The sequence below is a fragment of the Archocentrus centrarchus genome, chromosome 12 (genome assembly GCF_007364275.1).
Source record: "Archocentrus centrarchus isolate MPI-CPG fArcCen1 chromosome 12, fArcCen1, whole genome shotgun sequence".
Lineage (NCBI taxonomy): Eukaryota > Metazoa > Chordata > Actinopteri > Cichliformes > Cichlidae > Archocentrus > Archocentrus centrarchus.
The window spans coordinates 3,520,123-3,581,070 of NC_044357.1; the positions used below are offsets into that span (position 1 = coordinate 3,520,123).

At 41.4% G+C, this 60,948-nt stretch overlaps 3 protein-coding genes across 5 annotated transcripts; all 3 read left to right on the plus strand.

Moving 5' to 3' along the window:
* Nucleotides 1–17,431: 17,431 nt before the first annotated feature.
* Nucleotides 17,432–21,658, plus strand: LOC115789249 (zinc finger protein 703-like). The gene is made up of 2 exons (XM_030742572.1): nucleotides 17,432–18,113; nucleotides 18,975–21,658. The coding sequence occupies exons 1-2, from the start codon at nucleotides 17,871–17,873 to the stop codon at nucleotides 20,520–20,522; spliced, it is 1,791 nt and encodes a 596-aa protein (XP_030598432.1). The 5' UTR covers nucleotides 17,432–17,870; the 3' UTR covers nucleotides 20,523–21,658.
* Nucleotides 21,659–33,655: 11,997 nt separating this feature from the next.
* LOC115789361 (GRAM domain-containing protein 2B-like) lies at nucleotides 33,656–43,649 on the plus strand. Of its 3 annotated transcripts, none has more exons than XM_030742743.1 (14): nucleotides 33,656–33,898; nucleotides 34,396–34,521; nucleotides 35,983–36,070; nucleotides 36,182–36,251; nucleotides 36,329–36,432; nucleotides 36,516–36,611; nucleotides 36,886–36,957; nucleotides 37,679–37,759; nucleotides 37,932–38,043; nucleotides 38,412–38,528; nucleotides 39,009–39,099; nucleotides 39,268–39,372; nucleotides 39,472–39,556; nucleotides 42,808–43,649. In XM_030742743.1, exons 1-14 carry the CDS (start codon nucleotides 33,804–33,806, stop codon nucleotides 42,844–42,846), a joined length of 1,281 nt encoding a protein of 426 aa, XP_030598603.1. In that variant the 5' UTR covers nucleotides 33,656–33,803; the 3' UTR covers nucleotides 42,847–43,649. The 3 variants fall into 3 exon arrangements, with proteins under 3 accessions (XP_030598603.1, XP_030598604.1, XP_030598605.1); XM_030742744.1 differs by having other exon boundaries at nucleotides 39,475–39,556; XM_030742745.1 differs by lacking the exon at nucleotides 38,412–38,528.
* Nucleotides 43,650–47,906: 4,257 nt separating this feature from the next.
* On the plus strand, nucleotides 47,907–60,340 carry LOC115789360 (TNF receptor-associated factor 2-like). Its single transcript, XM_030742742.1, has 11 exons — nucleotides 47,907–48,143; nucleotides 49,902–50,111; nucleotides 51,831–51,909; nucleotides 52,425–52,523; nucleotides 53,951–54,112; nucleotides 54,219–54,293; nucleotides 54,707–54,781; nucleotides 55,159–55,731; nucleotides 56,202–56,379; nucleotides 56,797–56,945; nucleotides 59,259–60,340. The coding sequence occupies exons 2-11, from the start codon at nucleotides 49,924–49,926 to the stop codon at nucleotides 59,475–59,477; spliced, it is 1,797 nt and encodes a 598-aa protein (XP_030598602.1). The 5' UTR covers nucleotides 47,907–48,143; nucleotides 49,902–49,923; the 3' UTR covers nucleotides 59,478–60,340.
* The last annotated feature ends 608 nt before the right edge of the window (nucleotides 60,341–60,948 follow it).

Below are 60,948 nucleotides of genomic sequence, written 5' to 3' on the forward strand. Positions count from 1 at the left end.
CCCTATATGCCTTTATGTTTTCAATACAAACAATGGTACTAAGAAACATAGTTTTAAATAGCTCTATATAACATTACTAATATTTTGACCTTCAGCTAAGTCTGTTGACCTTGAAGGAGAGGTCAAAGGTTAAATGTGTCATTATATTTTAAATCTTCATATAGTACTTTCTATATGTTGACAATATGCACCACACTTGTAAGAGTCATAGTTTCTAAGTTATGAGTTTTTCTGTCCATTTTTGATCAATAAATCACTAAGTTGACCTTGAAGACCTCAGCGGACGTCAGGCAAGTTTTATTGGATTGTTAACATGACCTCACTCTGCACCCCTACAAAGTTTTATCAGAATTCATTCAAAACTTTTTGAGCTATTGTGTTTACAGAATGAATTACATGCAAGTACTACCAAAAACAAAACTTAATGGAAGAATATAAAATACCTCCTAAGTTACTTGTTACAGTTGATGACTTTTTGTTTGCTTTGCCCAATGTACATAACATATGTACAATAATGTTAGAACTCTTTTCTGATTGCAGGAGCTAAGTTGAACTTATGTGTAAGTTCAATAAAAAAGATCTGTAGTCACTTAGCTGCTTTCCCAGGTGTTTGGCTGCAAGTTTATTCTTCCTGTCACTTCCATTTTCACACTCAAAGCTGTCATCATTGCTTTAGTCCAATCATCTTTTTGCCCACCTTCTTCAAACCAATCAGCCTCCACTCTGTGTACTATAAATCTCACTGCTTACCTGTCTTTCTCCCTTGCAGACTCATTTGTGCAACCCACCTCCTCCCCATCACCACCTTACCTAAGTCACTCAGTGCTCCATCCAAGCCTCCATCTTTATCTTCACTTCACCAGCGTCTGGGATCCTGCCCTATTTCCTGTCAGTGCTGGGACTCTGCTCTGCTTCTGTGAGCCATTGGAGTGTAATCGCCAAATAGCTTAATTGAATTCTACATATCTCCCCTTACTGATCTCCCCTTATTGAAATACTTGTAAAAGTATTTTACATGTCCGCTTTCCTTGGTGGGGCCTGGCACACTTGCTCAGAGCAATGAGCTTGGGTTTGATTGACTAGACAAAGAAACGACTATCGATCACTAATCGGCCATTCTAACCTTTTTGATGTTGCACCCATATTTGTCTCAATGGCTTTGCCAAAAGAATGAATCCCTGCATAGTAAAAAAAAAAAAGGTTAAAAAAAAACCCCAACAAAACAAAGCAAAACAAAACAAACAAAAAAACAAGCTACGATTTTAAATGCAAATAACATTTTTGGATGTTACCACTAGTAAGTGTAGTTTAACGTAAACAAATGTTTCTGAAATAATTGCAACTAATTAACCATAACATTTGTTTTTAACTCTATAAGTTACAATCTAAGACTTACTATTAGCTATAAAAATTGAAGATGATAGCACCATTGGTTTGCTGTGTCACTGATTTGAAGCTAGAGGATGGAGCGAGATAAAGCAGGGAGGAGTGAAGCTTAATGCCTGAATGGACCACATAGCTAATGCATGCGCAATGCATTAGCTATGTGCTAGCAACTTAGCTCAGTATGTGAGCTAAGTTGTACATATAAATATAAAGTGCAATTAAACTGAAAAGCTGTAATGATTGGATTAAAACTGTATGCTTTTGTACTAATGGTGTACTAATGGTGAATGCAACAAGTACAAAGTGCATCAGAAAAGTTCCAGGACTGGTGTCACAAAAGATATATTTCAAATCCAAGCTACTAACTACAAGTTTTCCCCTTCAGAGTAATCTTCATGGGGTCTAATGCACTTTCCCATCATTCTCTGCCATGCCTCCGTGCACTTCTGGGAGGATTCTCCTGGAATCCTCTGCAGCTCAGTTGTCACGGCCCCCTTGATGTCTTCCACGTCTATGACCCCATTGAGCCAGGGGGAAGAGAAAAAAATCACAGGAGCCAGGTCAGGTGACTAGTGAAGTTGCTCCAGCACAGCGATGTTATTCTTGGTCAGGAACTGTCAGATACTCAGAGTATTGTGAGCCGGCGCTTTGTCATGGTGAAGCAGCCATGAGTTGTCCTGCCACAACTCTTGCAACTAGCGCACTGAACGAAGCAAACACTGAATGATCTCTTTGTAGACCTGTTGGTTAATCGGCTGGGCCAGTGGCAAGAACTCACTGTGAACGATGCCCCTCACATCAAAGAACGTGGACCCGAACAAAACCACAAGGTAATTAACACATAATGCACCAAGCATAAATGCTGGCAATGGCGTCAGACACTTATGTCGGTTATGTCGTAGGCTCTACAAAAATTCATTACAGAGGTCACTAAACCAGTAGTCACATTTTTTTTTAAGTCTGCTTAACGGCTGCACTCTAGTCCACATGGGTAATAGGTGAATTGTAAATTCTCTGCAGTCACAAAACACAGAGAGGTGCAAAGGCATCCACGTGGACCCTCACACTCATTGTCTGATGACAAAATTTACTTCACTCAGACCCAAGCAGAGTCTAGAAGACTTATGGATACAGAAAGTATAATCAAGGCTTAATCGTCCTTGTAGTCAAGCAGCTTGCAATACCTGCAAAAACAAGCTTCCTTTTTCTCGGCTTCACAGGTGTGTGGCTTTCTTTTCCATTTCAGGCACAGAACATTCAAATATAACACGTTTCCACGTTTTTATCAGGTGATTGTTCTCCCGCTGTCATTGCTTTCCCTAGAAATTTGAAGTAATTACACCATATGCTGTGGGCTGTAATGTAAGGTGTTACTGTGAAACCAGCAGCAAACAAACAGCTCAGACTTGTGATATTTTTACCAGATGTGTCTCTGAGCTGATCTTATCAATGCCTCTGCCAATGAGTTGAGTGACATTAGGGAAAAATAAATAAATAACTGAGTCAGCATCCTGTATGAGGAACCAAAAGCAAGTGGGAGGTGCACAGGGGGGTTGATCCATACTTCATACACATCAGGACTAATGTGTATTTATGATTCTGTAGAAAGTCACGACAGCATCTCACACTCTAAAGTTCTTGTGGGTTTGGAGCTGGAGGGGAAAGTGCCCTACTTCAGTAGAAATCTGAGGTCAGCGTAGAAAATATTTCACAGTGTGTCAGACGGCTTCTGCACACGGTGAATAATGCTCAACATGACACTGTAATGCTTGTTCAGGTGAAAAACGGTTCCTTCCTCAACTTTCTGGGGCAGTGGTAATAATATTCCATCCAGTGGTGGGGCTCTGTGTGAAATATGGCACTACTTCACATTCATGTATTCATCCTGGAGAGATAAATTAGACCCCAGACATTTCAATCTAACTTCCTAAATAGAGCATTTTGTCATCACTAACTAAAGGAGAGAGGGGGCGGGCGGATGGGGGCTGTTGGCTGATCAGCAGAATAATTCATGATTCCTGACATTTTAAAGCATCAAGAACAGCAGTAAAATATACTGTAAATAATCACCACATGCTACAGGAAGACAAAAATACTACTTTAGTGTGAAATAATTCCTCATCCTCTTCAAGTTTGCAGCCGAGCATGAACGGCGTCCTTTATCTGGATCTCTGCAGTCAAAAATCACGCAGAAAATAAATTAGAGTGCTGCAGCCGGGTAAGATTGTTTGTTTGAGGCGACATGGCTGATAGGCGTTGATTTACTTACACAATAATGGCCTTTTAATTGAGCTCTTCCGTCCTTTGTAACATCAAAGGCTGACAAGTGGTTTGACAACTGCGCTTTCTCTCCCCTCTCTGACTGACAGGCGCAATATGGTTGCCTTCATCCCACTCAGCTTCCCTCTTCTGTCACGAAGCTTGAAACTCGACACCTTTGCCTAAGGGACACAACTGTATGTCCAACAGAATTTGAAATTAAAGCAGAGTTTTCCCTGTAGAAAACACAGAGTAACTGCAGGGCAGTTTGATTTTATTTGGCTCTACATTAGGCAAAATGTGCAGTATGCACGCTCCTGGTTTGATTTATTTGCAAAGACAGAAGTACAAATACAGAAAGCAATCTCATTTACCACCTTCTAGTGTTGCCATAGTCTGTTAAACCACAAGTCAAGTGTGATGACAGACTTTGTCTGTGTTGTTGGCATGTCTTGAGGGAGAGCAGAGGAGGCGTGTGGTGTGTGCCGAGCGATGACAGATGTGGGATGAATGCTGAAATGCATCTCTCCTTCTGTAATGGTGTGTTTTAAGGGTGGAAATGGTTGCCACTGACCAATGATTATGTGGCTGTGTGCATGCGGGAACGCAGCCTATGTTTGGCGTAGCTCACATGTGGGTTTCTAAATGGTGCATGGATTCATTCTTGACATTTATGAATGAGGGCTGTGCTGAGGGTTAAGTAAATACAGCCATCAAAGTGGCGCATATGCAAAGGCCAGATTCATCTCCGCTGCTTCCTCTCATTCTTACATTTTCTCCTTCTTTTTGCTCTGTTTAAACAATCTTTTGGGTTTTCTATCAAAGCAGCTTATTGAACAGGGTGAATCAATATGTGACAGAGATCTTGGTACAGCGCTCTGTTACAGCTAACTGCTTTTTCTTTGATTTCACAGGCAGGCTCAGGATTAATGGGATCCAGTATGAGAGCAATTGACTCCTCTGTTGCTCTCATTCTCATTATTAACACAAGGAATCATTACCAATTGTAAAAGGCTTCAAAGAGGACACATTTACCACTCAAAATACTTTAATTTCGCAGACTGCCATTACAGGTATTTTTTTTTGCATTTGCATTTGCATGGGGGGAAAGGCAAAGTTCCAGTGCTGTAAAAAAAAAACCCTATTTTTGCATATTTTTCACACTTACATGTTTCAGATCATTAAAGCAATTTTAACATTAGACAAAGATAACCCACGTACCTGCCAGACCTGCTGAATCAAGAACTCACTTAAATACAACCTGCCTGACAAAGTGAAGCAGGCTAAGAGATCTCAAAAAACAACACATCATGTGACGATTGAAAAAAAAACTCAAGAACAGCTGAGAAACAAAGTCATCTATCAGTCGGGAAAGGCTTTGGGACTCCAGTGAATCACAGTGAGAGGCATTATCCACACATGGAGAAAACTTGGAACAGCAATGAACCTTCCCAGGAGTGGCCTACCAAAACTACACCAAGAGCGCATCAACGACTCATTCAGGAGGTCACAAAAGAACCCAGAACAACATCTAAAGAACTGCAGGCCTCACTTGTCTCAGTTAAGGTCAGAGTTCATAATTCAACAATAAGAAAGAGACTGGGCAAAAATGGCCTCCATGAGAGAGTCCCAAGGAGAAAACCACTGCTGACCAAAAGAACACAAAGGCTTGTCTCACATTTGCCCAAAAACATCTTGATGTGTGGCTCATCCAACCATTCACTTATCCATTCATATGAATGGGTAAGTGTGTCCAAACTTTTGACTGACACTGTATCTTTTACAGTCTGATGTTATACAGCACTTTAACAGGACATATACTGCACTACAAAATTTCAGACAGGTTGTCCATGGTTGTGTTTTTCATTAGCTTGAGAAAAATTCATTCTAATATCCTTATTTTCCCTAGCTGCTGATTTACCCTTGAATTTCTACAGCACTTTTAGAACATCCAAGGAGGATTAAATCTGACCACAAGCTAAAAAAAAGACTTGATTAAACTTGCTTCTTTTTTTCCCCCCACTTCCTTTTATGGAACTGCACAACTTAACTGCAGTAACACTAAAACACACATGATTACCACTGTGAGGATATTCATGGACTGACATTAAAACATTCCCAGGCTTCTCATCCAAAAGTCTTAGTATCACAGCTTATTGTCAAACTCTTAAACTATATCTAATGTTATCTGTAAGTGCCACATACAATGACTGCTTGTATGTAAGGTGTTTAGGGGACATCTGTACATTCAGGGTTAAACTCTTGCTGAATGGGCACTGCACTAGTGTTTAAAAATGTAGGCGAGGCCCGTCCCTTTCATAAACCCTTTTCATGTAATTCTCCGAGACAATGGATATTGGCTTCGGATAAATTGGTGGCATAAACCCAGGACAAATGTGATAAGCCTGACCTCCAATTTGCCTCTGTTTTGAACAGAAGATCAGTTGTAAATGATTATGTGGTGAAGGCAACAGGGTGCAAAGGAAAGCTTTGTTTAGTGCCTCCAGGGTAGTGCTGTCACAGTCAATTTCCCTGCAACTGTCAAGAAAAGGTCCACAAGACTGCTAAAATGCCATGAAGAGAGACACTGTTTTTGTAGTTTAATAAAAAGTCCTACTTATGATGTGCTTACATGGTTGCCTTGTATCAAGCATGATTGTCCCCCATTCCCACCCCGATACTGGCCTTAACATTCTGTGCTCGAGTACAGTTCAGCTTGTCTCAGCATCTCAATTCAATTCAATTCAATTCAATTCAAGTGTAGTTGGATTGTGAGAATTCACAAGAAAGGCCCATTAAAAGTAAAGGTGAGAGAAAACACCAACATTCAGATGATTCCCTGTGAACATCACTCGGTGACAGTGGGGAGGAAGAACTCCCCTATTAACAGGAAACCTACATGGGAACCAGGCTCGGGGAGGGGCAACTTCCTCCTCTCTCACAGTTGCTTGCTCTTGCTCAGGACAGTCAGTTTCATGACTATACACATTTTATAAATGATGTGGCTTAACTGGTACAGTTTTTGGAAGTGGTGCCACCCTGTCCTTTCACCTTGTAGATTTGTTAATTACTCATCACAGTGATTTCCATGGAGGCAGTTGTTGAGGAAGCATTGGAGTTTGGTGCTTGGACACAGTTAACAAACACATTGCATGATTACTAATCCCAAGTTTTTTGAGGTCATGATCTGGCTCTGACATGGTCTCATAATATGAGTCCACCCTTTATTTATGTGGGTCAAGCTTTCCCCTCACTGCACAGTTTACAGTTATAACAGAGAATTATATTCCTTGCTCGTTTTAATCTAAATAAATTTCAAAATCAAAAACTGGCCACAGCCAGGAACCATATTTCTTGTTTCCAGCTAAAATGACAACTGTGACTAGCAGATTGTATTAGATCTAGCTAGCGCTCCTAAACTCCTCTAAATTCCATATTAGCATCTTTGCTTTTGCAGAGAACGTCTTTTTCTAACAGCAATCTGGTCAGGCCTTGCCATGGTTTCTTAGAACTAGAACAGGAATATAGAAAAGAAAGCTGAATTTTAAAATAGGTATAACTGCTAAATTTCAAGCATTGTCTCTGTAAATGCAAGTCTTTATTTCCTAAAGACTTGTATTTAGAGAATAACTAAATGCAACACTATTTTTCAGGAAGATAGTGTTGCATTTAGTCATTCCTAGAATGGATCACAAATAGTCCGCTAACAAATGGAAGAACATAACTGTAAGAACCACAATGTCTGGCAGTGAGTATGAATGTCAAATCACTGGTTTTGGAAAGCTACTGTAATAGCTGACACCAAGTCTATAGGATCACCGATAACACCATAAATCTAGCTCAATCCCACATGTTGTTATTAACAATAGCTACTTGGTGTTGGTAAAAATGCTCAATATAATTGGTCCTAATCCTGTCTTGGGAATTACACGTGAGTCTTCCAGTTCCACCCTTATTTTCACAATAATAGCGGGGAAGTCATATCATTCTACTCAGATAAAACATGCCATCAAATCAGTTAAAACAGGATTCCTGCTTTGGCACTCCATCCTTTTTATTTTAGAGTACAGTAGCCAGCAGGCAGCTCAGAGTTTTTGGAAAAAGATCCTCTCCAAAAAAAGCCAAATCTCGAGGGGTGTGAAAAAACATCTTTGATGTCAGATTTCACTGAACAGCAGAGTACAGTCTGATTGCAGGCTGGCATCCTCTGGCAGTCTGATCTCCCTGGATCGTTCCACCCACAGGAAAAAAATGCATCTGTGCCACTGAGAAAGTGTGTGTCTCCTGCACGCTTATCTGGGTGTGTACAGAAGAGCTGCTTTGATTTAAGTGCGTAAGATAGAACTTATGAAACAGACTTGAGCATTAAACAAATTTGAAGCGGTAAGCTAATAAATCTGGTATTCATATTAATTGCCTAATGAATTAATTTTGAATTCTGAACTGTATTTGTGAGAAGTATATTCTCTATACTTTGAATAATTTTACATATGAATATTACATCTTTGATAGTAATTCTTGCAACAAGCTGCTAAACAAGCTGCTAAAAAATACAGCACTTATCATTAAATAATTTGAATTTCTTGTTTGGTTACGGATTATTTTGGAAAAACCTTTTTCAACTCTGGGACGTCTATTTTTTGGCAGCTACCGCTTTGTTGCTATTGCTCTCTATATATAGTACCAGTCAAAGTTTCGGACATACTCCATAGTTTTGACTGGTACTGTATGTTGTTCTGCCCTACACACAGGTGGACTTATGCTGATTTTTCATTTGAAGTGGGAAGTTGGTGATCCTGACTTCTGAGTCAGAATGTTCAGCTGGAACGCCCCTCAAGTCAGATTTCCAACTCAGAAAGTAGGAAAAGCCCCACCAACCCCAATTTTGTCTTGTAATCTGGATTACCATTGTCGTGTATTTGTGACTCTCTAAATAAGCCATACACAGATCTTTATAGGGGTGCAGAGTGGGGTTGTGTTAACAACCCATTAAAATTTGGCTCACATCCACCAAGGTCATCAAGATCAACAAATTATTTATTGGTCAAAAATTGATAAAAAGGCTTATAACTTAGAGACTATGATAAGTGTGGTGTGTATTGTCAACATATAGAAAGTACCATATAAATGCATAAAATGTCACATTTCACCTCTGATCTCTCCTTCAGGGTCAATTGATTGACCTGGAGGTCAAGGTGATAACAATGCTATGTATTTAAAACTATGCTTTTTTTATTGCCATTGCCTGTCTTAACAACATATAGAGAATGATATACAGGGATTCCAAATATCACACAATTTTGGACCGCTGACCTCTTCTTTGAGGTGAAATAAGGTCAAACATTCATAAAATGCCTTCATCTAACTATGCTTAAAATTCTGCTGGGTTTGGGAAGTGGCTGTGGCTCAAGAGGTACAGTGGGTTGATAGTCTGATCGCTGGCAGCACCAGTCTCCATGCCAAAGTATCTTTGGACAAGATTTAAACCCCAGGTTGCTCCCAATGTGTTCATCAGAGTGTGAATGTTCAATAGGAAGCATTTAGCATAAAAAAAAAAAAAAAACTTTTAAAAGGCGGGGGTTTGTTTTGTTGTATGTCAAATAAAAAAAACCAAAACTTTTCAGTCACACTTGTGAGGTTGTGCTGAAAAGAAGGATACCAAACAAGGCAAGATAAACAGTGTTTAAGGTGAAATAGAAAGGTAAAATCAAAAGTAGTCAAAAATGCCCAATTATGCACAAGACCTCAGAGGGTAAACTACCTGGAATCAACCGTTCAAAGCACTGGACAGTGCACACGAGAGGTGAAGAAGAGAGTACAAGCAGCATGGAGTGAGTGGAGATGAGTGTCAGGGGTGACTGTGACAGAAGCATAGCAGCAAGAATGGAAGGGAAGGTTTGCAATTTAGACCTACTATGATGTATGGCTTGGAGATGGTAGGAGAGCTGGAGGTGGCAGAGATTTTTATTGGGAGTGACCAGGATGAACAAAGATGATGACACAGATGACCTGCTGTGGTGGCCCCTAATGGGAACAGCCAAAAGAAAAAGAAGGAGGCTAACAGCATTAAATACCAATTAACCAGCCTTCTAAATTTAAATTTTATCATATATTGCATGTGGCCACAAAGTGTTTTAAGAGAGTTTTTGTGTTTAATTATTTAATCTTGATTTAGAATATTTAAAAAAAACCAAAGGTATGACAAAGTCATATCTGCTTTGTTTCCACAGGGTTACTAAATGCCATATCAAAGGCAAAAAAGAATAGACTATCAATCCCTCTTTGGCTTTTAGCACAGTACCAACACTGTTTATGATATGGTGTTGTAGAGGGGCTCTTTAAGAGCTGTTTTAGTTTGTCTTTCAAATTTGGTTCCATTGTTTTGTTGAGTATTATTTTTAGATAAGAGAACAAGAGGAAAGTCATTTTGAATTAAACAACAGGAAGTAGTTATCGCTCAGTTTGCCACTACTTATTAATGATCAACTTCAAGGCAAACCATGGAAGGCTAAAGGGAAGAGCTCTATTGTTTACTGAGGCCTCTTTGTTAGTATTTGACCTTCCCATTTTTTTTCTCTGCTCACGTTCTTTTGGTCTTTCTTTCCCACCCAAAACTGTTCTCCTGCTAATATTTCCTGTTCTGAAGACATCCACACTTGCACTCTGTGCTATCTTGGAATTCACAAACAAGGAAAAACTTCCAAAGTACCCACTTGGCATCACATAAGTGTCTGTTTTTAATATGCAGGGTGACCCCAGGAATATACCATGTGCGTCTGTTGCATTGCTTCTCGGGCATTTTGTTCTCTTATTTGCAGATCTTCAAATCACACTGGAAGTGTTTCAGAAGGACGTTTATTCTGTGTGGGGTCTTTTATTTTGAAAGTTGACCTGAATTCTCTACTCTGTTCCACTGTCTGACTTCCTGCCCTCCTCATCTGCTCTGTGCAGCTTGACGTGGGTTCTGTAAAAAAAATATACCCATTGATATTTTTCTGGTAGTTCCAGTGGAATTCTAGGAACCAGAACACAACATAGCCACACTTAATGTACTGCTGGGGGTTTGTGATGTAAACTGCCAGTAGTACTGTGGTTTTTTTAACCCAAACCACAACTGGGTTCTTAGGGGGTTTCTTTCTTTGTACTTAAGTAAACCAGTGATAGTAAAAGCAAAAAGATAATGAAAATAAACCAAATCACTAAATAAAAATTGGACATGAGGCATGATTTCCTTGCTCACAAACTTCCCAAGCCTTCAAATGTGAACTTTATCACACTGTAAAATGTTTTATAACTCTTTAAAAGGTGACCGTCAACTGTCAGAGTCCAATATTGCTATCCTCGGTTCATCCAGGCAACAATGCCAAAGGGCACCCTTTGTGTAACTCTGCACCATTAGCATCATCTGACAGAACAGCAGGATTCAATGCCCTGGGATGGATACACATTTGTTAGCCTGCCACAAATATGTGGTTGAGATGTGGCCTGTTATTAGTTGTTTAAAGGTCATATTTAATGGAGTTTACACCAGCCCTGATCATATATTTTTACCATCCATCCGCTTCTACTTATCCTGTTCAGGGTTGCAGGGGGCGGAGGGAGGCTATCCCAGCTGTCATAGGGCGAGAGGGTACACCCTGTATAGATCGCCAACCTGTAACAGGGCTAACACAGAGAGACAGACAACCATTCACACCTATGGGCAATTTAGAATCACCAATTAACCTAACCCCAGTAACTGCATGTCTTTGGGAGGAAACCCACGCAGACACGGGGAGAACATGCAAGCTCCACACAGAAAGGCCCTGGCCAAGGTGGAATTGAACCCAGACCTTCTAGCTGTTCTTCTAGAACCGCCACCTATATTTTCACCAAAAGGATATTTGTGAGAAATTATAATAATGTTGTGCTAAAACTTACCGTGCCTAATAAATTCATTCCATTTAAGTACTTAATTTTCCTATTACTGTCTTAATGTTTTCTCAGTCTGCTGTAATAACTAATTTTGTGTATTTTTCTCCCAGCATTAGACTGTTATAGCAGCACATAGATCACACTGCTGCTCTTGCTCTTTTGGTTTCCCTGCTGTCTGCTCTACAGTGCTGCACACTCTGACCTTGTTTCCTGATGAGATGGTGCACCCACTCTCTGCTTCTTATCACGAATGTGACATTGATGGATGGTTGTGAGTAGCTGTGCTGCTGTTTAAGGCATGAGGTCAAGGTACCAACTACTTTAACCAAATATTTGTTTTTGAACGATCTGCTGATTCAGGGGTGGGCAATTCGTTTTCCCAAGGGGCCACATGAGAAACTGGGACTGTTGTGGACAGCTTCACCAAGATGCTTACAAAGAGATAAAATTGAGCAGAATTGAGTTCAGCTCATTGGTGTGGCCCTCCACAACTGTTTCACATGTGGACCCTTGGGAAAATTAAGTGCACACCCCTGTGGCTGATTTCAGATCGCTAACAAGAGCTGTAAGAAATATATTTTAAAAAATTATAATAATTTAAAAATAAGGATTTTCATAGTTGACAGCATTTCTAGCAGGAACTCTGCTTTATCACAAGTATTAACTTATCACCCTCTCTTTATATTTACATGGGAACCATTGCTTTTGAAGATTAAGGAGGACCCTGCAAGATATGTACAAAAATCCGTCAGCTAATTCACATTATGCAGCCTTGTGCCCACAGGTTATGAAGGATTAGGAATGATTTTGCACTCAATTGAGGCTGCGACGGATTCAGAGAATCAAAGGCCCTTAGATTCAGACTATTTTGGGCTTCTGCTAATAGTTCTTGTCAGCCATAATTTTTAAGTACTTTAACCAATTCATTGTATAATTAGGTTAACAAAATTAGCTCATTGCAGAGTCAGTCAGCAGGCGGTAATGCAATAAAGTTATTAACATTCCAGATTTATATAACCATTAATATAGAGGTGATTTGTCTTTATCACATTTTTCTACACTGGTGAAAATGGCATAAATTAATAAAAGAAATTAGACTGCAGTGTCACACGTTGTGTATACTTTATTGATTTTTGTGTGCTTAGATTTGCTCAGAGCAAAAGCCAGAAGACAAATGATGTGTCACTCCACATGTCAAAAGTAAATGCTAACCTAAAAGTTAAAGTAAAGGTTAAAAGGCGGTGCACGGTAAAGTGACATTTGAGTCTTAATGTAATAAGAATGTCTCAATGTGAAGCGGCTTGTAAACAGACGAGGACACTTTACAAGGTTTAGCATTAAGTCTGTGGTCTTCTCTCAGCTATCTTGGTTTCCTTTTGTTCTGCAACTCATATGATTAAAAGAACACCCTGTATGCAGAATATGGTGCCAGATATATGTAAAAAGAAAAGAAAGAATGCTCACCGGCCACTTTAATAGGTACACCTTGCTAGTATCTGCTTGGACCCCCTTTTGTCTTCAGAACTGTCTTAATTCTTTGAAGTTGAGGTTTTGGTCCATATTGACGTTGACAGCATCACACGGTTGCTGCAGATTTGTCAACTGCACATCCACGATTTGACTCTCCCGTTCCACCACATCCAAAAGGCACTCTACTGGACTGAGATCTGGAGGCTGTGGGGCTATTTGAGTGCAGTGAACTCACACCAGCTTGAGATGGTTTGAGTTAGGTGACATGGCATGTTATCCTGCTGGAAGCGGCCATCAGAAGATGGGCACACGGTAGTTATAAAGGGATGGACATGGTCAGCAAAAATTTTCAGGTTGGCTGTGGCATATAAACGTTGCTCAGCTGGTAACATGGCTCATGCTTCACTTTTCTTTTTTTTTCTTTTGCTAGCACAATGCTGTCAGCAGTAATGGAACCACGATTCATTGGCAATGAAAACCAAGCATCTGGATGTGCAAAGCCCTTTTGGTGTTTGTCTTCTATGCAGTGCTTTGCTTGTCGTCAGCTGAAAGATGACTCATGTATCTGCACACGTTGTCCTCTGCACCATTACACTTGCACAGCTTTTTTTAGTTTTAATAAGAGGTTTCTGTACCGCGTCCCAGCACGCTCATAGTATCCCTCTCTGTGAAGTTGACAGCAGACCATTTTTTTGATAAAAGTTCTCGTCCTTCCCTTTGATCCGTGTTTCACAAGCTGGAAATGACGCGATTCGAAACTGCATTTGAGTAAAGTTTAGTTTTCCAAATTTGCTTGTGATTCTGTGGTTTTATTGAAACACTGCAATGTCATGTGCCAAATATTTGTAGCACACAACCTTATGACCCGTTGGTTAGGACTGGTTAGCAGATTGTCTGCTTTGTTGCTGAAACAAAGTTGTTTCTCCATGACCTCAGAAAAAGACAGATATTTTCTCTTAACCATGGTTGACAAGACTTTGAAAAACCACCGAACAGTTTTAGTTTTTGTGCAGATCATGATGTAGGAAACCATAGATTGAGCAATTTTGGCTTATAATGAAGGATAACATCTGTCCAGTGGTTTGGAGAATATAATTGTCCAATTTAAAGATACAGATAACATTCGTGCTTATTAATTTGCCTACCAAAATAAATGCAATATTTCTTTGGAAGATCTTTTGCCATTTATGGAACATAAAGTCAAAGAGCTCTGCAGTTGTACAGACCATAAAATCTTCAAAACAGTAATATGATTGAATATTTTCCTAATAAAGCAGTACAGACTCATACCAAAACCCATGTAATGTTTCTTATATTTCAACTGCCATACATTTTAGATTGAAAAGTCTACTTTACTGTACTGCTGTTGCTTTCAGTTTCTTACATAAAATCACAAGTTTAGAAGATATAATGTGCAAGATTAAAAAAGTGGTTCCAAAGCTTTAGATTGTGACTTTTTAGGAAAAAAGTTGTTTCGGCAAATGCTTGACATGATTTAAATTAACTAGAAATGCATGTCGATAATCTTTACTGTCCCATTAATCATCTCACAAATAGTCAGATTTATTAACTGACTCCTTGAAATGGCCTCAGCCTCTTGGTTGGGTTTTTTCCCAGCAAAACATTTTGGGTGTATTTTTTTTTTAATCCTTTTTAGTGCTACTCATTTGCTGTTAATGGAGTGTTTTTTGACTGTTGCATTGCTTTTTGTTGATTTAAATGCTTTAAAAAGTTTTCAATTATTGAACATCCACGATCCCATTCAAATTAAAAGCAGAGATGTATCAAACTTATAGCACCAGAAGTAAAGTATTCATTCTGCAGGTCAGCCCTGTGAGTAATACATTATCATTAATTAAATGTTGGCGCTGCTTTAGAGGGAGTTTTTTCTACAGTTGGTGACCTATGGGTTAAGCCTCACCAAAGGGCCAGCTGATATATCTGGGGTCATGAAAGTATTAATGGAAAAGGAAAAGAAGAAAACACAGTAAAACAAAGTAATTATGCATAAATTTAAATTAATTTTCATATTTTTTCTTGAATCGTGTTGGGACTCAAGATTTCGTTAAATGGGGTGAATTTGCTGGGGCTTCCAGCAAATTCACCCCAAGGTCACACCGTGCAACGCTCAGAGAAATTGTAAAAAACCCAAGAGCTTCATGTCATACTCTGCAGGTTTCATTTAGCATGTTAAATGTTAAAGTTCATGAGAGTACAATTAAAAAAAGGCTGGACAGGCATGACTTGTTTGAAAGGGTCGCCAGCAGAAAGTGTCTTCTCTCTAAAAAACAGCATGGCAGCACAGCTTAGCTTTGCAAAGTTGCATCAGAACAAACCACAACACTTCTGAACAATGACCTTTGGACAGATGAGGCTACAGAGGAGATGTTTGGCAATAATGCATTGCCACATTTGGCAAAAGCGAAATGGAGCACATCAGTACAAACACATTATACCAACTGTCAAGCACAGTGGTGGAAGGGCGAGCTCAGCTTGTTTTGCAGCCACAGGATCTTGGGTACCTTGCAATCATTGAGTCAACCGTGAACTCCTCTGTATGCCAAAGTATTCCAGAGTCAAATGTGAGGCCAACTATCTGACAGCTAAAGCTTGCTTCGAACTGCGTCATGCAGCGGGACAATGATCCCAAGAACACCAGCGACTCTATAACAGGATGACAGGTTCCAGTGGGCCAATCAAAGTCCAGACCTCAACCTGATTGAAATGAATTGATGGGACCAAAAGAGAGCCATGCATACGCAAACTTCAGTTCACTTTATTGAGCCCAAAAACCTCAATGAACGAAATCAGAATTGTAAAGAAGAGTGGACCAAAATTCCTTCACAAAAAAGTGAGAGACTGATAAAGTCATACACAAACTGACCAGTAAAGGTGGTTCTGCTTGCTATTGAATCATGAGGTGCCCTTGGGTTTTCACGGGACTGCAAAGAGTCTTGTGAATGTAGTTACAGGACTTTATGAAAGGTCTTGTTTTGTGTACTGTATGTATTTAATTTCTCCAGTGTAGTATAGAGTGTAGTACAGAGTGGAAAACTATCAAATAACATAAATGGAATTTTGCACTGACAAAAATGACATAAACAAAAATCAGTTCATATTTCAGATTCCTCAGAATGTGCCTTGATGAGAGCTTTGCATAGTATTGGCAGTATTTGAACCATCTTCATGTGGTTATCACCTGGAATGGTCCTCAGTTAGCAGACGGGCCTTGTTCACAATTAATATGTGGAATTTTCTGCCTTCTTAATGTGTTTAAAGTCATCGGGTGTGTTAGTGTACATTAAATAGGCTTCTTCAGCTACTGTAGTGATGCATATTATGGCAAGATCTGCTTCTATTAATTAGTTAATTTTTTTTTTTTTTAGAAAAAATGGTCAGCGTGTGGAAAATTTGAGGAAGTTTGAAAGTTTCTTCAACTGTGTTCAGTCTCAAAAACCACCACAGGCAAGTAAGACAAAGAGTCACGGCAGATGGCTGCCCCTCCCTGGGTCTACTGGAGGTTTCTTCCTGTTAAAAGGGAGTTTTTCTTTCCACTGTTGCCACTGTTTGCTCATAGGGGGTCATCTGATAGTTGGGGGTTTCCTCTGTACTATTGTAGGGTCTTTCCAATATAAAGTGCTTGAGGTGACTGTTGTTGGGATTTGTAATTTTTTATTTTTTTTGCAATAGTATCGCAAGTCAAACATACAGTACCAGTCAAAAGTTTGGACACGCTGTTTTGAAGCAGCATTTTTTATTGGAACTAAATGATGTGCTGTTTTTAGTATTTAGTATCTGAGACATAAACTGAGCTAAATATCATTAACAGCTAAATTGTTAATGGACCTTTGAAAAATGGGATCGAGGGACTTTTGTTTTCCTTCCTGTCCTCTGTTTTTATTAAATAAAAAATAAATAGGCACTGAATTGTGTGGGTATATCTATGAATGTACGTGAGTTTGAATGGGAAACATGCACTGTGTGTAGCTATTTATATATGCATGTATCTAATTACAAACAGTTACTTTATGCTCCTTTGTAAATTGTTTTCCCTTGTTTTCTTTTAACTCTATGTTCTTTGACTTAACATAGTGAAATAATAATGTTACTCTAAAGCGTCATAATAAAGAACACTGTGCCAACAGAACTTCTCAGCACTCGGTAAAGTTATTGTATCTCAAGTCTGGTCAGTTTCAGACCTAATGATTTAGATGTACCCTGAGTGCATACACTTGAAAATTATATTTCAGTATATTCGTTGAGTAAATATACCCACTGACACCACCAGGGATGATTATATAAATAAAGGAGTAACGATTGTCACTTGCAGCCTGACGTCGCCCCGCCTTTACCCAAGTCCTCCCCGCCCCGCTCATTACCGATGCGGCCACCCAGCGGACGCTCGGCGGCTGCTGCACTTTGAAGTCCGCCAGTTGAGATCAGTGAGCTGCTGAAGTCCGGTGCGAAGGCACGCAGTGGGACGTTTCCTGAACACTCGGACTCTCTGTACAGTGGGTCTTTGGCCTTTTACGCCTCGCCAGAAACGACATCGTGTGCTTGTTTGTGGACGTTTTGTGGGGTTTGAAATCGGAATATAAGAGCCGCGTTTGGGACAAGGATGCTCCAAATTAAGTAGCGCACCGGGGCTGAAAGGCTTCTTCGTCCTTCGGGACATTTAAGGACGCCCATCTGTGTTTTGTATCCGCTGGATTATATTTACAAAACCCATTTTTATTTTATTATTTTTTCTAATTTATTTTTCTTTTTATTATTATTGTTATTTAATTTTATTTTACAAAAGTAACGCACGTCCGTAGCCACCCCCCTGCGCCCACTCTCCAATGAAATATCTCCCTTCAGGATCAGCTGCTGATCGAGTTAGTCCGCGGATCGAGCTCAGTGAGACCACCAATTCTAAAAAGTGCCGTCCCGGTGCCGTGGTCTCTTTGTTGACCCCTCTGGACCCACTTCGACAGGCAAAGCGGCTTCCTATCCGAGTTATCAAGATGTTGACGGCGCACACCGGACACTTGCTACACCCGGAATATTTACAGCCTCTAACGTCCGCACCAGTGAACATCGAGGTATTTATGGACTTTTACGCCGTTTTCTAGTGTTCCCGTGTAGAGAGGGCTCTTTTTACGCCGCAGATCTCCGCATATTTCGCAACAGAGGGATTAAAATCTGTTATGACAACAGATAAAAACAAACGCGTATTTTCAGGAAATTTATAAAATACTTCGATCTGTGTTTTTAACTGCGCACGCAGATTGATAATATACACTGCGATTTAAAAAAAAATACATTTAGAAATGTATTTAATTTTGTTCAAACTTTATTCCTAAATTTAATATAAGTCGATAAATTCACTAAGACAGTGAAGAGGTTTTTTTTTTTTAAAGATAATTCAGCCATTGTCCTTCTTTTGTTGGCCGCTAAGATTATAAAATTTTATCTTTTTTTTTGTTTTGTTTGTTTGTTTGATTTATTCAGTGATAATGATTATTTTCTTTTTTCAGGATTTATCTGCTTTGGTGTCCAAAAAAAAAAAAAAGCCATTTCAACTTTCCAAAGCACAGAGTGAAGCCCTCAAGTGTTCAAAGTGTTCCTAAAAACCAAAGATACTCCAGTATAATAGATGACAGTATATGACATTGTAATAAATGTTGTTCTCCTTAAAAATGCTGATTTTATGTTTAGTAGTTTGAAGCTTAAAGCTTAAAGTCAGTCCTTTGACTTCTAGGAAGTTACACGTAGCCCTCTGGCATTTATACAGAGCAGTAAAGCATTTGGTACATAATACCAGTTAACAGGCCTACAAAAAGCCACAGAAGACTTCTGAGTGTTTTGTTTACTTCAGGGGCTTTTTTTTAGAGCAAGATTATTTTTTAAGGAAAGCTAAAAAAAAAAAAAAATGTAGTAAAATGTGTTTAATTTTGTTGTAGCTGGATGCAAAGAAGAGTCCCCTTGCCCTGCTTGCTCAGACCTGTTCTCAGATTGGAAAACCAGACCCTCCTTCCTCCTCCAAGCTCAACTCCTCTTGCAGCCAGGGGGACAAGGAGCCCAGCAGTCGGTCATCAGCCTCCAGCCTGAAACTCAGTGAGCACCGCCCTGCCCTGGAGGACAAATCCAGCTTCAAGCCCTACAACAAAGGCAGCGGAGACTGTCGCAGAGAGGGAGTCACCAGCAGCACCTCCAGCAGCGACAAAGTTGGGTTCAGGGTACCCAACAGCAATACTGCTACCATTAATGGAAATTCGAGCAATAGCCAGCAGTCCTATCCACCCCACACTGTGTCACCCAACTCCAGAGCTAGGAGCAGCACCCCACCGGGACACACTCAGCAGCTTCCCAAACAGAGCCACTCTCCAGGTGGACAGCACACCTCTCACTGCCAGAGTCCCACTGGTGAACCTGCTCGCGAGCAGAGCAGTCCTACCAGCACAAGCAGCAATAATGTTAATAATAATAATAATAATCCCAAAAAAGATGCTGATGTAAATAAGGCCAACTCGGACAGTCCACACCATGCAAATTCCAGTCACGTTCGAGCCAGCACAAACTGCAGTAATGGCAGCTCTGATGGAGGCTCCAACCATGACATTGGTAAAGCAGAGTCCACCCAGCCTAACCTTGGCCCTGGGCATATTACACCCATTTCTCCTTACAAGACCAACCAGCCGCTCTTCCCCCTGCCTTCCTCTAATATGGGCTACCACGGATCTGTGGTGGGGGGCTATGCAGGCTACCCTTCCCAGTTTGTTCCTGGGCTGGACCCAACCAAGTCAAGCCTCAGCGTGGGAAGCATGGGAGTACCAGGAAAGCACCCGAGCTCCAGCCCTCTTACGGGCGCCTCCCCTCCGTCCTTCATGCAGGGTTTATGCAGGGACCCTTATTGTCTAAGCTACCCAAGTGTATCCCATCTTGGAAGCAACTGCAACTCCTGCATCCACGACCCTTCCTCCACCCTCAAATCAAGCTTCCCACTGGTGTATCCCTCCCACCCACTCCACTCTCTCCACCAAAGCGCCTTGTCATCCAGTGCATCCTCCTCCCTCTCTCATCCCCTCTACACCTATGGCTTCATGCTCCCCAATGACCCCCTGCCACATGCCTGTAACTGGGTCTCGGCCGGAGGACCGTGTGACAAGCGCTTCGCCACATCAGACGAACTGTTGGCTCACCTCCGCACGCACACGGCTCTGCCAGTGGGGATGGACAGTAAGCTGCTCTCTGTGTCCTCCTCTGGGCCTGCCTCCTGCCACCTTCACCTCCCACACCAGAGCAGTCCAGGCTCCGTGCCCAGCTCTCTTTCCCTCAGGGCTCCCCCCAGCCTGGGTTTGGCTCGCTATCACCCCTACAGCAAGGTCCATCTTCCCTCTGGACCCTCTTCCATCTCCCTGCACTCTCTGCCTACCACAGGTCCATACTACCCTCATTACGCACTTTACAGTCAAAGACTTGGATCTGCATCGGCTCTTGGATACCAGTGACGCACCATCTACTTAAATGTTTATAGGAATGGTTCGACGTGTTGGGAAATATGCTTATTTGTTTTCTGGCTGACAGCCGCGTGAGAAGATTGATACATTTATTTTTCAAATATGAAACCAGTTAGCTTAGCTTAGCTTAGCATAGGGAAAGTAAAAACTGAAACAGCTAGCAGAGATTTTACTTGTCAAGGTTAACACATGCCCCCTGTAAAGTTCTCTCCATTCTTAGCCTGTATGCTAAGCTAAGTGGCCGCTGGCTGTCGCTTTATATTTAGCTGTGGTGTTGAGCCAGAAAGTTAATAAGCACACTTCTCAAAAATGTCTGATCGTTACTTTAAGTTTAATCACTGCAGCTTGCTGCTTCCTCTGACTTTGCAGCAGGTTCAAGTGGAACTAGGAGGGAATTAAAACTCCTGGATTTTGACTTGAGAGCGTCTCCATTTTTTTTGTTTTGTTTTGTTTTTGTTTATACCTTATATACAAGATTTGTGGTTTCTAACCAGGCCCCCTTCCTAAAATTCAGTGGACACGCAGCTCTTGCATGTCTGCACATTGCCTGGATGCTTCTGCAGCAGACATGACTGCTCTGAGCTGACTCCTGCTGCCCCATGGGCTTGCCTAATTGATGGTTGGACGCTATGCGTAAAGGCTCTTGGATTTTCAAGGTTTTCACTGCGAATGATGAGGATTTTGAAGCAGCAGTGAGCTGCAGCCTTGGATCGGTGTTAGTGTGACTGCAGTGGCTTTCTCCCTGCAGGAGATGCATGTAAGCCCCGCGCAACATACACACTTGGTTTGCATTCATTTGTTTTGGTTCCTTACTTTTTTCCTTTATTCCTACTGAGAAGTTGTGTTTATTTTATACAGGGGGAGCTGACTCTAATGTTTACCATATAAATCTCTCCTCATTTTACAGTCCAGACTTGACAGGTGTTGAATACGTCATGTCTTAAAACTTCTTCAAGAATGAATGTTGCAATCACATCTCTCCCTCTTTCTGAGCTCCTCGCTTCTTTGATTGTTTTTATTTTCACACAGCAAATCAACTGAGATGTGATATTTTTTGTAAACACGGAGCACCCTGTGGTGGGAGCCAGTGAAAAAGGGGGAGGTCATATTTTAGTAAATAAATCACACTGAAGATGTATATTTTGTTGTCTTTATTTCTGATGCAAATGGATTTCATTCAAAGGTCAGCCTACAGAAAAGAAATGTGACGGCTGATTCACCTTTATTAGCTTTCATGGTGCTTTTATTAACTCTAAATCAGATAACTTGGCTTTTAATGTTATCTCACATGCACTGAGGTCCGTCTGCTGAGATACACAACGTTGTCTTTGTTGGAAATACTTACCAACCAATACCTGGCAGGTGGGGGTTCATGATTTACCACAAAGGCACGCCACAGACATTACTTATGTCTGTAAAGCACCTCGGCGCCTCTCAGAAAAAGCAGTAACAATGAGAACTGTGTCCAAAATATTTTCTAGACCAGTTCTACCACTTTGCAGATTTCTGCCTTTAAAGGGAAAACAAGTGAAGTGGTGAAAAGAATCACATGATTGACGACATCAGGTGTGTTTTACTGTCGAACTCCAGCTATTCAGTGTCAACCTAAAGTGAAATCATCCTGATTTAATGCTCCCAGATTCAGTGTTTCACTGTGTTTCATGAAAAATGGCGACATTTGTGCCTGTCAAACCTATCGAGATGTAATGTATACACACTGTAGCCACCAGCAGCCACTTTCTGTGCGTTCGAGACGAAGCCCCGACTGTTGCTCAGGTTACCACGGCTGCCACATGATTGGCAGTAGTAATATGCCATTTCCTAGCAACATGACTCCGTGACACCCATGGCAAAGTATAGATGACCCACACTGGTCAATCACAATGCTGACAAGACTCCCACAGGGGTCAAAGCAGCCTGTAACAAGAGACAGCACTCCTGTTTCAGTGGTCTGACTCACTGTTATGGGGTGTCTGAGTTCGGCAGGAGGGCGGGAGATCTTGCAGGCCCCTCTCTGAGGGTTTTATGTTGCCAGATATAGCCCAGAAAACAGACACACTTTATTAACTCTAAGAAATAAGTTGGCAGTTGTTACCACAGAAGATTCACTTCTCTCTTTCAACGCCAGACTCGAGGATATTTTCAGTTGTTTTCGTTGGATTTCTCTGCACATTTCCTCTTCAGGTGGTATCAGTCAGTTGTATTTACTATAACAAAGATGGTATGTGCCTGGATTGGGATGCCACCTATTGGTCACCAGCGATATCTGCTTGTTACCAGGAGGGGACTTCACCTGCCTCTGTTGAAATGTTTCCTGTTAGTGTTCAACTCATTTGCTTGAAAATTATTTAAGTAATGTTAATGGAGGCCAGAAAAGTAAAAAGGTCATGCATGCCTTTTTTTTTTTTTTTTTTTTTTGCTGAAGGGGAGGAAGTCTGGTTTTCATTTCTTTTGGAGGGGAGAGCGTCTTTCAACATGTTATCATCTCAGATTTAGATTTAACCCTTACCTCTTGAAATTTATTGCAGAAACCACCGTTCAATATTAAAGACTGTGTTTTAAATATTAGGTTACACAATCAGATCCACTTAATATTAGTTTAGGGCAACAAAAATTATTGTAGGGGGGGGGGGGGGGGGGGGGGGGGGGGGGGGGTCGCTCATTCCGTGACAGTAGTAATAACTCATTCAGCAGCAAGTAATTAAAAATTAAAGAGTGGCGTTTGGTAACTTCTAATTACACTTATAACACGCAATCAGGTGTTTAAAGCCTTCAAATATTGAGGTTAAAATTAGACTGTGCCTTTTAATGCTGCAGCAAACTGAACCAATCCAGTGCTGTTATCTGAGGAGCAATGAATCCTTATGACACTGATTATTTGTTTTTCCTAGTGCTAGTGTAGAGTGGCTCAACACCTGTGGGATTAATTTCTACAGGAAATAACTTTCCTGTGTTGATGTGGAGGGGGAAAAAAAAACAAAAACAAAACAGCAACACAACAAGAGCAGCAACGTTTTTACAAAACACAACAAAATTGTAATGTTTTCTGTTTTATTGTTTTGTAAAATGTTTTTGATTTCCGTCTAATTTTGCATCTCGGGTCCACCATACCTTGGAGATCATTTAAAAACATGGATGAAAAGGATTAAACATTTGGAGACTTAATCAGACCAAAAACTACAGAACTGAATAAAATAGCAATACATGAAGATAAAGTCTGAAAACAACTCATTTAAATAAGCGGCAGTTAAAATAATAAAAGACAATAGAATATAAATAATAATACCAATAACAAAATATGAACTATTACCAAAGTTTCATGATTATAGTAAAAAATAATAATAATTAAGGACCCACAGTGATCCAACATGCTCTGAGGTCTGTTCAATTCTTAAAAATATAACCACAGTGTTTACAATAATATTGTATTTTTTTTCATCAAATTAATATGTGCAATATTCCCAGTCTCAACTCTACCTCTTCAGACACAAATACAACAATACAAACAGCTTCTGATGCCAGAATTAAATCATCAACTTGGCCCTGCTTGGCCAGCTGTGCCATTCAACTTCAACATTTAATATTAAATAATGTCAAAATACATTAGCACAAAATGCTGTCAGTTTAAAGAAAGAATTAATAAATATTCCACTACAGTAGTTTCCTAAGAAAACAGTCTGCTTCGCTGATAGATTTTTTTCTGTCCATCAACATCAGACTTCTGGAGTGTGAGTCAATAAATATGTGAAAACGACTCTGCTCTGCATCACAGACCGCAGGTTCTAACTGCAAATGATGTCGTGAATGATGGTCAGGCTGTGGTTGATCCATCCACACAGGGGTGTGGCTGCTCCCCTCTATCAACCCATTACAGCAGCTGCACCATCACTTACAAAGCCAACAAACCATGTGTGTAATGTTTTTTTCAGATGCCCTTCACAGCAGGGCTTTCTAACTGCAGGATGTCACAGACAGCAGCCCTGATGCATAACTGCAACTCAACAAGGTGAAAATAAGAAGCTGCAAAGCTTTGTCGGAGATTCTGATGTAGACGATCAGGCAAGTGGTTAGCAACTAGAAGTCTTCTGCAACATCTGATGCCTATGTAGCCTAAAAACCAGAGGGCTCGATGGGTGTACATGAACATGTAGACCAGAGACGGGGAAACACCCCCCTACAAATTGCACCCTGTTCATATGGATGAGATGAGAGGGTGGAGTGCTAATTAGCCAGCTTGGTTGGCAATTTACATTCATGAACTTTACAGATGGGAGTACACAGAAACATAAGTAATAATATTTAAATGATTAAATACTTCAGTTTCTAGTAACTTCTTGGCTGGTGTGTGCCACACATGCTGTAGCACAGTGAAGAGGTCCAGTTTAATGACTCGAAATAGTGGATGAGGCCGTGCAGACACAGATCAGCTCCAGAGAGGGGGAAACTATCCATAGAGGCCTAAACTGTGTTTTGTACCAGGCTGTAAACATGCTTTTTAATGCTGTAAAGTTGAGCATTTTAACATGGGAGTCTAAGAGGATTGACTCAGTTTAGCAGCCGGCCTAAAGTGGCACCTAGAGGAACCTCTGCACTGGCTTCAGTTTTTAGCTCTGGAGGGTACCACTTAGCACAACTCAGTGACTGCATAAAAGTCGTTGTATATAAAATCATTGGTACAGCCTCACAGAGCTGCTGACTCTGTTGAATCCTCATAAAAAGTGAAACAAGGAAATTTTTACAGTCCTTTACTCATTAACAACAGATTCAGCCAATATTTTTGTTTTCAGTACTCAGTGATTCTCTCCATCTGTTTCTGGTGTTTCTTTCTCAAACCTTTCTTTGTAGGGAGTTGGGTCACCATTCATGCCATTTTTTTGGGGGGGGAGGGACCAAATGTCCTGTCCTATTTAAGTAATATAGCTCACCCTTCATCCATCACACAAGAGCCCTGCTTTTCTAAAGTCTTGGTTACAGACGCCTTCTTTTTAAATGTAGCAGTCTAATTTAAAACCAGTGATGCAAACGTATTTTGCTGTAATGTATAAAAAGCCTTCTGATATTATTCTGGTTCATATAAGTGAGTCCTTGGAGCAGCCTGACAGCCTTGATGATTAATGATGACAGACTGTGGAGCTGCCCCTTCATTACATGACAAGCCTTTAACCTCTCTATCAGCTCCAACCAGTGCAGATGAAATAAGGGAGAAATTAGACTTAAAAAGAAGTGCATGGAGATATATATTTTTTGTATCAATGATTTCTAGCTCAAGAATTTTTTGTTGTGTCTTTCCCTTTGCTCTCAGAGGCTGTGAAATTTCCTGCGTTAAAATCATTAGGCGTAGTCACAAATTACAAACATCTGTCCTGATGCTTCGTTTCAGACTTGTCTCTGAATAACAGATCACACAGTTTCCCAGAAATGGACTCCTCTGCTTTCATTTTGTCTTCTCTCCAACTTTATCACTTCATCCATCATCCTACTATGAGAGCTTTTTCAAGCCGTCCAAAAATAAAGCGGACACAGATGTCAGCCATGCTGTACTGATGTTTCTAAACCACCATAAACCCATCACTTACATCCACCCACAGGCCAGGAGAAATGTTGAAAATACACTTTTCTCGCTTACAGAGAAAAAAAACACAAAAACCTCCGTCACCCCATCCACTACACTGCTCCTATTCTAAATTACCCACATCCAACAATAAATTTGCCTGCAACGGAGCAGGTATTTTTATTTCTGAGACCTCTCTTTCCTTATGTCTTTTTTTTTTTAAGTCAACAGAATGAGTTTAGTGGTGTACAAGAGGGCAAATGCAATTATGGTTTCTCTGCTAATGTGCATGGCCCCAGCTGGTTTTTATCTGGCTGAGCTCTAAGGGCTCCTAGCTCAGTTGTCAACTCTCATGCATCATAAACCCAGTGCTTAACAGAGAAACGTGCTTTGGCAGTGACCAGCAGAGGCCTGGAGGCCAGCAGCGGCTGCTGGTGGTTTGGTGCATGGAGGGAGGGGGACACGATGCTTTGCCTTCCGCATCTGGATCCTCACGGCCACATTCTCTCATTCCTCATTGTTTTTTACCCTCTTCACGAACATAACCCACCATAATTGGCCAGCGTGACCCCGTAGCAGACGCCACGCCGGAGACTTTGGGAGGTCAAAGAAAAAGCTCCAAAATACACACACGGCAACGGGAAGAAAGACAAGGACTGAGAGAGAGAGTGAGAGAAGCTTCATGGAAATAAGCAGACATGATTACTCAAATACAGTCATTAAGGAGGAAACGTTGTTTTTCAAGCTGTCAGGATGATTAATGATGGAGAGCAAATTCCACTCAAATGCTGTTGTTTAGTCTAACCAGTGGACCTGATCTTTGCCACTAACTTACAACAGAAATGATGTGTGCGTCCAGCAATGCGGCGTGTTGAAGCGGTAAAAAATGCTAAACACTGAAACAGATATGGGGAAAAGAATGTGTCACACATTTTGTCATGCTAGCAGTGATTGCTACTAGTATTCCAAGAGGGGTGATAAATGCATGTTATATAACCTGCAAATAAAAACCAGATTTATAAACACGTGTGAGTCCATTATCCAAACAAATGCTGATCAATTTGGGCACAGGCTGAATAAAGTTCAGTAATTTATGTATATATTCAATATCAAATTACTTTAAAAAAACAAACAAACTCTGGTTTATGTGTTTTATGTACACACAGACATAAGCTAACTTTCCACACAGGCACAAGCAGAAAGGATGTAAGCTGCATTTATTAGAGTCCACAGCTAACCAGAAATGGAAAAAAAAATCAGGTCACTATTAAAATTTTGTGGGGTTATGTTAAAAAATAAATAAATGTAAAAATTAAATTCACAAATAGCACATTCATTAATTTGTATTTCCTCACTTTATGCTGAAGCTAATACCAGTAGCTTCATCCTGCTCTTTTCATTCACGACAGATGTTCGACAAACACGTGTCGTAAAGTCATCCTAAAAGCCTAAGCTTGTGACATAAATATATAAACATAATTTCAACAAAGCATAAATTTATTTCTAGCCTACCAAGGTGGAAGCTATTTTAAGCCTGCAAATCTGAAAGTATGGAATAAGGAAAAAAATTACACACCTCAAACGTAAAACTAGGGATGGGAATCAGTAAAATTTTAGGAGCACTTTGACTCTTAGTGGCAGAGTCAGCCCAATCCTTGAAGGGGCCCTAAGCAAGATTTGATTTGGGGCCCCCTTCACACCATTTCATTGTCCCCTGAACTTAATCGTTATTAATGCTGGAGGGTTAAAGTTGATTATTAATTTTTTTTAGGATGTATTACAGTTTCAGCCTTTTCAATTCAATTTTTCAATTCAGTTCCATTTTATTTATACAGTGCCAACTCACAACAAACAGCCGCCTCAAGGCACTTTATACTGTAAGGTAAAGACCCCACAGTAATTACAGGGAAAACCCAACAGTCATCCTAATCTTAAAAATAGAGAGGGTGTGTGTCTCCTGAATCCAAGCTGGGAGCTGGTTCCACAGAAGAGGGGCCTGAAAGCTGAAGGCTCTGCCTCCCATTCTACTCTTAAGTATCCTAGGAACCACAAGTAAGCCAGCAGTCTGATACGGTACTATGAAACAATGAAAAGAAGCCAATATGGGATAAATCTTTTTTCTCTTTTTTAGTCCCTGTCAGTACTCTAGCTGCAGCATTTTGGATCAGCTGAAGGCTTTTCAGGGAGCTTTTAGGACAGCCTGATAATAATGAATTACAATAGTCCAGCCTAGAAGTAACAGATGCATGAATTAGCTTTTTAGCATCAGTCTGAGACAGAAATATTAGAGTGTAGCCTACTCATTAAATTAGTGTTGTTACAAGTACACAAATCTGGACAGTTGGAATAGTCTCTTCATTCTTTTAGGAAATTGGCATTTGTAAAAAATTAGAACAAACCAAAAAAGTTTCATTACAAATGTGGGTGAGCTTGGGCGGCTTGCAGCCGCATATGTCGCCTATGCCTCATGCCAGCTCTGCTTAGTGGTATTTTTTATCAGTGTTCTTACTGGTAGTTTTTGGAGAAAAAAAAGAATCAAATTACAAACAGAATTAATATTTACATGCAAATTTTCGTTTCCACTCTTCACTTCTGAGTAAACATATTTTTTTGCAGGACTTTTTTGAATTCGCTCGCTAATAAAAATTTTTTAATCATTAACACATTTGTGTCTTGCATAGCCAATAATTTAGATAATGGTGTGAGTGCTCTGCGCTACTAGCATAACACACCAGATAAACCAATTTTGTTTCAGCTTGTTGACATTGATAATTTAGCCTGTTTCATTCCAGGTTTCTGTACCCATTCTACAAATAACAATAGTACTGCTTCTTTATTTGAACATTTTCCACACAGAAAGGATGCTAACTTTATGCTTGGGATGTCAAGCTAGCATCTATGAGCTTATATCTGCATGTAGCCCCTTACAGAGCTATGCTTAAAACAGTACTTTAAACATTAAAAAGGTTCTCTGTGAACGGCAGCACTAATTCACAGAGCTCACATTAAGCTAGCTAGCTTAAGAAAGCCATTTCCGCAGAAGGCTGCTTTTGTTAATTTTGAACTGAATTCAAGGGCCCATTAGTTCAAATATTAAATGAAATTTCAAGAAAAACCTTGCCAGCATAATCACAAATTGTGTGCCCCATGAGGAGACAGCAGGACATGTGTAGTACAGCACAGTTTAGCAAACGGTCAACTTCCAAAATCATTTATTTACTCAACATTGGTTATAAAGAAAAATGTTTCCTGTAATTTTAAATGTCAATTTCTGATGAAAAGCAATTGAAAGACACGTTCTGGCTTCCATCGTGTGCACGACATTCATTCAGAGTTCACGCTGTGCTGCAATAGATCACCTGGCCCAAAGTTATAACTGTCAACACATTTTAGAAAATTAGCCTTCTTTGTGAGGTTTCCAGTGCACACTATGCCAAAGTCCTCAGAAACTCCAGATGTTCGGCAGATCGCGCTGGAAGCCTGATAAGGAATCCGCTTTCAACAGATGTCTTGTGCCTGGACTCAATGATTTAGTAGCTGTGAATGATGAAACAGTGTTTCAGTGTCTCACAGCCTGACTGGCTTTTATCATCATGCAAGCAGCTGTGAATCTGGGTGACATCATGTCAGCGGATGGGAGTGAGAATGAGATGGCACATTAGGTTTTTCACATTTTTGTGTGTTTGGATATTTGATGTATTTCACTTGAAGGAGTCTCTTTTGGCTAAAGCATGAGATACAATCATGGGAATGTGGAACTTAAGCACCAATAGCACTGCTCCAAGTTGCATTTATCAGCTACTAAATGGCTGAAAGTTGCCTATAGATCATTGAAACAGCAACACTTCAGTGCTAAAATATGGTTTTAGAATGGAAGGAGCCATAATTGAATATTAAATATGTGTTTACCTCAGCCTCAAATGTAACACGTGATGGCTAAAAACCCAAATCATGACTGGAAATACAGCTGATAAAAGTAATAGCCTAATCCAAATGGCCATACCGCACCACTAGCCAGACTGGCTGTATTCACAGGCTAATCAGGGTAAAGTTATCAATAAAAACCTGTGAATGTGAAAGGAAACAGCATTAGAAGTGTTGCTGCTGATCAAGAGGCGGTGGTGTCTGACAGCACGAATGACTGACACAAACAGTGAGGGAGTTGGACAGATGAGAGCCACAGGCACTGGGAGGGAGTGGGGGCGTATGAGGGTCAACACATCGCCTGTGCAATGAGTGTGGCCCAGCAGCTGTATGCATAGGGGAGCCTTGGCCTCCTGCTCTGCATGTCAGGGGCCGTGATTAATGACCTGCAGGCCTTGCTCTTAACACCCCCGCTGCCCCACAGAAGTCACTGCAGCCACTGCATGTTCAGCTAATGGGCACAGTCAGCTACAGACAAGCACAGGAGATGAGGGGTTACGTATGGGTGCGCATACGTAGATGGAGGCAGACACAAAATGAGAGCAATTTCCCTCTTACAAAACACTGCATACCACTGTTACAGGCTCTATGTAATTTCAGGGTGAGAGCAATGATTTTTTAGATTAGTGTGTGCCTGTGCAGCGTCAAAGCTGAGAGGGCGTCCGTGCCTGTGTACTGGTTCCCAGCTTGTCAGGCAGCTGTCGAGGAGTGATTTATGACCACTAGACTCCAACCTGTCTTCACTGCCAGTTCAGTATTGTTACAACTGACAGCTAATGAGGCCAGACATGCTTTCAAGCAGAGCACTTAACAGGACTTCAATCTTCCCCCGTCACAAGTACCATTTTTGCACTCTCCCTCGCTCCCTCTCTCTGTCTCCCTCACAGCGCCCTCCTTTCTCTGTGCTTTCCTTGTTCTCTGTCTTTCTGTGGTGGAACATATGACAGGCACTGAAAAGGCTTCTGCCTACAGAAGGAGATGTTTCTTAGAAGGCAACAGCAGCAGAGAGCCCTGGTCTCTCTCTCACACACGTAAACATGCACTGGCTGAAGCTTGAATTCATCTAATTATCACCCTTTTTTATTAGGCTGTTTTTTAAAAAAAAAAAAAAAAAAAAGGAAATATGTTTAGGCACTTTGTTGCTAAACATTAGATGAGAAGACTGATATAACGCTCCTGTAGTGTAAATATTATTTTGCGAGAGGGAGGCGAGTGTTAGCTTATCTTAGCTTTGCTAAGATAAAAGCACCTTGGAGTCCTTTTAAAGCTCCTGCTTTGTTTTTTCATAATCATTTTAGAGAAACCTTTGACTAGACTTTCATAAATTCCACAGCTATAATAGGAAGTTAATTAACACATTACAAGTTTATAAAATTCAATGTAAAATATTAAAGATTAAACACCCTTTTGGCTAGTAATATGCAACTGGTACCAGTTCCACTTCATTCAGCTGTTAAAGGTACAGAGGCTTAAAAAAATCTGTAACTAAATTACTAACCTAGATGTTTTTTTAACCCCCATTAATGATCTCACAGTAAGGCTTATGATTCTCTGGAAGGGCTCAGGCCTTATTTTGGGAACTCCTGTGATAAAACAGCATAGATTATGAATACGATAAAATAGTATTTGAAAATATACAGACATCAAAATGTCTGCATTTTATTCAAATACTAATTCTTTCACCACAAATTGCTGTACTTAATTAACAATTCAAGAGTTCCTTTATTGCACAGGTTTGTATTTCTCTTCGAATTACAAATTTGTATTGTTGCATGCATTATTATCAGGCTTTTTTGCCTCTACATAGTTTTGCCACTGAGTTAGTGAATTCCAGCATTTATGAAAACAAGAACCAACCAAACACAAGATCTCTGTGTTTTCCAGCGCTCCTTCAGCACTAAGTCACTCAGAACCTCTCTGGCAGCTTTCCCTCCTTTAATCCCGAATTCCTTGTCAACCATGATTAATGGCAAGCTTACTAGCTGTTAGCTTGCATTGCACTGCTGGCCGTGCCATTGTCTCCCGGATACTTAATGAACTCTGACAGTCTTCTGTTCCTGCACCGACTTTTCATTAAATGTTGCAACAGCGACCCCTAGAGTTAAAAGAGAGGTTACTTAAATTACTTAATAAATTGCATGGCCACTGTAAGCAGCACAGTGACAGTTTCAACATATTTATAGTTGATCGCAAAAGTAAGTTAACAGTACAATGGAAATTATATCTCTTATTAATATGCTTATAGTGTGAAATATCTACTTTTCCCTCAGAAATCAGGATCAAGTAACAAAAGAATCAGCTTCACTCTTGTTTGAATACGCTGTGTACATCTTTTAGACATTTACTATTTATCTCTATTTAATCAGATCTTCCTTCTTGGGTGTATCTACTGTAGTGACATCTGCACCCAAACACAAGCTACTTTCAACTGCTCCCTTGTCACAAAGGATTGCCACAGCAGATAACAGACCACTACACTATGAACTATGGTAACATGGATTTCTGGAAAGATACTGAGTATGTTAGAAAGAATTTTAGATAAATGCAAATTGTTGGCTGCAGATTCATGATGCAAATCTCCCATTCCCCCACATCTCGAAGGTGCTTTACTGGATTGAGAGCTGATGACTGTGGAGGTCAGTGAACAGTCATGTTCAAGAAACCAGTTTCATCATCAGCAACAACAATATCTCAGGTAAGCTGTGGAGTTTATGCACACACACACACACACACACACACACACACGCACACACACACACACACACACACACACACACACACACACACACACACCACACACACACACACACACACACACACGTGATTTAAGGGACTTTGACTGTGGTATGGTTGTTAGTGTTGTTAGTGCCAGACAGGCTGGTCTGAGTATTTGAGAAACTGCTGATCTATGGGGATTTTCCCACACAGCGATCTCCAGGGTTTACACAGTACGGTACAAAAAGAGAAAATATCCAGTGAGCGGCAGTTCTCTGGGGGGATGATTTGTTGATGTCAGAGAAGAATGGCCAGACTGCTTCAAGCTGATAGGAAGGCAACAGTAATTCAAATATCCACCTGTTACAACAGATATGCAGAAGAGCATCTCTAAATGCACAACACAACAAACCCTGTAGCAGGTGGGCTACAGCGGCAGAAGACCACTCCTGTCAGCTAAGAACAGGACGCTGAGGTTACAATTCGCACAGGCTTCCCAATATCGGACAACAGAGGATTGTCTAATATTGTTTAACTACTACACATTACTGAGAGACTACTTTTCGGTAACTCCGCCTGAAAGCACATGCATCACATCACTTAGACTCTGCTGCCCCCTGCTGGAGATTTCTCTTGAATACAATCACATCGCAGCCTAGAGTTTTATGAAGAACAGTTACTCAAGGGAAAACAAAGGAATCAACAATAGTCTATCTTGAAGAAGTGTCCTTAATCAACCTTCACCTAAAGTTTACGCAAAGCTTTTACGCAACTTTTAGTGTGCGTGAGCGTTTTATCACACAGGGATAGTAGCGCATGGTAATCATACGGCTTGCGGGTTTTCGACATTATTCCAACTTCGCGAGCCAAAGCAGAAGTCCTCTTCGCTCCTTCCCTGTTGCTCCTGACGTTAGTCCCGGCTGCTCCCTCCCCCTTCCCGGCTCCTCCTCTGTGCGGCTTCTCGGTCCACCGACCGATTTGTCCCAAACTTTAAAGCCTTCCTGAAGCTTCTCCATTTTATGCGGCAGGCGAACGAAAGTAGAAACCGATGGCGGAGATGAGCGCGATATGAAGTATGAAATATGGTACTGATGACCGAGCAGGCGGACAGACCTCTGACCCCGTTATTCTCACCAGAACAACTTCTCTGCAAGGACTCCCGAGGGAATCGCTCGACGTGAGTGTGGGAAAGATGCAGGCAGGGCCTGAGTTTGCGTTTTAGTTTAAATGGGGACGATTCAAACGTTGCGATTATTTGCATCCACATCCTGTCTCAGACTGTGGATTTGACTTAAAGGCCTCTGCTTATATTGTAAAAGGATGCATGTAAAGAATGCGCGGCACGGAATAGGGCAGGATAGGGTTAATTTGCATTCTAGATGGCAAAAGTTATGTTTTAGTGCCGAAGGCAAATTGATGGTCTGCTCTGACTATTTAATGCGCTACTCAAAGAGATGTTTGTGTGCCTTTGAATGGGAACTCTGTGAAATTAATCATTATAACAACATCGTGTAATATGACTACAGGAAAAGACAAGTAGAAACCTGAAGCGGCTGCTATGTCTAGCTGCTTTTTAACCAAGTTCAAAGAGGTATTATCTAAGACACAGGTTTTTCCAGACTCGCTGGAAAGCAAAGGTCAGAGAACAGCGTCTCAACTGTGTAATGTGTTCAGGTTGGAGGTGGACAATGGAGGCGAGGAGAGACATCGGAAGCGTGGAAGGTCATCCGCAGACCTCCAGCTCTGTCTGGAGCCAGTGTCCGACCACTCCGAGAGCAGGAAGAAACCAGCCGGCATAAGGTGGTCAATATGTATATATTTTTTTAATTATTTCTAAGCAGTATATAAACTTTTGGACGTTCATACATTTTTAAAATGATTTATTTATTGATTTTTTTGGTTTATTAATGTCACTGTTATTTTTTTCCATTAACAAAAAATAATAATAAAAATAAGTTATTAATAAGTTAACTTTTATTTCAGAATTAAAAGGCTAAATTAAAGTGGCAAATAAATCTTGTAAGAGATTGGTGAAGCTTATTGTACTTTTTATTTTTTTAGTGAAAATGTTCAAGTTTTCCATTCCAACTACATCTCTGCAGTTGCACCCATCCTTCTATATACACTATATTGCCAGAAGTATTCACTCATCCATCCAGATCACTTCCATGGACACAGGTGTATAAAACCTTGATCCTTGATTCTTGATTCTAGGCATGCAGACTGCTTCTACAAACATTAGTGAAAGAATGGGTCGCTCTCAGGAGCTCAGTGAATTCCAGCGTGGTACCATGATAGGATGCCACCTGTGCAACATATCGAGTTGTGAAATTTCCTCAATTGTTAGTGGTATTATAATAAAGTGGAAGCAACAACAACAACTCAGCCAGGAAGTGGTAGGCCACGTAAAATGACAGAGCATGACAGAGTGGAGTCAGCAGATTCTGAGGCATGTAGTGCGCAGAGGTCGCCAGCTTTCTGCAGAGTCAGGTCTCTACAGACCTCCAAACTTGATGTGGCCTTCAGATTAGCTCAAGAACAGTGTGTAGAAAGCTTCATGGAATGGGTTTCCATGGCCGAGCAGCTGCATGCAAACCTTACATCACCAAGCGCAATGCAAAGCATTGGATGCAGTGGTGTAAAACACATAGACACTGGACTCTAGAGCAGTGGAGACATGTTCTCTGGAGGGAGGAATCACTCTTCTCCAACTGGCAGTTGATGGACGAGTCAGGGTTTGGCGGTTGCCAGGACACCTGCTTCAGCATACCAAGACAGCAGAGACTGTGAGCCAGGCCTTCTCGTGCAACATCAGTGTCTGACCTCACAAATGCACGTCTGAAAGAATAGTCAAAAATTCCCATATACACTCCTAAACCTTGTGGAAAGCCTTCACAGAAGAGTTGAAGCTGTTATAGCTGCAAAGGGTGGGCCGACATCATATTAAACCCTATGGATTAATAATGGGATGTCACTCCAGTTCATATGTGTGTGAAGGCAGACAAGTGAATACTTTTGACAACAGTGTACCTGCGTGATCCAAGAACTGTTTACTAATTATGCTGCTGCTGTGTAAGCAGCCTTAACTTAACCGCATATGACACCCGCAGAGCCAAATGGAAGGTGGTTATTTTTGCCTGGTAATAGCATTTAGTAATAGTTGGAGTTATAATGTGTAACAGTATTTGTCCTTCTGCAGCTACTGTCTGTTACTGGTCTTCAGGTGCTAGTTAACTGTAACACTAACCTTTCATTTGCCAGACTGAAACCTGTGGAGCAGCTTTCACCAATGTTTAGTCCAAGTGACTTAGAAAGAAAGCTTGAAAGGAAGAAATCGCAGCCCACCCAGGTAAAAAAAACAAAACACATTCTCATCCACTGACAAATCCCCACCAAACCAAACCTGTAACCATAATTTTTTTTTTTTTGCATTTTTTCAATTTAAAAATGTTCTTTTCAGTTATCAAAAACAAATACCCAGTTTCATAAGTTGTTCAAGGAAGTCGGCAAAGATGAACACCTCAAGCAAAGTAAGTTTCAGATTCTGCTTTCAGGCAAAAAGCAAAGAAATGTGAGGACATTAATCTGAAAATTTACACGTCCACAGGTTACACTTGTGCCCTGCAGAGAGATATTTTGTATCAGGGCAAATTATTTGTCTCTGATAACTGGATCTGCTTCCACTCCAAGGTCTTTGGCAAAGATACCAAGGTATGTCACTGTATTTGCAGTGAGGAATTATGTGAAATCTTTGGGATTAATTTATTTGTAAAGAAACATGTTCTCATTGCCAGATTTCCATCCCAGTGACGTCTGTGAAATTAATCAAAAAAACAAAAACAGCGTTATTAGTGCCAAACGCCCTTGTGATCGAAACTCCAAATGAACAGGTAAGAAAATATTTATTAAGCTTTTCCCTGTCTTTCCCCTCAACCCCTAGCCAACAGAAGGCAGCCCCTCCCTGAGCCTGATTCTGATAGAGGTCACTTCCTGTTAAAAGGGAGTTCTTCCTCCCCACAGTCGCTAAATAATTGCTCATAGGGCAGCGCCTGATTGTTGCAGTCCTTTACCTTACAATATAAGGCCTGTTGAGGCAGCTATTGTTCTGAATTGCTACTATAAAAATAAAATACATGAAACTGATGCTACATCCCTCTTTTCCAGCATGTGTTTGTGTCGTTCCTCTCTCGAAACACCACCTACAAGCTTCTGAAATCCATCTGCCTTCATTTAGAGGTAAAATCACATCTTCTGTACTAGCTATACAACTTCTTAGCAGGATTCAATTGTTTATTCTTTCAGCTTTCAGCTTTTCTTTGTGTGAATATCTGGTGGAAGTGAGTTAAGTCTTATGTTCCTTCAAGACTGGTAACCTGTACATCTTCAAAGACGCAGTTGAACATGCTGTTACTTTGTATCATGGACATAGTGTATTAAACATCAACATGTTCCAGCTTCCTTTCCTGTTACACTGTCTTTTTATATTAAATTGTCTAAACGAAATATTGGGCTCTAGTGAAGTATCAGAAGTCAAAATAACAACCAGCTAATGGAGACAGTTTAGCATTTTGCTGCTTAAGGGCCAGGTACAGTTTGAAAACAAATGGAAGATGGTGAATTTTAGTTCAGGCAGCTAAAAGGAGAGAACTATGTTCACCAGGTGCCTGTACGCACGCAACTCTAGTGTAGCATTGTTTTTGTAGGGTGTTTAAATAGGCAACTGTTTGCTAATGAAGATGAAACCTTTGCTAAAGCAAATAGTGATCCAGCAGCGTCTAACCAAAACAAAGAGAGTGAACTTCACCTTTAAAGAGGCTTTGGTATGCACATTGTGTGTTATAGAAACAGACAACCAACTGAATTCCACTGCTGGGTTCTGTCTGCTGGATGTCTGAATAGGCACCTGCTTGCAAACAGTTTCATGAGTCAATACCAAAGAAGTCTGCTGTCATTACAGGTGGATAAGCCCTGCAGCAGCCCCGTGACTTCTTCCTGTGAAAACAGCTTCAGAATCAAATGCCCGTCGTCACTTCCTTTGGTCAGTCAGGGGTCTGTCCGTTCTTTTTCTGGGATTTTTATGTGCGGGATGTTTCTTTATTATATATTTAGGTTCCGTTGTGATAGAAAGAGCTATGCAAGCACCTTGTTTTCATGTGATACAACACCTACACTGTGTGCAATGACTGTGGCATGTTGCATGTGGGTTGCAGGACTTTTCGGGAGACTTCTCTGACCTCGATGGCGTCGTGCAGAAGAGACGGCAGGAAATGATGGAGAGCAGCAGCTCCGGATCACAGACTCCAGATTATGACAAGATAGCTAGTGTGTGCTCTATCTTCTTTCCTCTGTGTGATTAATCAGCTACTGTGTACTCACTCTAATCTACTGTACACAGTTTGTAGAGTTATTAGTTCTCTCTGTAAAGGGTGTCAGGTGTCACTGTGGCACAGACAGTCTTTACTATTCCGATAGCTGGAGTGAAGCCAGGTGAGCCTCTGAGACTTTGCTTTTTGTCATAGTGAAGACGTGTTTCACAAAAAGCCATCTGATAAAGTTTTTTTTTTTTTTTTTCTGTTTTACAAGCTAAGAACACTTGTTACATTTGTGAGGTTCTTTGTTATTCTCTTAACATTTACTCAAAGTCACCGTCCACTGGAGTCAAAGATTTTTTCCCCTGTTGCTTTGAGCAGACTTCAGCGGCCTCCCAAACACGTTTCTAAGCACAGTGAAGAGCGGAGAAGTTTCAGTCCACGCGGATATTCACCTCCAGACTCCGAGCCAAAAGCACGGACCCACCCTCAAGAGCGGTACTTTGATAATGGCTTCCTAAAGAAGAAAAGATGCTTTGTTAATGCTTCTGTAGTCTTGGATTTCACTGTTTACCAGGAGGTGTTGAATGTCCCTAGTGCTAGAGCACTAGGGAGCGCTCTAGCTTCCCTGGATGAACAGGCAATCCGAAGGGTGCTGTAGCTGCTTGAGCTCAAGCCCACCCCGGACCATTTCCTGTGTGTAATTTTCCCCACTCTCTGTACTGTTTCTATCAAATAGGCTGAGGAGCTGGTAGATAGATTTTATTTCTTCTGGAGCTAAGCTAAGCAAACAATCTGAAATGTGACTTTGTTATCAGCCATCTCATGTAAATTTGGTCAAGAAAGCATATTTTTTTATATTCTTTCATACAGTAAAGTATTTCAAACATTTTTTTTTCTGTGTTTCTAGGCTTGTTGATGAAAGGTGCAACACTGATACCCTTAGTTCTTCTTTTCTTTTTTTGCTTTGACGTGTAGATCCAACCAAACCAACATGGGAAGCCACTCCAAAAGACAAGTCCTCACAGCCCATGTCGTTACAAGCCATCCTCCTCATCTATCTGTTTTTGTGAGCAGCCTCTCATTATGTGGATTTTGAGAAGCCAGAGTAGTCTGACAAGATAATTCTTAGGCATTGCTGAAAAGAAAAATCATGTACAGCATTTGGCTTAGTGATTGTTCTCTGTGGTTATTACTTGACTCCTCGTGTCTCACTGTGTTTCTGTGTTTTTAACAGAGTTGGCGTTCTTGTCTTGTCCTCCTGTTACATGGCCTTCAAGATTGTGGCTCTTGAGCAGCGTTTGAACTCTCTGGTTTCAATGGGAGAACATATGTACAGTGAGTAAGTAAGAGCTGAATCCATCTTTTGTTGAGAGGATTTAAGTGTATGAATGCAAATACCACATTTTCGAGTTTGGAACTGTAATAAATCTTGTTGCAGAAGTGCTGGGAGCCAAAGGTCACAGGATAAAGTGAATGCTGAGATCTATGGGGAGCTGGCTACCAACCTGTTCAAGCTAGAGAAGGTTAGTCTCATTTTGTGAGCTTATTGTTAGATGTAATATTATAACTTAAAGTAGTGGTAATTAGATTTGGTAGATTTGGTAGGCTTCACCTCACAACAACAACAAAGCAAAAATGAAAAACAATAATTAGAGCCTGACTGATAAAAGATTTTTAAGACCAATACTGATATTGATATTTGGTGATTTAGAAATCCAGTATTTCCCTAATCTATTCCCTAAATAGATTTCCTTAACATCTGTTATATGCAGTCATTTATGAGGCCCTACTAAGATAATATGACAATGCAGTTTAAAAATAATTACTTGTTTATGCTCTGCACTGATCAGCATGGTTGATACATCTGCAAATAGCTAATGTCACCCGATATATCGGCAGGGTCAATATATCGGTCAGGCTTTAATAATAATAATAATAATAATAATAATAATAATAATAATAATACAGTGTTCCCTTGTGTATTAAAAACTAAGCCTAATCAGTGACTAAATGCAAAAATTATGAGGGATTGATTCACAGTACCGTATTTTTCGGACTATACGTCGCTCCGGAGTATAGGTCGCACCAGCCAAAAAATGCATAATAAAGAAGAAAAAAACATATATAGGTCGCACTGGACTATAAGTCGCACTTTTTTTTGGGGGGGGGTGGGGGGGGGTGTGTGATATAATCCGAGACCCAGAGTAGAAATTCCATCTTGAACGGCAATTTAAAATAATAATGGATTAAAGAACAGGACGAACACGGTTACGCCTACGTTATGCTAACGTAGCACATTCAGCTACATGACGCACAACGAACACGTGTTCGGTATGTTAACGTAACATTAAGTTATTCAGATAACCATAGCATAAAGAACATACTAACAAGTTAACCAAACCATCAATCCATTGAATTCTTCATCCTCGGTGTCACTTCTAAACAATTCCGTACACTCCGTAGACGAAGCGCCGCTTCCTCTTCTGTGTCGCTTTCGTCAGACTCATCGTCAGCTGCAGTTCCAATTATTCCAGCCTTTCTGAATCCCAACCGGATGGTTTGTCACTGAAGCCCATGTTTTCTTGATCCATCCAATGACTTCCAGGAAAGTTGGGTGGCGCATTCTCCCAGTTGCCGTTAAGCTGTGCTCTCCATCCATCATCCACTGCGCCCACAGGTTACGCAAGACTGCCTTAAAGCTGCAGTTCACGGAGATGTCAAGTGGCTGGAGTATTTTGGTTCATGTGTTATAAATGTCACATATACGTCGCTCCGGAGTATAGGTCGCACCCCCAGCCAAACTATGAAAAAAAGTGCGACTTATACTCCGGAAAATACGGTAATTGCTATATTGATACTCATCAGAAATAGCAAATACAAATGTTAGCAACTTCTGGCCAAACCAGTGAGATTTAAAGTGGCCAGATACACTGGAACAAGTGAAGCTGTTTGCACCTGGAGTTCCCCTCAGAGGTGCCGTGCTCCTCATCTGACATCATCTCAATATTGATGTCCCTCCAGAAGTCCATTCCCCCTGCAAGCTCGTACACTTTGCCTCACTCCAAGCAGCTGTAAAGGCAATCATTGCAGTCAGTACTGTGCAATGCACTGACCCAAAACTCCCAGTGGTGTGATAGCACCACTGGGAGCTGAACCAAATGCAGTGAATCGATTCGAATCATTTGAACCTTATTGCTTTTCTGTCGCTCTCACTGACTCTAACCTTGCTGCTCTCTCAAACGCTGCCATTAAATATTTCCTACCACAAAGTCAGGATTCACTTCAATAGTGAAACTGGCGACACACCCACAAAAAGACACAAGGAGGTAAATGGACTAGTTCCAATATAGCGCTTTTCTACTCTGTCTGAGCACTCAAAGCGCTTATACAACACATTTACATTTACCCATTCACACAAGCACTTCCATGATTAACTAAGCTAAGTGCTTACTGTCTAACATTCACACACATTCATATTCTGACACTTGTATTGGAGAGCAACTTGGGGTTCAGTATCTTGCCCAAGGATACTTTGGCATGCAGCCCAGAGCAGCCAGGAATCAAACTGCTGACCTTCCGATCAGTAGGTGACCTGCTGTGCCTCCTGAGCTACAGCCACCCCAAACTGTCTGTGTATGACATATAGACATAGCCACGGCAACATCATTCAGTGGTTTTGGAGTCTGCTTTTTGAAGTCTTTTGTTTTTTGGAGCCAGAAGAAATTATAAGCTAATGCTAGCAAGCATGGCTATCACACTACATGTCAGGACACCCACCACACCCATGACTGCAGTATCCAGATGGATTAAGGTTCACCCAACTTCCACACACTAAAGGAACAGTGTGGTACAGTTTTTTGTACCACGCTGTAAACATGTTTTTAATGGGTTTCGTTTTAACAAGAGAGCCTGTGGGCATTGACTCATTTATTGGAATCAGCCTCAAGTGGCCATCTCAGGGATCTCAGTGTTTTTGTTTTTCCCCATTTGTACAGCCCTGGAAATTCCTGCTTGGTCACTATTCTCTGTAAAGATGTCGCCCCACATGACTCCTTGTAAAAACACAACATTTCTGTTTTTTGTTTATAGCATTTTTAACTTAAAGTACATTCATTCTGATATAAACAGACAAGTATAAACAGGAAATACCAGAAAAAAGAGATTCAGGAAGATAAAGGAGACAGTGCCAGATCACCCCAATAGAGCACTTCACTCTCAGACTGCTGGCCTACTTGTGGTTCCTCGGATACTTATGAGTAGAATGGGAGGCAGACCCTTCAGCTTTCAGGCCCCTCTTCTGTGGAACCAACTCCCAGTCTGGACTTAGGAGACAGACACCCTCTCTATTTTTATGATTAGGCTTAAAAATTTCATTTTTGATAAAGCTAGGGTTGGATCAGGTGACCCTGAACACTTTCTTAGCCTGCTGGAGGTTTTTTCCTGTTAAAAGGTAGTTTTTCTTTCCCACTGTCACCAAGTGCTTGCTCATAGGGGGTCTTTGATTGTTGGGGTTTCTCTGTATTATTATTATAGGGTCTTTACCTTACAATATAAAGCACCTTGAGGCAACTGTTGTTGTGTTTTGGTGTTTTGTGTTTTCACATTTTGTCATTCAAGTAAATTTAACATTACATGATGTGTTAATAAGTGAGTGGTGCAAAGCTGGCTGTTGCCCTCATTGTCCAGTCTTCATGCTGTAACATGTCTAGCATCATTCTGAATTTTGAATGGTCCCTTCTCAGTTGTCTAACTTGTGTTTGTTTTTTCATCACAGATTCAAAAAAACCTCCGGAAGCTCCTTGAGGAGACTTAAAAAAAAGACGTACAGAAGACTGCGTGCTGTGCAGAAGAGATCACGCTTGAGCTGCGCAGATCAGCCGTGATCAGATTTGGACATAACTCTGTTGCCAAAGCATGGGTGGCTCAAACACAAAGAATTCTCTAAACTGTGTGAACTGAAATTGTGCAATAATGGCTTCTTTCCCTTTTGCGCTCAGGACTATTTTATCACTTTTTTTTTTTAAACAAAAAGCTGTGCTGAAGCAGTGTGTTAGTTTGCCAGTGGTAGTGTTGTATGTTGTATTTATTTCATATTGCATTTCACAATAGTAAGATTGGCATTAAGTTGTCAGGGCCAAAGTTCCTATTTCAAGGTCAAGGTAAGGTTTTGTCAGCAGTTAAAGGTTTCCTATGGTGTGATGTCTACAGATAGAAATTTATAGCGCGTGTGCTGCTTTGCCACACTGCTAGACTTTGTTTAGTGAAATCGTGTTGAATCACAAGACAGTAAGAGCAAATCAGATAAGTTTAAAATGTATTTTTTTTATTACATATGTGGGATTTTTACTAAGTATTTTCTTACAAACCAACTGCTGTTTCATTCATGTGTAATTGAATAGTTTCTCAAAATTTGCAGTAATCCTGCGTACTGCACCTCGCACCCACTCTTACTTCACTTTCATTTTCTGTTTGTGTATTAGAATTCCAGGCAATCATTTCAGAAGCAGGAGAAAAGTGTGTGTGTGTGTGTTTTTTTATCTGTAGTTGTGTCTCTTTAGATCACAGCCAGTGCCTTTGTGATTGCATCACAGCTGTAAAATAAATGGCTCTCATACAGCATTTGTATTTATTAAGAAGCACCAGGTTACACAAGGCTTGATCACTCAGCCAGGTGACACACCTGCAGATCACAGGCAAATTAATGCAAACAGCACAGATGCAACCTAATAGCACGACATTTGGTTGAATACCTGCTCAGAGTGGTGGAAGAAGTATTCACTTTACCACAGTGTGCAATAATACTTCATCACACATGTAGGCCAAATGTGGTATTTTTCAGTATGCAGAGGATTGTGGCATGTTTTTTGATACATGTTTCACAAAGGTTGGAGCAGGTACACGTTTACCGCTCTATTGCATCACTTCCTTTAACAAGCATTTGGAAACTCGAGATGAGTTCCTGTCATTTCCTCATTCTTGTTTGCTGTAGGATTTCAGGTGCTCAGGAGTCGAGGGGCCTCTTTTTCTTGCAAGTTTTCTTTTATAGTATTTTAAGTGTGATAGTTAAAAGCTGGAAGCAAGCCAGTTTAGCACAGAGTAATACACAAGTGATTTGGGGCTGTCTTTTTGCAATAAGCTGCACCGTTTCTGAAACAGAAGTTTCAGGAAGAATTTGTCCCTTTTTCCCAATATTTTTGAGACCTCATAACATCTTAAGTACATGAGACAGCGACATGAAATTTTCAGGTTTGGAAAAATATATTTAAACTCTGTTAAAGACATGAACCAAATCAATTTTACAGCCACTCCAAGTGTCACAGTCTAAAGCCAAAATCTTGTTTGGACTGATATTTTCCTACAAACAACTTTCAGGATCAAATCGAGGAATTTATCACAGATTCAACAGGAAAACCGCACCAATTTAATCTCAGTGACAGAGTAATAGAAACAAGTTTTGGTACCCTGGATGTTTGATCTGTTTTCTGATCATTCATAAGACAAAAAATTCCAAAAACTTGTTTTTGGAGGATGGGGGGGCCTTTCAGAGTCAAACTTGCCAAATATTAAATGTGAATTTCTATTTACTCAAAAATTCAAACCACGATAATCCTGAGTGAGGGAGCACTGTACACATACAAAACCAACACATTGAAACAGAAAAGGTGTTTGCATGTTTAACTTTGACCTGTTGTGATGTCATGAGCAGTCTTGGTAATCATGATGTTGTGAAAACAGAGTTTTTCCAACTGGTCATCATGAGCATGTGAAGCTGTGTTGGTGCCATAAATTTAATTGCAGAAATGCTCCCTTACTATTTTTTATTTTTTTTTATCTTGTAAGAAGCCAGTCTCTATAGCCGGGTATCGGTCCACCCTTGGCCACCACCCAAAACACATTGCACTTGACCCCTACAACACCTCCTGCGGGTGGTGGGACTACAGGAGGGCGAGCCTGTGTCTCCTCTGCGCCCGACCAGGCACCACACACTAATGCCCGGCCACCAGACGCTCTCCCTTGAGCTCCCTCCCCAGGCCTGGCCCTAGGGTGGGGCCTCGGTAACCCTATCCTGAGCAGGGTTAAAAAGTTCCCTTGATGACTCTTCCACAGGGGTTTTTGGAATTGCTCTTTGTCTGGCCCCTCACCCAGGATATGCTGGTGAGATTATATCTCTTGGCTGGCCTGGGACCGCCTTGGGGTACCCCTGGATGAGCTGGAGGAGGTGGCTGGGGAGAAGGAGATCTAGGCTTCTCTGCTTAGGCTGCTGCCCCCGCAACCTGGCCCCGAATAAGTAGAAGGTGGATGGATGGATGGATTGACTTATCAAATCAGAAGTAGCAAAAGTACAGATACCGACATTCTGCATTTAAGTAGAAGTACAAATACTTGTGTTAAAAAATACTCTGGTAAGAGCTGAAGTACTGATTCAACTTCTTTACTCAAGTAGAAGTAAAAAAGTACAGGCTCTGAAATGTACTCAGAGGCTACACCTAATAGTGGGACTTTTCTGAACTGCGCGAGATTGTTTACTGGTTTATATCTCGCTTTCCCTGACACCTAGTGGGGACTGAGTGGTATATGTTTGTATGGTATATGTGAATAAGATTTGAATTATGACTCACGGGCAGTGATTACATTTACTGATCAGCAAAGCTTCACACCACAGTTATACATGGGAAAATACAAGGAAGATGACAGCAGACTTTTTTCTTTCATTTGGCCTCAAGCATCCAACAGTTTTAAGTACCTGTATCAATAAAACTCTAATGACACCAGTCACTACCTCTGTGTGTCTCACCTGTCCCTGGCTGACTGAACAAGTGAGCTGGCACTGTGGTGGGGAAGCAGTTAACGGGGAGCCTGCTGCACAAATGCAGGAGGACTGTCTGCTGTTGGCTGAGGGGGTGGGGTTGGCCCAGCAGGTCACGTATGGCATCCTCAAGAATGGAAGCCAGCTCTTCCCACTTCTACCCCTCCACAGCACACTCAAGTTCTTCCCTGATGTCCATCTTAGTGGCGGAGGGGGGGTTTATGTGGAGTTTGTTCTCGACAAGTTCAGAGACATTGACAAACTGTCTGGGATCCTGTGACACACATTCATAGGAGGTTTTGATCCTCTTAGAATGAGAGTGACAACTTTCTGCACTTTGTGTTCAAGTTGAAGGACACAACAAGCAGCCTGCCACAAGGTTTAGAGAAAATATTTATGTAGAAACACAAATTGTGGGTTAAAAGTATCAAGTGCATTATATAGAAGTTCCACTGCATAAACCTAAATGACCTGAACTGACCTAAATGAACTGACCTAAATGAATGAGCCTAAAGAACCACTCTTTATGTGTCAGGTTCTATAGAATGCTGCAAAGTAGCTACACTGTGTCATCAATTCCAAACATTCCGTTCCACTCCTGTATGTTTCCAGCATCTCGTCATCAGCTCTTGAATAAAGCACCTGTTGTTCTTTTATAAATGCTAAATCCTACATTTCCTCAGGCTTCTGTTGGTTAAAGACTTCAAACACATAATGATGCTTAATAAATCAAACTTTACAACAAATATAATCTAAAGCAAAAGTTGCTGAACTAGATTTATAGAGTAGTGAAAGTCTCCTTTAATTCGTTACAATCAGTTACAATGAATTTAACAACTGTTGCTATAAAATTTAAAGTAAAATTAAACAAAGTAAGGTTTAAGATCAAATCATACATTAATTGAGAATATAAAATACTTCATCAGGTTCATAATATATAAACTCAACAGTCACTTCATTAGGTACACCTGTTCAACTGATTAACCAGCCATTCAGATGGCAACAATTCTATGTATTTGGGCAAGTAGACATGCATGTATTCTTGACAACCTGCTGACGTTCAGAGTATCAGAATGGGGAAGAAAGGTGATTTAAGTGGTTTGAATGTAGCATGGTTGCTGGTGTGAGATGTATTTGAAAATCTACTGGGACTTCCCCGCACAACCATCTCCAGGGTTTACAGAGAATAGTATTTATGACAGCAAGTTTCAAGCAAGAACACAGCATGTAACAAAGCGCAGATCATTTCAAACTGGTTTCTTTTACATATCAGTGACTTCACTGAACTCAGTCACCAGAGCTCACTCAAACACAGCACCTGTGGGATGTAGTGGAACAGGAGATTCGCGACATGGAGTGTGGTATCCAGTAGTATATTTACTCAATATATATTTACCTCACATTTGTACTTCATTTGCTACTTTGGACTGTGCCTTTAACAAAAACAATAGAACTCCATGTATGTAGTCACAGTAATAAATACATGTAGTTACATTCAACCATTCTTTGGATTTAATGAAGTTTTACTGCCACAATTGTAAATAATTGGAGGAAGTAAAAGTGCAATATTGCACAAAAGAGAAACAAACAGGACTGTGAGGTGGACATATAATGGGCCCAAAGGGGCCGCGAACCGCGCGGTCCTCCACCTGCTGGAGCTGCAGGGCTGAAGACCCAAGTGCTGATTTTTACCGCCAGTTTAATGATATATGAGTACATAAGTTCAGAGATTCACAAATTACACAGAATAAGCTGTTGGAACAGATGAAAACAAAGATGAGGTTTTCAAGAAAAAGCCAGCGGATTGCTTTTGACTTCCTCCCCTCCAAATATCAGCACTGTTTTGTCCGAGTGGCGGCACCTATCGTTTAGGAGAAAATTGCAGCGAGTCCTCGCGCCCTCAACGCTGGTATAAAAGGAACTGAAGCTGTGGCGACGTCATCGTTTGTGCGCAACACGACCAATGCAGCGAGTATAACGGGCTCATTACAGCCTCCGACAGCAGAGAGACCCACCTCTTCTGGATTGCGGACCAATGACCGGGACGCCTCTACGTCTCGTCTGCCTCTCAACCCGCGATCAGCCCCTCGCATGACGTAACGCCCAATCTGAAAGTGCAATGGCGATATTGGACAATAACAGCCATCGCGCTTGGGGTCCACATCTATATTATGTGGCTAATGTTAAAGAAAACACCACCAGCCGGCTGCAAAACTACATATAATATCGGCACAGAGCGCGAGCATCAACCTGCGACCAGGAAAGGTGATTTCCCAGCGATGACAGCTTAGAATAAAACGCTGGTGAGTCCAAACTCCGCTAATTGCAACAGCATTTGCGAAAAGCTTTTCCAGTAAATGGTCTCTTGCAGGCAGCGAGCCTCACATTGCAAAGGGGCGTGGCGGTGTGGTGGGTACTACTTCTGACTAACGGATGCTGATAGCTTAGCAACAGCGACAGGGAAGGAGAGCAGAGACAATGGATGTGCCATTTTTCAGCATCGTTACTGGGCAGGCTGAGCTGAGTGCGTGTTGCTGAACTCGAAAGAGACACGATCCTCGCCACTTTGCTCCAAGTGTGCAGCGAGGAGCCGTGGATGCAGAGTGGGAATGTAAACAAAGGGTGCGGGCCTTCCAGCTGGCCTGTGACGCTCTGTCACACACATGAACATCATGCAGGCATGTCAAGAAAGAAGGCCAGCCAGTAACTGCTCCAAGAGCCCCAGAAACCCAGGGGTCCCAAATAATGTATCGACTCTCTGCAATAGGTCCAAGCTGCCAGCTTTTATTTGATGTCTGTGATCGTACCTGGATTGGTTTTCTATTGTTAAGCAAGCAGTTTTAATTCCATTACCTTTGGCGTTAGAACAGTATAAAATGATTTGTAATTGCTGCTTATGCAAATATCAGTGAACCATAGTTAACCCTAAATTAATGAGTTGATCTGAATCCAAATGTAGAACATTAAATTCACATTGTATCTTTTTAATAGTAAAGCTACCAAAATACATTTATATCAAAAAACTCTGATTTCTTTGTTATTCTTCTCCACATGTCCACCAAACTTTTGGTCGATGTGTTAAAAATTTTGTATGCACTCATGATGCTGGGAATAAAAATAAAAAGATGTGTTTCCATCCATCCATCTTCTTCCGCTTATCCAACACAGGGTTGTGGTTGGGTGGAAGTCTATCCCAGCTCTCATGGTGAGAGGCGCACTACACCCTGGACAGGTTGCCAGTCTGTCACAGGGAGAGCACAGAAAGACAGACAACCATTCACACTCACATTCACACTTACAGCCTTTTGAAAATCACACGTCACACCAGAGTACATGCAGACAGAACCCACACAGACACAGTCTGCCCAGCCGGCCAGTGGACTCGAGGCCAGGGTATTATGAGATGACAGCGCCAGCCACCGTGCTGCCCTGAAAGACACTTTTATTACTTGCAAAACAACAGCGGCACCTACAGTATAAAGTAATAATTCTATATAGTTAGGGTTTATATGCCACTGACTTGAAGAATAGCAACTTGTTTCACATTCAAGCAAACAGGCATCTGTGCACCAGAGGGTGCTGCAGAAAGAGGTTAGTCGAGAAAACAATCAGTAGATAAAGAAGTGATAAAAATGATCAGTATTTGTTGCACTAAATAAATGTGAGAGCTGACATTTTGTTTCATTTGTTAGCTGACGCGGAGGCTCTGTTGGGTCTGTTGGACGGGAACGCAGAGGATGTCCTGTTGTTGGCAGCAGGGTGGAGCCTACATTGATGGGGCTTTTTCTGGCATTTGATTAGATTGGCATTCTGGAAATTGGAGGCCGGGTTTCTAGTTGTGTTTCTCAAGCTGTTCCTGAGCAGTTTTTTTTTGTGCAGTTTGACAAGTTGCATCGTCCTGCTGGGGGAGACCGCTGCTGTTAGATATGCTTGGTCTGCTATTGGTCTATTGAAAGCTCTTAATTCTCCCTCTTGCCTTCTCACCTGTAGAGTATTGGTGCCTACTGTGTGTGAGAGGAAATCATGAATATCCAGGTCTCTGCATTTTGCTTATTTCTTAGGTGTGACGTGTGAACAGACACCATGGCCACACAGGAACCGTCCCCTCCTTCGTCCATGGAAAGCAATAAGCCCGGCTTCCCCAAGAAGATCCTGGGCAATAAGCTGGAGGACAAACACCTGTGCAACTGCTGCCATAATATACTCAGACGGCCATTTCAAGCCCAGTGTGGACATCGCTTCTGTTCCTACTGCTTTAACAGGACTGTGAGGTGAGGAACCAAAGGGCCAAAGGCTAAAATAAGCACGCTGGAAGTGATTGGAAATATTAAGATTCTTATCTTTAATTTTAGTTGGAGACACAAATCCCCTTTGGGGTTGCGTCAAGAAGGGCATCCAGCATAAAACGCTGCCTAATCAAACATGCTGATCTACCCACTGTGGCAACCCCGTGTGGCAAGGGAGCAGCCAAAAGTAGCTTTTATCTTTAATATTTTATTATATAGTAATGCTGCTCATCCATCTTTGTTTGGTTTCAAGGAGCTGGTCCCCAGATTGACTGTTTTAGCTCACCAGCTGTACGCTGACTGTTCAGCAGCAAACTTGCAGGTGAACAAAGAGTCAGATAATTCCCTGAGGGGCTGATGGGGACAAAAAAAGAAAGCCAATGTTGGTTCTGACAAGTGCTCACAAACACGACTCCAAATGAATAATATTGCTATTCTGTAATTGCTGGATGAGCTTATAAGCTACTCCACAGCCACCGGTGTGCCATTCATTCTTTTTATGCTGAATTCAAAATTGAAAAATTGTTGTTTTGCTATTCAATAATGAGCCTAACAAAGAATGAATCATGGAGTTTCAATCGGTTCAGAGAAATTAAAACTAACCCTAACTCTAGCTCTAATGAAAATCAGCAGGTCCTAAATTAACTGGAATAGTTTTACTACTTAAATTATACTGATCATCAGCATAATTGAAGTGCTAATTAATTTGTGCTTAGCTACTAATAAATTAGTATTTACATTGGATTAGTATTATTAGTGTCACACTGAAGTGAGAGACTGATCTGTTACTGATTCTTTGCCAAAAGCTGTAAAACTAGAATGCCATTAACTCCATAGTTTTTGAGTGGACTTCTTTGGTTTATTAATGCAATCTCTGTGATTTAATATCAATAATAGCAAAACTGAGTCAGAGTCTGAAACTTCCTGGTCATTCAAATCAGAGAGATGCATACTGATTTGTGGAATGCTGTTTTCAGCAGCCTTGAGTTCAGCGTTATGGCCGTCGCTGTCCTGTGCTTTTGGACCCCGACTTGATCACATTTGGATGAGGGAGCTGAAGCTAGCAAGCTTAATGAGCAATCTGCTTTCCTAGATTGAATGGCTAGGCTATGGGACACAGACTCCTGCTAATTAGTGCTAACTAACATAACATAAAATGCTAGATTTTCACTCATGAGCACACTGGGCAGAATGTTAGTATAAATAACCATAAACAAGTAAGGCTCTTTACAGTGCAAGGTAAAGATCCTACAATAATTACAGAGAAAACTCAACAGTCAAATGACCCCCATGAGCAAGCACTTGGTGACAGTGGGAAGGAAAAACTCCCTGTTAACAGCGGCAGAATCAGGGTCAGGGAGGGGCAGCCATCTGCCATGAGCGGTTGGGGGTGGGGGGCAAAAGATGGGTTCCGGTTCCTCCAACAGTCCAAAGACATGCTGGTAGTAGGTTAATTGGTGATTCTGAATTGCCCATATGTGTGAATGTGAGTGTGAATGGTTGTCTGTTGCAACACGCTGGCAACCTGTCCAGTGTGTACCCCGCCTCTCGCCCCATGGCAGCTGGGATAGGCTCCAGAGCCCCTGCAACCCATAAAATAAAATTACTGCAGTACCATTAGGTAAATGTACTTAGTTACATGCCACTCAAATTTGCATGTTTTTTTTTAACAGCATGTCAATGTATGGTGTTGTTTCATTGCAGTAATGGGCCCCAGAAATGCAATGCTTGCATCAAAGAGGATATTTTTGAGGAGCCTACCTCAATTTTAAAACAAGGATGTGTGAGTATAATTTTTTTTTAAGTGTTGTGATTTGAATCTGTGAACGAATAACAGATTGACCGCAGACTGTAAAAGAAGATGTATAACACGGAGGCTTCCCAGAACTGAAGTTAAAATATCTTTAAAGTGACCTCTGCATCTCGCCCTGTTTACGTCATGTGCAGTCTGTGCAGTAACAACAGGGGTGTGGTGGTGCTGGTGTTGAGGTCCCTGCCTGCTGTGTAGTCATCTACTGCTTAGATAATATCATCTCTTGGCAAGGATAAGAAATGTTCACCTCTTCCATCATCTATGTTACTGCTTTTTTTGTTGTCTGTGCCAGTAAGCAGAATATCTTTGTACAATTCAAATCATATGTAACCTTACAGCAGGTTGTATGACTATAAAATAGATGCATACATGTTTTGAATATACAGCTTTTCTGATATTAATAATGTATGCAGTGAAACACAGCAGATGGACATACGTTTCACAGCTGCAGCTCAACAACAGATTCTTTTCTCTTGTTTTTTCAGGCTTTTCCGGACAATGCGGTTCGAAGGGAAGTTGAAAGCCTGCCAGCTGTTTGTATCAATGAAAGCTGCAGTTGGAAAGGAAGTATCAAAGAGTACGAGGTGAGCTGACTTTTTCCCCCGATGTAGTGACTTTTTCTGCTTTGCTTGTTTGTTCAGTAAGCAGGTAGCCTTAACCTCCTGAGACCCAAGTTCCTGTTTGCAATTCATTTTAAATTTCTCCTAGTTGTTTGTGATTAGATGGAACTGATATGCATATAAACTAAGCTTCCTCTTTGAACAGGAAGTTGTATTTCGTTACATGGTTGTTACATACTTTTGTGAAAAAAAAAAAAAAAAGTCCTCAGATGTGGACAATGGGATTATTTTATAGCATAACACAACAAAAACAACATGACTTAAAGTATAAAACGCTGTTGAGCAGAATGAAGTATAAGGTGCAGCAAAGCCAAAATGTAATGTCCCCGTATGTGGACGCAGGGTCTCAGGAGGTTAATACTTTGCTTTGTTTTGTTTGCTTTGAAATGCTCGCTAGCCCCACCTTGCTGTGCATGTAGAGTACTGCGTACACGAGACAAAGCTCTCTTCTTGAGCGGCCTCTATCTGGTTTGCAAACAGATGTTTAATAGAGCTCCTACGGCAGCCTGTGGGAGATGGAGATGCGGCTTGAGCATTTATAAACCAGTGTAAAGGAGGCATTTGGATAATGTACAAACCGATCAGTTATTTTGACTGTTTTCCACAGCATAGAGTGAAGATGAAGACATAGACACTCTAAAAATAATGCAGATAGAAACCCGCAGTGTAGTGTAAAAGTGTAAACAAAGCAAAACGTGTGTCATATTTTACGTCGCACACAGCCTCTTAAACAGATTCATAGGGTTGCCACGGAAACAATAAGTGACGGAATTCAGTGGAATTTCTTGCTTCCTGTATGCATTTGAGACCATCAGGTGATTTGTTTGTGTGTCGCAGTTGGAAAGATGACCGATGATTAATTCATAGGGCTCAATTTGAAACAAGTTCCAGTAGACTACTTTGCAGTTGTGGATGGAAAGTCAATGGAAATAATGGCTGCAGCGCAAATAAAACAAAACTAAAGTTGTAGATTTCAAAAGCAACACACTCAAGAAAAACAGCTCCTCCATATCATTATCGTCAGCAGCTGCCTGTAGAAAACTGCATACATTAGGTAAACATATTCTTACCACGCATCCTGTTCTTGCATCTATATTTGTGGGAAATGGTGTTTGCATGTTGTTCATTTATGCATTTGGTCTCTGGGGGCGATAACATCTGCAGCTGTTGTTCTCCGTCTTGTGCCTGAAGACGGTTCTTTACGTTTGGACTCATCGTCCTGCTGCAGAATGAATTTGGGACATCTCTCTGATAGTGTTGTGTGGAGGATAAGACTCTAAACAGCTCATGCTGTTAAAGCTACAGCACTGTTTTGTATGTATACAAGATAAGCCTCCCGGCGCAGCACAGAGGTGACTGTTCAGCTCAACATAAGCTGCTACTTTCCACAGATGAACCATGAGGGGAAGTGCGAGTTCATGATCATCCCCTGCCCCTCCTGCAAAGAACGAATTCGCTTCAATGAACAGGAGCGCCATAATGAGCGGGAGTGCCCTGAGAGGACGCTCAACTGCAAGTACTGCAAGGAGCCGTTCCACTTTAAGAATATCAAGGTTAGAAATGATTTATTTAGACCAAAGATGCTTGTCTGGGCCCATGCAGCAGATCAGAGCAGCCATTTGTGTGGCATTAAAAGAAACACTGCTGCCTGTTTTTCAGGCACACGATGAGATCTGCCCCAAGTACCCGATGATCTGTGAAGGCTGTGCCAAGAAGAAAATACCCAGAGAGAAGGTAACTCTGAGAAGAACATGCAGACGAGGTGGAAGCATTATGTTACAAAGCAGATGATAGTCCCGTGTAGCTGCAGTGCAGTCTCTCTTTCACAAATCAAAAGCGATGGCAGAAAGTTTGCAGTTGTGCTTCTGAGAACACTGGATGCACTTTGTCATGTTTGCTTTGCTTCGTGAAAAGTTATTAAAGATGCCCAACCAATGCCATTTGAGAGTAAAAGTTTGAAGGTGCAATCATTAAAATGTCAAAAGATACAAAGTAACATCAATAACAATGAAAAAATAAGACACACAACTGATTTGTAACTCTTTCTGTAGTCTGCAGCAGATGCAAAATCATTTATTTTGATGGTTGTAAAATTATAATTTTTACTAAACTAAGTGGCTTTTTATTATTTCTTTTTTTTTTCCTAGTATGTGGACCACATCAAATTCTGCAGCAAATTCAGAACTCCGTGTCGATTTCATGTCGTGGGATGTGATATGTCTGTAAGTAGCCCGATTGTTCTCTCAGTAAACACGTTCATATTCTTTATTTGAGCACACAGTACGCTACGAGACTGTATGAAAAAAAGCATCATCTGAATCAAGACCTAAAAGGGTCAGGAAGTACTTGTTTCCAGCAAGTGTATATAAAAGATGAACAAAGCCACTGTGATGTCACCCACTGGTTTGTAGACTGTTGTTTTGAAAATGAGCATTTCGGCTGTCCATCTTGGTTTCTTAAAAATTGCAATTTAAAGTCAAGCACTCGATTAATGTAGCATTATCCACCGTATTAATGTTAACACCGTATCCCACAGACAGACTGGCAGAGCCAAGTAGGTGAAGCTATATTGTTTGTGCTTTATTTTACACTTTTGTAGGTGGAGAAGGAAAAGATTCATGACCACGAGCGTGCATATGCCTATGAGCACCTCAATCTTCTGCTGCATTACATCATGGGCATGAAAGTTAGCATGGAAGGCCTGCAGCCGCAGGGACTGGAAGTAGCTGGACACAAACTGGTGGAACTCCAACAATCCCTCAAAGAACTCGAGGCCAGAGTTTCCCAGCTCAGCACCACCTCCTCTGGGCCTCCCGTGCAGGGAGCTGCCGCCGCCGCTGCCTCCTCATCCTCCAGCTCCGGACCCCCTGGTCCACCCGCTTCAGTTCCTCTCCCTCCACCTCCCACTCTGCCTCCCACTCTCTCTGTGTCTACGTCTTTCACACCTCTGCCCAGCTCAGTGGGCGCAGCACTGGAGCTCCAGCTTCACAGTGAGAAAACCAAGGTGGCCGAGCTGGGCCGCAGGTGCACGGAGCTCGAAGTCAAAGCCGGCACGTTTGAAAATGTGGTGTGTGTCCTGAACAGAGAGGTGGAGAGGTTTGCCACCACCATGGAAGCCAGCAACCGTCAGCATAAACTGGACCAGGATAAGATTGAGGCTCTGAGTAACAAGGTAAGTTTAAACCACGGCTGCACGTTGATGCACATTGTGGCTCTCCTTGTTCTCTGAATCTTAACTCAGTAAAATCTGAACACGCAGACATGAAACATACATTTTTAGATTTAGCAGGGCTTTCACTTTGTCAGTGTCCAAAAGACACTGACTAACTTTAACTTTTCAGTATCAGTGTAAACCAGAATCCTGGAGATATCTTGGGTTGGGGCTCCAGTGGTGGAAGGTTAAAAGCTGGTATCTCTGAGCACACCTTTCTGTGATATTGTTAAAATAAGGCTTACTTTGATAAAATCTGCAGCCTGCCTGTAAATAAAAAGAGATAACCCACGAAAAGGTCAGGAGATGCTTCAAGGTGATACTTTGACTCAAACTGCCTTTTCAAAGGACTCTAAAGTAGGTGATAAAATGTTTGTAGTTTGAAGGCAATTTGAGGTCAATCATGTAGGACTTGTGTTGATGATTTCCAGGTGCGACAGCTGGAGCGAACTGTCGGGCTAAAGGATCTGACGGTTGCAGAGATGGAGGGACGGCTGAGAGAAATGTCTGCCACCACCTTTGATGGTGTCTTTATCTGGAGGATCTCAGATTTTGCCAAAAAGAGGCAAGATGCCATTGCAGGCCGAGCCCCTGCCATGTTCTCACCAGGTAACGCTGCTCATTATTGGCGTGGATTTCTCCAAAATTGTGGTCTGATCAGTAGAGATCTAACTTAAAAGAACTAAAGCAAATTCAAATCTAGAAGAAGCCACAACCAGTCAAAGACCTGTTTTATACTGCAAGGATTATAAAAACTTACAAAGTTGAAACTTAGGTCAGGGGTCAAGTCCTGGTTACTAGAAACTGTTTAGATGCCTTCTGCAAATAATTAGTTCTCTCTTCCCTTCCCTTCCCTTCCCATCCCTTCCCTTCCCTTCCCTTCCCTTCCCTTCCCTTCCCTTCCCTTCCCTTCCCTTCCCTTCCCTTCCCTTCCCTTCCCTTCCCTTCCCTTCCCTTCCCTTCCCTTCCCTTCCCTTCCCTTCCCTTCCCTTCCCTTCCCTTCCCTTCCCTTCCCTTCCCTTCCAGCCTTCTATACCAGCAAGTATGGCTATAAGATGTGTCTACGGATCTATCTGAACGGAGATGGGACAGGGCGTGGCAGCCACTTGTCCTTGTTCTTTGTGGTGATGAGGGGACTGAGTGATGCCCTTCTTAAATGGCCTTTCAACCAGAAGGTAAAAGACTAAGAAACAAATGGGCTGTTTTTTTCCTTATTATTTATTTAAGGACCACAGTGAGTTTGTGCTGCTCAAACTTGCCTGTATTGTCCTATGCAGTTGTTTTAAATGATGCATTACAGCCTAGTTCATTGTAGCATGTCATTAAGGGGAAAAGAGTATCAACAACAGCTTAGTTTTCACATAGTTTTTACTCTTTAAGTTGGCTTTGAAAGTCTGTTTATGTTTTTTAGATTCTTTTTCTGGGATGAAGTCATGTCTGCACATCCAAATGTGCCTCTTTTTTTTTTTTTTGAAAATTAAACTTTTGTGCCCTGGGCAGTTTTTTTTTTGTGGTGGGCTTCAGAAATTCCAGCTGAAGTAAATATTACTGCATTTAAAGGCTAATCAGATGCTGAAATTAGTTTCTAATAACCAAAAAGATTTTACATACTTACCACAGTAATGCAGTAATGCAAAGTTTTTTTTAAAAAAATAAACAGACAAATGCAGAATTTATATACACTGATCCAAAAAAATTAAGGGAACACTTAAATCACGCATTGGATTTTGATTAATGAAATATTCAAGTTGAAAATCTTTACTGAGAACAACATGAAGGCACAACAGTCAGTGGAACCCAAAACCATCAACCACTTTGAGGGATGGGTTCAAAATCACACCAAAAATCAAAGTTTAATGTCTATGAAGCCAGTTTATCAGTTTATGAAGCCCTAATACCAGAATGAACTCCTGACAACATCTGGGTGTGCTCCTGATTAGATGGTGGATGGTATCCTGGGAGATCTCCTCCCAGACATGGATCAGGGCATCACTGAGCTCCTGGACAGTCTGCAGTATTATTTAGCAGCACTGGATGCACATAAGGTCTCAGAGGTTCTCAATTGGATGCCAGTCAATAGCATCACTGCATCGACACCTACACACACTGGCCACATAAAGCTCGGCATTCTCTTACAACAGGAGGAACCCAAGGCCCACTGCAGCAGCGTAAAGTCTGACAGTGTGTCTGAGGATTTCATCCAGGTACCTAGCTGCAGTCAAGGTGTCGTTGGTGAACATGGAGGTCTGTGCAACTCTCCAAAGATATGCCTTCCCAGACCAACACTGACCCACTCCCAATCCAGTCATCCTTGATGATGATACAGATAGCATAACATTCACCACGGTGTCTCCAGACTCTTTCACACCTGTCACATGTGCTCAGTGTGAACCTGCTCTCATTTGTAGGCGGCTGTGGCTCAGGAGGTAGAGCAGGTCATCTACTAATTGAGAGATTGGAGGTTCAGTTCCTGTCTGCTCCTGTCTGCATCATGCCAAAGTATCCTTGGGCAAGATACTGAACCCTGCTCCCAATGCGTTCCTCGGAGTGTGAATGTGTGTGTGAATGTTAGATAAAAACACTTAGATGTAGCAAAAAGTGCTTGTATGAATGTGTGTGAATGTATGTATGAAAAGATGCTGTATAAAGTGCTTTGAGAGTAGAAAAATGCTATATCAGAACCAGTCCAAGTGAATGGAGCACCGGTGAAAGTTCTGGTGTTCTTGAATGCCAGTTGAGCTGCAGGATGTGCGCACAGGTTCCAGTAACCTCCGGGCACTCTAATGGAGTCAGATTCTGGTAGCCTGCTGGGGGTCATTTTGTAGGGCAGTGTTCCTCCTATTCCTTCTTGCACAGAAGAGCAGATACTGGTACTGCTGATAGGTTGATACCTTTCTATGTTCAGCTCTCCTGGTGATGTAAGGGCCCAACTCCTGGATGGCACATATGGAAGTGCCAGCCTGGAGGAGCAGAACTACCTGTGCAACCCGAATGGGCTGCTGGTACCATCTCGTGCTACCAGCTACCAGCAGTAACCAGCAACCTTTAAGCGCCTTGAGGCGGCAGTTGTGATTTAGCGCTATATAAATAAAATAGAATTGAATTGAATAGCAAAAAGCAAAACTAGAAAAAAATCAGTCTGAAGAGGTAAGGGGAGAGCAGTTGTCTGTGGGCAACATCTGCAGAACCTTTCCCTTTTTGGGGGGGTTGTCTTGTTGCCTCTCCAGTGCTGTTGTCACTTTCATTTGCACCAGGATTCATAACAGTTTATTGCTATCCCTAAAGTTTAACTGACTTTGTGTTTGGCTGTGATGATCAAGTGTTGTGCATTTATACTTAGGTCATATTTTGTCCTCGATATGTCACACAGCTTCATGTCACATTACAATAAAACTTGAGACTGCTCTGCTGCTCGGGCTTTATTTAACAAAACATGCATACATTGTTTTAAGCACGGAAGAGTAATCTCTCCTTTATCTTACTTCCAGGTCACTCTGATGCTGCTGGATCAGAGCAACAGAGAGCACATCATCGATGCCTTTCGACCTGATGTCACTTCCTCCTCTTTCCAGAGACCCGTGAGCGAGATGAACATCGCCAGCGGCTGTCCTCTCTTCTGCCCGCTCTCCAAGCTCGATGGCAAGAACACTTACATTCGTGATGACACCATCTTCATCAAGGCGATTGTGGATCTCACCGGCCTCTAGACAGCTCCGCAGGGTGTTCCAGTTTGCCAACCAGGCAGCTCTTTGACCATTAAAGGCTTCATTTTGGCTCAGTCGCAGTCCCTTCTGGGCTCTGCTCGGGCATCTTACCGTCCCTCGCAGCTTTGGGGAGACAGACATGCTTGCGACTGTCTGCTGCATGTAGCTGCTCAGTCCAGACGGTGCTGGCATTGTTATACCTGGTGGTCTCTGTGTGAGAACCCCTGTCATTGCTGTACATTTGGGTGCAAAACTTACTTTCTTGACATCCCAGCATCACCATCCACGGTGATAAAGTGTCGTTTCAGTTCTGCACATGAGTTTTCAGTCGGAGGAAGCAGGCAGCAGTGCAATGTCGTCAGTGCAGTGTTAAGCAGAAGGAGAGATGAGTGGAAAGACAGAGCTGTTTCTTTTTTTTTATCCTCTGCTTTTGAAGGCTGGGGGGTGTTGCAGAACGTGCAGCATGTTAGAGCAGGACTGTAGATTGCAGATGTGTTTATGTGATCATTTTGATAAACCTGGCAGTAGAATTGTAATAGAGCGTGGCTTGATGCAGATTTAGCTTCTTCTTGAAGATTGTGGATATTGTGAGCTTCTCAGTTCCAGTGTGGAGTAAATTTGCATAGACAAACGTGGAGTTATGTTATGAATAAGATTAGAGGCAATTTTTTTCTTTTCTCTCTCTTTTTTTTTTTTTAGATGAAATGCATGCTGCTGGCGTTTTAAGTATAAAGTATAAAATCGCTTTTTTATTTCTTTTTTTTTTCTTTTTTCCAACCAAGCTTCACAAAGGTTCATCATTTGATATTAAACTCGTTAGTGATTTATCCATCTGTGATGGTGGACATTGCCTGCATGTCTATGGAGCCAGGCTATTTACATGTAAAGTCAGTGTTGCGTATTTGTTCCTAATGGGAGGGGGAGGGGGGGGGGGGGGGGGGGGGGTTGGTGGTTCTGATTGGTGGTTTGGTACATCTGTGGAAGATACAGTGGAGTTACCAAGGAGTCAGGGCAGCTTGCCAGTCAAGCCTAAGGCATAAAACTTACATGTGGTTTTGTCTCTGACAAACATACATTGCTAGAGTTTTCCCAAGGATATGCTCACTAGCTCACATCTCACCACATAGTACTGTGCCCCACCACAGACTGAGGTCAACGCAGATTCCACGAAAGAAGGAATAGTATGTTCCTTGTTTTCTGTCCATACAGTATACAGTGCATATGTGTTTCTGCTGCTATATGATAGAATACTCATGTGAATTTAATATATATATGTTGGTGCAAATATAAACGAGCTACATGTGTGGAGGTAGAGAGGATGGAAGCAAGAGATTGTACTGTTGTAGGTCTCAGGCCAATGTTGACTTTATTTATTGCAGATTGCTGTTCAGTGCAGCCCCAGATTTTATTTAAAATTTTTTGCCTTTTAGTGAGCTTTCACTGATTTTCAATACGGCATCACATCCTGAACAAA

What these genes read in the sequence shown, in the direction of transcription:
- LOC115789249 (XM_030742572.1), top strand. Translation starts at nt 17,871, where the DNA reads ATGAAATATCTCCCTTCAGGATCAGCTGCTGATCGAGTTAGTCCGCGG. An exon ending in CCGCACCAGTGAACATCGAG is followed by an intron (nt 18,114 to 18,974) that starts GTATTTATGGAC and finishes ATTTTGTTGTAG; the next exon opens with CTGGATGCAAAGAAGAGTCC.
- LOC115789361 (XM_030742743.1), top strand. Translation starts at nt 33,804, where the DNA reads ATGGTACTGATGACCGAGCAGGCGGACAGACCTCTGACCCCGTTATTC. An exon ending in AGAAATCGCAGCCCACCCAG is followed by an intron (nt 36,071 to 36,181) that starts GTAAAAAAAACA and finishes TGTTCTTTTCAG; the next exon opens with TTATCAAAAACAAATACCCA. An exon ending in ACCTGTTCAAGCTAGAGAAG is followed by an intron (nt 39,557 to 42,807) that starts GTTAGTCTCATT and finishes TTTTCATCACAG; the next exon opens with ATTCAAAAAAACCTCCGGAA.
- LOC115789360 (XM_030742742.1), top strand. Translation starts at nt 49,924, where the DNA reads ATGGCCACACAGGAACCGTCCCCTCCTTCGTCCATGGAAAGCAATAAG. An exon ending in TGCTTTAACAGGACTGTGAG is followed by an intron (nt 50,112 to 51,830) that starts GTGAGGAACCAA and finishes GTTTCATTGCAG; the next exon opens with TAATGGGCCCCAGAAATGCA. An exon ending in TTGAGGCTCTGAGTAACAAG is followed by an intron (nt 55,732 to 56,201) that starts GTAAGTTTAAAC and finishes GATGATTTCCAG; the next exon opens with GTGCGACAGCTGGAGCGAAC.